Source organism: Mytilus trossulus, chromosome 10, assembly GCF_036588685.1.
Source record: "Mytilus trossulus isolate FHL-02 chromosome 10, PNRI_Mtr1.1.1.hap1, whole genome shotgun sequence".
Lineage (NCBI taxonomy): Eukaryota > Metazoa > Mollusca > Bivalvia > Mytilida > Mytilidae > Mytilus > Mytilus trossulus.
Window position 1 is genome coordinate 68151105 of NC_086382.1, and position 59992 is coordinate 68211096.

Below are 59992 nucleotides of genomic sequence, written 5' to 3' on the forward strand. Positions count from 1 at the left end.
TTGATTTTGCCATGTGTTTAGGGACTTACCGATTTGATTTTCATCTGAGTTCAGTATATTTGTGATTTTACTTTTCAAATACTGCGTTTTCGTTATCTCTGTATTTTTTAAATTTTGAAATGATTATGAAAGTAAAAATGATGAACACTAGGTAATAGGATGAGCATAAGGAATAAACGTTATTTCATCTTCTCTTGTTTTTTGTGCTTTTTCACATACAATGGGCTTTGTGAGAAAGATCTTTTTACTCAGTAGTGAAATATCTAATTATTATGTCTTGTTTTCCGAATTTGACCTCCTGAAAAAAGGCGACCATGCCTGATGACGTTACGTATAAAGACCACAACTTTCTATAAATATTTGAAAAGGAAGGATAATCATTAGAGAAACAGATTCCACCACTTTAACTCGTGTAATACTCCACTCTCAACAGTTGTCTTATATGACGGGACAATAGCAAAATTTGAGGAAGGCAAGAAATGAAACGTCTAAAGTGAAATTGTCCAATAAAAAACTAAGGTCATGCAAACTACAAGCTGAGAACACAAAAATAATCAATCGTCCGGAGAAATTATGAGTCGGCTACAAATATTAGAGAATACATGAAAAACAGGAAAATATGGGTAAACGGGACAGTAGGCAACCCCGAAGCCACTACAAAAAAGTGTGCAAAGGGAATCACCTAAACAAATCGAAATTGTGTCCAGCGAACTAAAATACATTGACATACAACTTGATCTGCTAACACATTCATAGTAGTATATCTTTACTTCAGAAAAGCGATACGTCAAAATATGTTCAGGACGATTCAAATAAACGAAATGGTTAGTCAAAGAATTGTAAAACCCGTTTGAAATAAGTGATAATGATAACGTCAACCCTCCAATCAGGAATATCAGAAATATGACTTGTGTCAACTATTAGCTGTATTTGGCAAATCTTTTAGGAATTTTTGGTCCACAATGCACTTCAACTTCGTACTATAATTGGCCTTTTTAACATTTTTAAATTCGCTGATCACTGATGAGTCTTTTGAAGACGAAACGCGCGTCTGGCGTAAATAAAAAAATGCAATCGTGGTTTCTCTGATGGGTTTATTTATTAATATAACATAACCGATCTGACTTGATGAATGGAAAAAAAGTTCACCAAACGTTGTACACTCTTATTATAAAATTAGTTTTTGTTGATTCCCTTCAAAGAAAGAGTATTACACAATGACAATAAGTGTGTAATGGGTTTCTTTATTTGGATAACATTGTATAGAAATCAATCTCTAAATTATCAATATCGATTTTATCAGCAATAAAAATCCGGATTAATAGTTATTGTGATACTACCTATTCTAGAGGTGGCGTGAATCAAATGTGGGTACTAAAGAATTCCAAAAATCTTTTTAGAGTACACACAATCTTAGACTCTTTCATCATGCAACAGTATTAAAACAATTGAGTTTTTTACACTTTACACACGTATTCCCTATTCCAAACGAAAAGACAAATTGTATCATGAAAAATAATGGCCAATGTAGTAACTTCGTAGGCACTACACTGATTCAAACAAAACAATTCTCCGTATTTGACATTATCAAGATGCTTAGTTTTTTTATTGACATCATATTTGTTACGATTGGAGGAGTTTCTTTCAGCAAAATATTGGGAAGGAACCATATGTGCTCTTGTCTTGTCTACTTGTTTCTTTTTATAAATAAGGCTGACATAAACCAATAATTTCTAAAGAAAAATGATGAAAACAAGTATCCTTTAACTTTACTTTCCGCTATGTAGATGATATTCGCTCAGTAAATAATCAAAACCTCAAAAACTGTTAAACGCATTAATCCCAATGATAATTGAGGTACATGATACAAAAGATACAGTTATCTTGACTTACATCTAGAAATTGATAATGAGGGTCGGTTGAAACCCATACTTTACGCCAAGAGAGATTATTTAAGCTTCTAAGTGGTGAATATTCCATCGATTTCTATGTAACTACATTCAAGCAGCGCCTGCCTACTTAGTGTATATCTCCTACAATGTATTTGCTACAATATTCCCCTTCTTGTATTTAATTTCTTGATTTGCTAAATATACGTTAGCTTCTCAAAAGGGAACCAATTGGTAAAGTTACCAGTTGGTTGACCGTTATAAAATATTTAGGTAAATTTATATTTAGATCTTTAAAGGGTGTACCTTTAATCTATATTGGCTTTAGTAATAAAAATATGTTTATATCCATTTTAAACATAATAGAGGATATGTGAAAAATGTCGTAAGTACAATCCCGTTCCCTTATTCAAACTGTTAACTACACAATTAAACCTACTGAGAATAACATATGTGGAGAAGGATCTGCTTACACTCTATGAGCACCTGAGATTATACCTTAGTTTTGGTTTGGTTCGCGTTACTCAATATTTAGTTATCTATGTTATGTTTTATGTACTATTGTTTGTCTGTCGGCCTTCTTTAAACGCGGTGCTGTCAGTTTATTTTCGACTTAAGAGTAATAATTCCTCGCTAGTATATTTCGCCTATCTTTTATAGGTACAATCGCTCTTTGTACATTGATGTTGATGAATAACCTGTTTGTGGCATTGTCATAGTTAATTTAGTATCATGCGTTACTTATGGGAATGAGCTTGGACCTTTTTGTTACATATTGCATGAGGTCATCGGGTTTCGTACAAAAACACTTACTGTATCTAGACATAATGGATGACCGCCGGGTCATTTTATTTTACATCAAATGAATTAGTGGTAACATGGTTTATTGCATTGAGCATTATCATACCAAGGGAACTGACTATATTCAATATAAATAGAAATGGGAGTTTTGATCTTCCATTCAAACATTTTATTTTCCACCACTGTTCATCTGATCAAGCGAGCATTTATCTTCGTCGTCAAACAGTTGTTTTCTTTCAAACAGTTCGTACCATAAAATGACCGACGAGCCTTTAATTGATTGATTGATTGATGTTTGCCTTGTGCCACCTTAGCGCAAAGGGGTTATACTGCGGCAAGAGCTTATTATAGCCAGACGATCCTTTGCAGCTTTTGCTGTTGTAAGACGAATGAAGAATTGTTCAGCCTGAAACATATATATCTATGACGAAAGCATTTACACAGAAAATGGCATGATATATATTCTTACCATACGTTTTCAGATTGTGCGACCTGTTGCGGTGTCAGCCGTATACAAAGAATAAATTCGATGTGTTTGATGGTTTTTTCTAAGTCGTTTTGTGCATTATTTTGTATTACCAAATATAACGACCTGTAAGGTTATTTCGAAAAGAGGAAAGTCATACAACTGTGAAAATCAAATGTCAGACAATATCAACCAGCAGAATGTAGACATTGCGTATTACTGGTATATCTTTTGCGATGTTATCTCATTGCTTACTTGTAGGCAGGAACTAGATAAATGACAATCAAATCCTTGTTCTAAGTAATGGACACCGTAGACGACTTTTTGATACTAGATCTAACCCTTTTCGATTTAAATAGTGACTTTCCTACTATTGAATAAATTCTGTTGACATCAAGAAGTTTTATTTTGTCGATAATTTGTTAATTCATCCATTTTTAACCCCCATCTTTTTAACCAGGCAAAATCGTAAAATGAGATCAATGACATAGAAACATGATCTTTCGTGTCATTTATTAGCAATAATTTCAGGTCAGAAAATGAAAGACTTGCATTTATCAATAAGAAACCTATAAAACAGCAATAAACGCTTGCCTTTCTGGTTTTAAATTTCAATAACTGACGTCATTATCATATTTAAATATTTTCCGTTTAACTATTATGGTTGATAAGACAACTTTTTCCGCATCTATAGATCTGTTTATGAAAATGTGAAAAATTAAACAAAATATTCATTTCACTAGACCTATGGGTGCTAATTTCAATTGCTCTAGAGTTTTAATTTCGTATTTTGTTGCAATGTAGGTGTTAATAATTATGTGAGGCAGACTATGGTGTATATTCGACATCATTACTAAACAAATACAAATGTTAAAAATGGCATAATTTCATAGTTAGTGGGACAGAGGGGGTCCCTGAACTGATTCGACTTCGGGAATGTGATTAAGTACCTACAAAACAAACATGAGTTCTAGTTTATCCTTCACAATGACGATCACTAAGACGCTTTGAATTCTCCCTCGCCCAGCTCGTCCAAATTTAAAGTATTTCATCTCTAAATTCAATAAGCAAACACAAAAATGAGATTAGCTGCTCGCAGTTACATATTATTTTCTCTTGCGATACAATATTTTATTTAAGAAATAATTCATGGCAGCCGTACATTTGTTTTTATTTAACCATCCGTACATTTGTTTTTATTTAACCATGGGTTGGGCATTTATATTAGATTATTCTAACATGACGTCCTTCAAACGCTTTGAGTACACACCTGTGGTAAAATATGAATATATTGCATTGGCTGTTCCGATCGTACTCCCACGTCATATGTTGTTTTATGAATGAAGAACCCGACGTCATAGAATGATGACGTAATAATTTAAGCATTTTACGGGAAAAACACGCTTCTGATACCATAAAATCATCACAACAAGGAAACGTAAACAAACGATGCTAAACTGTGGTGTAAGCCCATTTTTCATACGTAGAAGACATATAAGTAAATTATCATTAAAATACATCCAAATCTATCTAAATTCGTTATTGTAAATAGTTTGAGCATGTTACTTAATCTGTTTGCTCCGTTCTTTTACGCCAATCTAAAAGTGCGTTAATTTATGGGAACGGCAAATATTTGCCTCTACCTAGAGCGATTCGATCTAAAAGAATTGCCGTATTTGTCTTATTAGAATCGAAATAATTCATGGGGGCTTGAATATATCTAGATTTTACCACGGGTTGTCCCTTTATGCCGATATTTTACCCCTCGTTATCGCTCAGGGTAAAATATTTGTCATAAAGGGCCAACCCGTGGTAAAATCACGATATATTCAAGCCCCCATGAATTATTTCTTAATTATACCCTGGGCGTTAACGAGGGGGAAACTACGATCATAAATGCCCAATCCATGGTGAAATGAAAACAATTCTACGGCTGCAATGACTTAATTCGATTCTAATAGGACAAAGTCGAAAATTTTGTTGTCAACAGGGTAAAGTCCTTTTCACACAATACGTTTTTTGGCTGTACCGTTTACCCCCACAATATAATATTAGTAATATAACATAATTTAATAATAATTATTTTTTAAATCCATTGCACCTATATAAGTCCTTTTGTGTAATTTCATTGCATTCTGAGGCGTACACGAAGCTTTAAAACGCCAGGTATTTACATTTGAGTGTTTTGTTTGCGGAAAAATACATTATACGTCACCTTATTTCGTTGCCATGCAAAGACAATCATTTTTTGCGGAATGTTACTTTTATGAAATTTTACCACGAAAAATACTGATATATTTATTGTGCTTTCGAACAGAGATAACACTATTGTATACGAATCTTGGCCTACCTAAACCGGTTGGTTTTAATGTCGAAAATTGAGAAAACCTGGTAGTTTATCACCAGCCCAGTAGCCAGTACTTCGGTACTGGCATGAATATACGGATTGTTTGTGCTATTAAAATTTGCTGTTACAAATTATTAGAAATTATTATAAATTAAGGAATGTATCTCCCTCAGGCAAAGCTCTGATTCCTTTCACGGATTTGGCTATATTTTTTTGACCTTTTGGATTATCATGATTATAGCTCTTCATCTTTTATATAAACTTTGGATTTCAAATATTTTGTCAACGAGCATTACTGAAGAGACGTGTTTTGTCGAAATACGCATCTGGTGCAGAAAAATTGGTACCGTAAATGTTATTAATTAAGAAAGGCCAGTTTTGTGTAATAATGCGCTTGCGCTATGATTAGATATACTGCGATTATACTGGTTGACGATAATATGTCGTCCTATTAGAATTTACTTTATTGTACAGATTTCCTTGATTCAAACAACATATAAAATTAATACATGTAATAAACATAGCAGCAATTGTATATACCAATGTGACCAACTTTGATTCGTGTTTTAGTAAAATTTTGTTTTCCCTTTCTTAAAGAAAATATCTCACAGTTATACACAACATTTGACTAATTGCTTCAATATTTCTTTAACTTATATTGATCAATTATGAAAAGTAAAAATGTAATAGAAACAAGGGGTCGTTATACTACAACATGAAGAGAGGGACTATGTATAATATATCATACCGCAATTGATTGGTTAAACATATATAAACTCATCATAAATACCAGGATTAAGATTTTATATTTACGCCAGACGTGCGTTTCCTCTACAAAAGACTCAACAGTGACGCTAAAATAAAAACAATGTTAAAAAGAACAAACAAAGTACGAAGCTGAAGAGCATTGAGGACCAAAAATTCATAAACGTTTTTTCAAATACAGCTGGGATTATATATTCCTGAGGTAACAAAAGCCTTATTATTTAAAAAAGTTTGGTTAACAGTCAATTTTCAATTGGGAACTATCAATGCTATACTATAATACACAGCAGCATAGCACTATTCCGTTTTAAAACACATAAGATAACAACTGTTGTATATCAGTTGAGTGGAGACGTATTTCTGTAGTACAAATGTTATAATGTTAAAGTCATCCATCATGGTGAGTGAGTGTGTAGTGTTCCATTACCCTAGAGGGGATTGATACATCAAAGTCAGTTAATGTTTAAACAGATCACAAGATTATTGGATTCTTATATTCCCCAGGATTTGATTTCGTGTGAGAAATAAGGGTTAACAATCTCGTAAAAACAAGACAAGGAAAATAACATCGATGAGGATTTCCCGATGAATACAACAATCCCTTTCCAATTCGTCATAATCTATTTCTAATCCTCTCAGATACCACAGTGTTCAGGATACAGTTTAAGGTTAATCATATAATCATTTCGTGATTTTACTTTTAATGGATCAGAGAACACGTTACAGTTTCAATTAACCGATTCTAAATAAAACTTAAAATCATGATATTTCTATCAAAGAATAAGCGGAGGGGTTATTATGGGCTTTCCAATCTTTATGAAGAACATCATATAAACAAAATTAATAAAATTTATATTGTCTCTTTTATGATATTAAAATCTAAATATGTCACTATCAATTAACTTGTTAGAAGATTGCAAAAAGGATATATGTCAGTATAATTTTCTGTTTAATCAATAAGTATATATTAACCTAGAATTATCCTAATACCACCTTTGCCATATTTACAAAAACTATAACTGTTTTTCTAAATATCCATTTCAGTTTTTTCTAATTCTTGAGTTTTAAGTTAAAATCGAGAGATTATTGTCATCTTTTGCTTGAAATGTTCACAAGGTTGGTAAACTTGTCTTTGTTATCAAATTCCTTGACCTCTCTTGATTTACATCACCATAAGAATGTTTTGGAATGAATAAGAACATGTGACCACAAGACAAAACATGATATTAGCTGCGATACTTAAATTTGATATGAGAACGCTTTCCTTAAAAAAAAATTGTTGTTTCATGGTTCTTCGTGATGCGTTAACGATTGAAACATTGTTGCAAATCTGCATTTTGTTTGATTAAACTACTAGTTACTAGTATATTTGTTTAATCTGATGCACTATCCAACAGGTTTTGATCCTCTGAGGTTTGTCTTACAAAGTTTATTTTAAGTGGCCAAAAATAGGCCTAACAGCCCTTTTTTTTAAATAATGGTATATGTATGAACTTTGTTTTTTTTAATGCAAAATGTACCTCCTCTTAATTATACTAGCATGTGGAAGACCGTTCATATCATTGTATCGTATGAATAAAATTGAATCGTCTAGACAACACAAGAGTGCACTATCTGAATCGTCTCGATCTCTTGCTTGCTTGATATCATTGAACTGAATCATTCGTCATAGTCTATAATAGAACAGTGTTTCTTATGTTCCGTTGTTTTCCTCTTATATTTGATGTGTTTCCCTATGTTTTAGTTTGTGACCCGGATTTGCTTTCTCTTAATCGATTTATAACTTTTAAACAGCCGTATACCACTGTCGCCTTTATTGAAAACGGTTTCCCCACTATCTAATTTAAAGTTCAGAACAGTCTCCAGCATTCTACATCAAGTTTAGAACGGTGTCTGTCATCCTACATAAGGTTTAGAACTGTCTCCTGAATCCTTCCTCGTGTTTATAAAGGGATTCATCATTGCGTATTAAGTTAGGATGGTCTCAATATCAGGTTAAGAAAGGACTCAATCATCTATTATCAAGTTACGGACGGTCTCAACATAAGGCTCGAACAATCTTCACCATATTTCTCTTCGGGAAAATCACTGGGACGTTTTTAAAGAGAGATTTGAAGATTCAGAAGAAAATAGTTAGAAAATGACTTGGGCGAGTCAATGTTTAACCTTTCTCATGTTTGCCAACAACATGTGCAAATGTACTTAAATGTTCTAATAGAAATGTCAATGAAAGGTGAATGTGTTAGCTTTATTATGATACGTAATATCTAATCATTTCATAAATGATACAGTTTCTCACAAGGTTGTTTCATTAGGTATATGATTAGACGTTAAGATGATTGAATGAACAACAACGAGGTTCATTGTGTTGACACCAACTGAGTAGTGGGGTCTTCAGGTATCAGATAAAAGACGTTTGTACTTTTGCTGTTCTTGGATTCTGATCAAGGACATACTAACCCAGCTGTTCAATAGCGTTTAGTGCAATAACAATAAAACATACTGTTTAACGACACATTCCATGTTACACTGTAAAGACCTTCAAATTAATAATCCATGTCCATTGGAATAATGGCCTTAGTTCCTAAATACTATTGCTTTCTTGACATGTTAGTGAGATAATAAAGTTAAAGTGAAGTATATCAAAGACGCTTTTGCAATGACCTTCCATTAGTTCGGAACACCTTCAACGCACTGTCAACATAAAAAGGAGGAATAGTGATTTTTTTTATGAACGAGGAATGGTTATTATTGCCTATACATTGTTTTTGTAATACTAACAGTATACAATCAGTAAGTTTAAGATGCCAGCGGTATTTGAATATTTCTTAAGTGTGGTGACGGAACCAAATCTAAGATGTATTTGATGTATAATACACAACTAGAGTTCAGGTTAAACTTTTTTACATTTGGATAGTCTTTTTATATTAGACTTTTTGGATTAATATTTAAAAAAATATGTACACTTAAAATTTATCTTTATGAAAATGTAATCGATTTTTTTTTTTTTGTAAGCGATCTTATTTTAATTATGATTTAGAATCACATTCCGAATAACAACATATTATTCCCAAAATAGTATGTGTAACTTATGAACCAATGATAGCAGAAAATTTAAAATAGTCTTGATTTGAAATGACGTTTGATAATGTGAACCGTTAACTTCTATCCTTGTTAAGTGCTGAATGTCATTTGGTTACATTTGAATATTGGATAGTATTGTAAAATGTTGTTTACCTGTCCCTTTTTCGCTTTGCTTTTTAATATTTATTAAGTAACGATTGCTGATTGCCCCCATACTTTATTTCCTTTTTGGTCATGACGTTGTCAGTTTAAATATCCTTTCGGTATGTTTTGTCTCACTATCCCCATAACTTCAGAGTAAAGTATCTAAAACCAAAATCAACAGAAGATGGACGTACAGATAAAAAAAACTCGAAATACATAATGTCCCTATATTTCATAGTAGGGGCATGAAAAAAAACAACATCGTACTGAACTTTGTATAAATAAGAACTGATAAAAGAATACATGTCTTTTTTAGATATTTATATAAACATTATTCGTCATTGTGCGAAGTGCTCCTTTGAAGGAGGGATTTTCTCAAACAGAACAGAACAGAACATGGTTGAAACAGGTGGAAGCATGCAAGGTTGGGTCTAACAAGGAAATCCAAACATATTGAAGTAACATCACAAATCACACAAAGGTGGCAAAAGAAATATAGGGCAGGCACCTATAATGGATTTTATATTTACAGGGGAAAAAATTTGGAAAAAGAATGACTGTGAATGTATAAATAAAGAAACTATGGGATTGAAGTCTGATAAATGAAAGCTTGTAGCAGAAAAATAACTAAGTGGACTTAATTGTAAACATGTTTTACCCCACACATTTTTGCGCCTGTCCAAAGTCAGGAGCCTCTGGCCTTTGTTAGTCTTGTATTATTTTAATTTAAGTTTCTTGTGTAAAAATTTGGAGTTGAGTATGGCGTTCATTATCACTGAACTGGTATATATTTGTTTAGGGGCCAGGTGAAGGATGCCTCTGGGAGCGTGAATTTCTTGCTACATTGAAGACCTGTTGGTGACCTTCTGCTGTTGTTTTTTCATTGGTCCGGTTGTTGTCTCTTTGACAGATTCCCCTTTTTCATTCTCAATTTTATGACTACAGAAAAACACACATTTATATATTTATTTACAAAGACAATTACAAAATATATCTAAAATATAGTCACATTTTAACAAAGACATAGAATTATGAAACAATAACTGTTTAGTACTAAATTAATTAAAAAAAAACATGACTTTTAATGATCATTATCTTCCAAAGCTGAAATGGTTAAAGTCTACAACCTACAAAATATTTCCTTTCTTTGCTCTTATATTTCATGCAGCTAAATTGTAACAATTTCTAAAATAGGAATTTTATATCTAACTGTGGCAAGCTTATATTCAGGAAAGTTAAATTGTATGTTGAAATTAAATGCCATTTCATGTTTCAAACAACATTTTGTATAATTACAAGATTAAAACATATATATTTATACATATATATGTCTGATAAATGAATTTGATCAGTTGTGGTGATTACAAAACAAATACAATTCTAAATGCATACTTAAATAAATATCTTTGTAAAAAATAGTAGATGTATGTATAAGACACAAAAATAAATAAAACAATGCCCTCAAACAATACTGTTTACAGCATTCAACTTTTCAATCTCAAGTCCAGACACTCTCAATATTATACCCACAATTCTAAAAATCTATAATTTTATTGGTCAAATAACGTATCTTATATCATTGTCACTAATTCTCAACAAATGTTTTTAGACTCTTGAGTCTTGAAGATTATAGTGCTTTTAAAGTAAAAGCTATTTTTTGTTCCTAAATCAGATCTTTGATAAAAAAAAATGGTCAAGTTTCATAAGATACTTACATTATAAATACTCAGCATAACAAAAACTGTATGAATTTTATCAAAATACTAAGAATGCACAAAATAATTGCTTCAATTCAGACAGAGTGCTTGTTACATCTGGTAAAATTAATTTTAATAAATTCAACCATATTTGGTATATTATAAAACATTTCAACCTTGATCATTATAAAACTATTTGTAAATACCAGTAAACTTCTGCACAACCAGATGGGAAAATCATACTTTTCTATTATAATTAACGGAATGTGGAGAAAACACATCATTCATTTTAAGTGATCATGCTATGAGTAATAATCTAGGTATTTATCTAAAAAATTATAAATTTGATGAATAAGAAAATCCAAAAATAGTTACAAACAACAGAAAAATTTGACAAACATACATTTATCATTTATTTCAAATTATCATTTAAAATCCCTACTGAATAAAAAATAAATCTGTTTTGAATGACAACCACCAGCTGGTCATCTTCAAAGATGCATAAAAAGAGATGAAGGGTAAATTCCAATGACAATACACCTTTTCAGAAACTAATCAGCTATGGATAATTTCATTGTCAGTACACCAAAATAGAAATCATGTTATGTCATTGGTTGAAATTCCTTGGTTAAAGGTGTTTTAAACCAATGATGTTTTGGTGTCACTTTTGAATGATTAACCAAAATGCACTAAATTCTGAAAAAGAGTACAAAAACATTTTACTACAAAATTATAAACCAAAAATAACCCAGACTTTTGATTATCAAATACAAAATGGTGGGTCATTATACCTTCTTATTGGAATGTGTGACACATAATCATTTCTATAAAAGACCATGTTTTATTAAATAGGACTTAGTATATGTTAAATTCATAATGGGTCCTTGTTTTAATTCTTACAAAAAAATTGTATATTTTTTTTTCAAAAGTAAAACAACTAAATATTACAGGCAAGTTACACATCCGAATCTCACAAATATGCTATTGCACTGGTGTAGAAATTCATAAAGGGTCCTTGTTCAAATAAATTTTACAAAAAAATGTATGTTTTTTTTTGTTGTTGTCAAAAGTAAAACAACCAGATATTACAGGCAAGTTACACATCCAAATCTTACAAAGATGTTATTGCACAGGTGCTGAAATAATATACACATACAAAATACAATAATGACTAAATAGTAAAATAAATACATGTAGTATGTAAATGTTTGGCAAAAATAAACTAGAGTGGTACTGACAGCAAAAAAACTCAACCAATATTGCATCTATGGTAATGAAGAGAAACTGACTAGTATTCATACATAAAGTATGTAAGTCTATGTGTGTGTTGTATTATGTATACAATAACTGATGAAAGTAATTTTCTAAATTTGGTATGTACAAAGCACTTTTATAGATTAGCCTTCATTGAATGGGAAATGCTGAAACCAAAGAATTTGAAAGTCAGTGATTAAAGGGTTGCTTTCGAAAAAAAGTAAGAGACTGGAGAACTTATAAAGTAAAATAAGCATTATTGAAGGACTTTCAGAACATGCAACTCTTTTCTAATCAAATGTAATGTTATCTCGCTTCTGACTATAAATTAAGAATTTGTAAAAGTTAAAAGGCACTTACGCTGTTTTACTTTGACTACAATACAATGCGCATCAACAAAAATTTGTATTTACAAATCTATATTTACAAATGTATATCTGTTCTGTATAAGATTAAAATAATAATCAGTATAGAAATAATATCATCAAGTTAGCACCTTCTTAAAACAATGTACAGATCTCTAAAAAAATGTTTAATATACAAACCCCCTTTTTTATATCAAAAATATTATAATTCGTAAGTTAGTTTTAAGATAATATCTAAAGATCTTTTCTCTGTTAATAATATATAGTTTAAGATATTCTGTTTACTCCTAAACATCAATGGAACACAAAGTCATTCAAATTTTATTTACAAAAGCCACAAGCTATAAATTGAATTAAAAAAACCCATCTTATTATAACTAAATCCTAAATATTCTGTATATACTTAATTTAAGAATCCAGGGCAAATGAACCCATTGTTTAAAAGGGGGTACCATCCCTGGATAAAGGGAAGAGAGGGGGGTTCCAGACATATATCCCCATTCAAAAGCATTGATCATCAAAATTCTGTTTTTCTTAATTTAGTTTGATCGAGATTCTAATGATGTTATGACAGGCCTATTCACTATATGTGCACTAAGTCAATTGTGATAGGTTTCTTTATCAAGTTTTAATATATGTACATAAATAACATGCTTTGAACAGGAAATGGCTGTCAACGTTCAACAAGAACTGAACATAATATGAAGATCACATTGTGATTCGGATCAGATTTTGTTTTATCCCCTCCTCCTAAGTTTAATAACGCTTTTTAATTTTTAACAAAATCTTTTAGTACAACAAATTTTATAGCAATTTTAACTTCTAATCTATTTACAATACTATCCATCTAACAGGGACTATAAACTGCACATAACTTAGTGCAAAAACAGTTTTCGTTGCAATAGATAAACATAAAAACATTCAATATATCCAACAATCACAGCCAAGAATTTACAAATATTCTTTTCAATAACATATTTTTTAACACATTTTAATCAAATGAAGAAAATATTAAGTAGCTTGCCATCTAACTGAAGGTTTGTTTCTATATTATATATCAACCTTTCAAGGAGCCATTAGCCAGAAGTCACACTTAGATGATGGACTGAAACTAGAGATTGTTTTATAACATCCTTTGAGCAAAGTCATGAACCACTTAGAATTCAGGAAAACTGATGTATTTATGTAATAAAACTAATTTCATTTTGTTCATTTTTAATTTTTCATTTACTTATCAGAGAGTAAATATGAAGAAATATTTCTACACCTTTATAAATACAGTCTGAATAGTAAAGACAAGATTACCTTTTCTATAAGTTGCCTAAATAAATTCTAAAAAGCAGATAGAGACTAACTGATATAGTTTTCAGTAGAATAATTGCAGAGCACTAGAAAAATCCACTAAAACAATCTATTCATTAGAATTTTATTATTAATTCTGGCATAATAAAGATCTCCTTCCAAACCTTCAGTATTTAAAATAAAAGTGAATGGAACTCTTTGTCTTCTGCCATGAACACGAGATATTTATTAAGTGATAAACATATACAACAAATTTACTACTGTTGAAAACAGCTCCATCACACCCTGGAATCATCTTGTGTAAATATCACTGTTCTGTTCAAGGCACTTCAACATTGATACCTTCATCATCTGAAATAAGAAAACAAATAAATACTTGAACAGTAATACAAAGAGTAAAAACCAAGCAATCAAACTTTAATGATTGATAAGTCATTGATACATAAAGCTATAAACATATATAATACAACATAAAATAAATATCACCTAGCTCAGAGGGTAATAAAGCAGGTTGTTACCCTGAGAAAAACATATATAATACAACATTATATAAATATCACCTAGCTGAGAGGGTAATAAAGCAGGTCGTTACTCTGAGAAAAACATTGTCACCAGATGTGAAGCTATTAAGCTTGTTAAACTTTAAGTTTTGCCTGTTATTGTCTTTTAAGTGTTTTATATCTAAAATTCAAATTGAAAGTTATCAGGAGAGTCCAAACAAACTTTAAAACTATCATCTTTAAAGTTATTATTTATTTATTTGTCTGCACAGTACGGAGCAGTGTCTTACACTGTGCCATGGGAAAAAGTACCCAACCCAAAACTGGATCAAAGAATAAAAACAATGTGTTATATGGCAATTTAAAAAGTGAAAATTAAGTAAGAATATATTCATGCATCATTAAATTTCAAAGGTTTTGGTTGGTTAAAAGACGGGTACAAGATATGTTAAGTTTTACAATCAAAGATATATTAGTTAACCAAGTGGTCTTGTTATTTGATCCAGATCTATCGTGTCAGCTGCTTAAACCAGATTTGCACAGGGTGATTTGATTGTCATTTGACGGATTTTGATTTTAATATTTACTAACATTTCTTCATATAGCTTTTGTTAAAATTCATATTCAATCTGACAAATGAGATAATTGGTTTAGAAGTGTGTGGATTTGGTTGTAAATCTTAGCATTTAATATCAATGTATTCAAATATCTTCAGTAAAAGAAACTCAGTTTGCAAATAAAACATCTTTTTTAAAACCTGCCTACATGATACAATATTAATTGAATTTCAAGCTGAATGTCACATATCTCTTACTGTTTCTCTGTCCATTATTTATACTTATCAAATTAGCTTCAGTGATAGAAAAGTTGGCTAAGTGCATTTATCGTATTAAACATTAGAAGTTGGTTAAGTGTATTTATTATATTAAACATTAAGTTCATTTCAAAATTTAATAGTTTATCTCTCTGTATTGTTCTGCAAGTCTTCTACAGGGTAAACTTGACATTTCCCTTATCACCATACATTGCCGCTTACATTGTTTATATCACTTTATTCTGAAGAAATATCATTTTAACTGTCAATTAAAACTAAAATGAATCATACTGTTTTCTGTCAGAAGAGACAACAGACCAATAACTGTCATTGTAAACTAAACAACAGACCAATAATAATTATTACTGACTGAAGATAAACTTCTATTCCATATCCAACGTTAGATTATTTTCATCAACATGGATTTTCCATTATAGTCAGATGTTAAGTGACTGTTTTAAAATGCAACAGTATTTTACAAAGTAGAGAGTGATTTTAATCTTTACAATAAAACATTTATATTATTGTCAATTAAAGTAAATGTACAAGAAATGTTTGATGCAATTATATCATGCATGCATATAAAGAAAAGAACAATTAATGTCACATGCATGTTTCGGTTATATTTTAAAATACATAGTTGATCATGAATTGTGGTGAAAATTAGGAATTCATAAATGTAAAGTTCTTTATATTTTAGTTGGCATCAAAACCCTTGACTAAAATTTGGCTAGTTTAATTTTTATAAAATTTTGGCCCTTTGACAATTTTTTTTTAAAAATTCCTAAAAACTTGATACACACAATTTATTGCAAATTTTATTGGATGTATAGCAGTTTGACAAAAACTAATTTTGATCATTGAGATGCTCAATATTTCTTTAACAATAGACCGTGATTAAAATATTCAGATGATTTTTACAGAGTCATCTCCCTGTAATGTACTTTTAACACAAAATATCCAGACAAATTCATATGCTGTGGAATACATAAATATTTTAAAATTTTCAACAAAACATTTTTATTTAATTTCAACCTAACACAACAGTATTGAGTATTAATAAAACTATTAATTTGAACAGCTTTTTTTTTTAATTCGGGTTACAGGTTAAAAACAAATTTTAAAAAAAATGTTACAAAAGTAAAATTAAAATTTTGAATCAAACCTTTTTCACAAGCTGAAAGCACAAGATAACAGAATTGAAGAACTGACAATGCATAAACAAACAAAAATAAACATGAACAAAAGTGCAAAAAGTCAAATATTTTTTTTAAAAGACTCTTCAAGTATGCAGAAAAAAAGTCTTTCTGGCATAAAACAAATGAAGCTAATATATATAATAAGAAGATGTGGAATGATTGCCAAAGAGACAACTCTCTACAAGTGACCAAATTATGTCGATTTTGAGGTCTATATAAGCTTCATAAAAATGAGTAAAACGAAATACATTTGATAAAATAGTTTTGATCATTTTCACATTCTCTTTCTATCATTCAAAGCATATAACAAAATAATCAACAAAATAAATTCAATTACCACTAAAGACAGCTTTAGCTGAAACAATATGGGAATATGAACTGAAGATACTTTACACAGAATTTAAACACTGTAAAATATTTATTGAATGGCTCTGTATATATTAAAAACTCTTGATTGAAAGCAAAATCGAAAAACCATTTTCATTCAAGAAGAGTCCAAGGGGAGGGTTGGGATCTTGATAACATGTTTAACCCCATCACATTCTGTATGTATGTGTGTCCAAAGTCATGAGCCTGTAAGTCTGTGGTTGTCGTATGTTTTTGTGTTACATATTTGTTTTTTGTTAATTTTTTTGTACATAAATAAGGCTGTTAGTTTTCACATTTGAATTTTTTTACATTGTCATTTCTTGGCTTTTTATAGCTGACTATGTGGTATGGGCTTTGCTCATTGTTAAAGGCTGTACGGTGACCTAAAGTTGTTAATTTCTGTGTCATTTTGGTCTCTTGTGGAGAGTTGTCTTATTGGCAATCATACCATCATACCACATCTTTTTTTTTTTATAACATTCTTATGGAAATGGAACTGTTACATCAACATAGCTTAACACAAAAAAACTTACAGTAGATTCATTAACATTAGTTCAATACTATTTTCATGGGTAACAGGGAGCCCTGAATTCAAATATTCAAGGAATTGCAAATTTTTTAAATGAATGTATGTAGACTTGGCCAAAACCATGAAATATTCATGAAAATGCATGTTTTTTGCAAACCATGACAATAAGTACCCACAAAAATAAGTACTCACAAAAATAAATAAATCCACAGTAAAAATAAACTGGCCAGTACAACATACCACATGAACAACTAACACCTGGATACCTGAACAAACAACTACAAACAACACATGAAACAAATAACCTGACTTGGTACAGACACAATAAAAAACATTGACATTCCAATTCCATAAATAACAAAGACAACACCACATTTGTTCTATTTGTTCACCAATTTTTGTTATTTTCTTACCTTCAAATGCCTGATTGACATTTCCTGAGTTAACATACACATGTTCCTCTTCTTTACCATCTAATACACACATAAGGCACTGGTGTATACATACATATTGTTGCTGAAAGTATAATGACAAATTATTTGTTACCATCTTCTATTTCTGACCAACCATACATACTATCAACTTGGCATCAACATAGTATACAGAGGAAATAAATTTTTTTTTTTTTTTTTTTTAAATTTCTATAAGTGATGAAAAAGGAAAAGTAAAATCACCAAAAAACTGAACTCCAAGCAGAAAGTCTCTCATCTCATGGCAAACATGCTGGAATAATTATACAGTATTTTGACTCAGGAAAATGATTGGAGCAGCCCAAACAAAACATGACCTTGCCAATCAGCTGACATAGGATATATTTGTATCTTCCTACATGTGTATACTTGTTCTTTTGTGAGTGTTTGAAGAGTGTCATATTAGAAAGTGGAAATTTAACTGGTATCTTTTAATAATGCAGGTGTATGAGATTATAAGTGTACATGTATAATAGCCGTACCATACAGACCCTCTTTGATGTACATGCATAATGATATAACAATGAATTCATAGCCTACCTCTGTTTGTACCATCCAGACCCTCTCTCTCCTCATCTCTGCCACCACATTAAATATATCAATAATATCACGGTCTAATATGTCCTGTAGTAGTCGGTCTAGGCCAATAAAAGTACCAGATCTCCCCACACCAGCACTGATAGAAGGAAAATAAAAACAATTATTTTTAAGGGCTTGCTTCCAAATTTATGCAGTCAATCATATCTTCTCTCACCTATAATGTAACCGTACACAAATTGCACCAAGTACCCCAATTGCACCTATTTAGCAAAAACAGCAGCAAAAAAAACAAGATTTCCTAGAGTCTTAACAATTTGTATTTTTCTGATTTGATACTATGCACGTCTTTCAACATAAGTAAAAATATTTAGATATACACAAAACGTTCACAATATTTATCAACAGATTAAGTGTTTACTGAAAAAGCAAAATGTACGGAAACCTCGCCATGCGACGTCATCTTTTTTAAATTAGCAAATACGATATGTTACAAGTATCCATTTCTTAAAAAATAAGACTAATCATGGACTAATAACCAATTGTTGAAAATATTTGAAGAAATTAAACAAAAGCTCTGTTATTCGACTTTTGACTATGTGAATTTAAGCATGGATGAAATTTGGGTACTCCTCATTACAGAATCATTGATAGTAAAGAGGTCAGACCAATTTTCCTATGATTCCATATGGATTCAACATTAAATTGGTGGAACCATATAGTAAATAATAATACATCTACAAAATAAACACATAATGAATACTTTTGTCTGAAGCATAAATAAACGTAGGTTAAAAAACTGTCAAATTAGGTGCTATTTGGGTACCCTCGCGTTATACAAAAATAAAGTCACATATATCCTTTTATTTTCAATAATTTGCTGCTTAAAACACATAGAACAGTGAAATCCATTTAGCAGGAGATGACAACAAATCTGTACTGTAAAACATACTCATAATTTATTTCTTCTTTCAACTCAGAAATGACTCAAAGATGGATAAGAAGATGAATATTATTTTTATGTTTGACTGACATTAAAATCTACTATTAATTTTTTTTATTAATGATCTTGATTACTCGTCATTTGTCCCCCACAGTTTGAATGAACTTTCAGATCCTTTATAAAAGTTGCACCACATCTTCTTAGACTATCAAAGATCACATTTTAATATTTTAAAGTCTTTTCTATAGAACTGTAATAATATATAAGTGCTAGTATTACCTGCAGTGAACAACAATAGGTCCACACTCCCTGATTAATTTTTCCCTGACTATTCTGACAAATCTTATCAAAGTTTGTGGCTTATCTGGAACACCAAAATCTGGCCAAGCTGTGAAATGGAAATGTCGGACCTGTCTGGTCAAATCTCCCTGCAAAAGAGCAAAAAGATCACTGAAATGTCTTATCAAAAATAACATTCATTAGTATGTCAACTGGGCAATCCTTAACTATCCACAGTAGGTAAGAGAAATTAAGACAAGTAATTGCACATATACTAATTAAGAAATGCACTCCTGGATAATTTAATTAACAGTTATCTAGAAAGTAAATCATGAACAATGAAATAAACTGATACTTACTAGAGTAATCCACGACTCTGTACTTGTCTTAGTACTTACTTAAGAAGTTGTGAACTATGTTACTGTCATGAGTCTAAATATTCATTAGAGTAATTTACCAAATCCAGAACATGGCAATAAATAAACCCCTGATAATACAACCCTGAACATTATATACAATAGATACACACCAGGGCTATCCTTAACCTTTGCAAGTGTCAAAATGCTAAATATAGGGATCTTGATCATCATAATTAACTCACCAGCGCTATCCTGAATTCTGTAACTGTCCATGATGGAAACTTTGTCTCATTAAGAACAGCTACTTGTATATCACCATAAAACATGGCATCTGATCCTGATGGCCAATACTGGTCACATTTTTCCTGAATTTCGAATAAAGTTTTTTTCTAATATACAAAACTTTTGCTTCTTAGAGTTTAAACATATATCTCTATTTCACAGTTGTAATAGATTTATTTTAATTTCAAGTTTTAAATCATATATTCAAATGTACAAAGAAACTAATTATATAAATCATTATACATATAACTACTTAACTAGAAGCAGTGTTACTAATGAAACCATTGCTTGACGTGTTGCAAAATATACTAGCTTAGATGTTAACGTTATATAAATGTGTTAAGAAATAAAGAAAACAAGAAAATGTTTCCCATGAAATGATGAACCACTCACACAATAACATCTTAATGTTCAGTGAACTATAATATCTAAGGACAAAACCCCTATTTTGCATATATTCATTCTACTAAGTTCCAAGATGATGTAACCAAAACCTTATGATAAACTACCTTAACAGATAGTTTGAAAGTGATACAGGGTGATCATATAAACTGACTGTTGAGGACACAGCCTAAAAATACTATTTTCATATGACTCTTACAGCTAGTTTTTAAAAAATTAGAGAAAGCTTGCAAAGTAAAAGACATCTAAATGACATCTTATTCTATTCTTTAACAATATCTGCATATAAGGTACCTACCCTTCCTTTTTCTACACATTTAGTTAACATCACAACATTCCTAGAATTCTGTTCCCAGATCATCCTCCAGAAGTCATCTCTTGTAGAGGGTAGTGGGCCTTGTGTAACTATATACTCTCGCTTGGAATTAAAACCCTGTTAATAGAAAATAATAATCACGAATATATTACTATCTCTCAACGATTTTTTCTTTTCTTTTCTGAAATATATATCATTAGAAGAAATCTATTCATTATCTTGTGTTGTAATTGTTCCTAAATGTTGCCAGTCCCACCACCTTAGAAAAATATCGTTAAGTAAAATGGAGTTTCCAGTTGTGTCTGTGCATTTTTAAAAGCATGAACTGTTCTACCAAAGCTTCCCAAATTTTAATATGTTGTTACTGATGACAAAATGGGGGTCAAGTTCAATAATGACCATTTTGACTTTTACCGTTCAGGAGTTATATGGTTCTTGAAAGATTGAAAACTAGAGTTTCCAGTCGTGTCCGTGCATTTACACATGAACTGTTCTACCAAAGCTTTCCAAATTTTAATATGTTGTTACTGATAACAAAATGGAGGTCAAGTTCAATAATGACCATTTTAACTTTTACTGTTCAGGAGTTATGGTTCTTGAAAGATTGAAAAATGGTGTTTCCAGTTGTGTCCGTGCATTTTCACATGAACCGTTCAACCAAAGCTTTTGAATTTTTAATATGTTGTTACTGATGACAAATTAGAGGTCAAGTTCAATAATGATGATTTTGACTTTTACCAATCAGGAGTTATGGTTCTTGAAAGTTTGTAAAATTTGAGGAAATTATCTTTTTCTTTCTGTGGTTATAAAATATCATTACAAATACAGCTGCTTTGTCCACTAGATACCACATAATAAGAAACACAAACTCATTTGCAAGGATGTTTTGATTTCAACATGTTTGTTTACCTTCTGGTAATTATGTGATAAGGGAGATAACTTGAAAATGATTAAGTCCAAAAATTGAAGTTGCATAATTATTTAATAAAACTTTATTCTATGTTTGCTGCTTTTAAAGGATATTCTACAATACTTTCATCAGAAACACTAGGATTCTATTGATGGGGGAAGCAAAAAAAGCATGAAAGATAGAGTCAATTTTAAAACATTTTTTATTTCTATTAGGAATGTGTATTTCAATATTTAAACAAATTAGACACATCAATCTGGTCAGGAAGTTAGACATTTCATACAATAAATCGTATTGAAATAACTGAAGAGTTTAAATGTGAACTTATAGGCATATAATTAGAATTGTTGTGTTTAAACAACATTTCATTATAACTTACAGGCATATAATTAGCATTGATATAATCAGATCCTTCTTCATCATCTGTCGGAAGTAACTTGACTCTAGAGTGGTCATAGGGTAGAATATTAGTAAATCTATTCTTGCCACGGTTTACTGGAAGTTCTGCTGCTGAGCATGATTGCTCCCTTCCAATTTCCTTCAAATCCTGAAAATATAATAGTTTATATTATAATATTTGTAGATTTTAAGATAAACTTATATAGTTTCATTCTGATTTATCTTTATATATAGCATCTGATAACAAGAGGCTGTCAGATTAACAGTTAACCATATTTTTCTGCATGATATAATGTATGCAAATTTGGACCCCAAAAAAGGATTAATTAAAACACTAAATGAATTTTTGTAGGGTTCAAAAATGGAAAGGCTTAAAGTCTTTAGTTTCTTAGCAAATAGATTATTAGATTAATGAGTGGTTGATATATACATGAATTTACCTCGAATTCCTCAGCATACTTGAAATCCGAGTCAGCTGACATTGTCATCACATGATCTCTGAAGTTGGCAATGTTGATTTCATGTCTGTAACAACAAAAAGTCATCTTAACTTCTGAATTAACAATTCACAGGAAATATGTTATAACTGTGGAATTCTACAGTATGGTTTATCTTCATACAATTCAATTTCATTAAAACTTTATTGTGATTATATAATTATGTATTTAGAATGGGAAATAAAAATTAAACTTAAAACATCAAAATATCCCCCCCAACTAGAAAACTAACAAATTTTTAAACTACAATATTGTTGAGCAACAAATTACATATTGAACGTAAAAGCCTCTTACTTGCCTCCAATTGGTAATCTAAGTCTACCGGGTAAAAGATTGTTTAAAAGTTCTTCTCTTGATTTTTTTTATTTTCTTTCATCCTATATTATTCTAATAACATGAAAGTTATATCCCAAACTTACTTTTTCTTGTGACTTCTCATTGATGACCTTGGGGTCATCCTGTGGTCATGACCTTGTCTATACATGTTACTCTTTGACCTGATATTTCTCCGTAGGAACAAAACAGCAAACAGAATAAGAGCAATGATAACAACTGCTGCCACAATGCCACCAATGATGCCACCATAACTACTTTCTTCTGTTACAGAACCTGTAAAATTAATTACCTCCCTTTAAATTGAGCCTACATGATATTCGATTCAATATTTTAATGAACAAGACTGTTTCTAGGAAATAATTTATAATAAAATTCAGGAGATTATTCAATTGAATAAAACCCAAAACTTATAAAGGGAAATAATCCAAAATAGAAAAAAATGATTATTTCCCCTTATACATACATATTTTCATTTATAAAATAATACAAAATGTGTTATTTTGCCTGTGGATATTGTTCAAAAAAATTATAACCTTTGATTTCATTATGGACAGTTTTCTTGACTCATGACATGAGAGATTTGGGAATTCATGAAATAATGAATGAATGATAAAGTGGTCAATGGTTCAAATGAGATGAGATATAAAATGTATGTGAAGAAGTATCATTGATTTCTCTCTTCATTTGTCATCCACTGCACAGGTAGGAAAGTCTGAAAGAGACTAATTATATAGTTATATATCTCTACATCAACTGTCAGGTGTATACACTTTGATCATTTAGCAGTGGACAATGCTATGTTAAAAATGTATTAATATCTGTATTTAGATTAGGAAGGATGCCATTAATTTCAGTAGTTCATGCCAGCAGGTGAGTCTGTGTAAATATTTGTGTAAATGATATAAATGAGTAGGAAAAAAATATATATTATTTTTAAATCATGAAGTTCAAAATATTATTTTATAACTGGTATGCAATCATAACACAGCATTAAAGATCATGCGTAAATTCTAAACAAAATTCTTGAGAGTCAATACATTGAGTGCAGCTTTACAATATATTTTGCATTAGTTGATTTTTACCTGTTCTGAAAGGAAGAGAATAAACTGTATCAGCATATCCCCCAGTTGTGTAGGCCCGAAGCTTGACATAATATTCTGTATTCTGTTTTAATGGTCCATTACAATAATGAGGATCTTTACAGTTAGTTTCACTGCCGATTACGAACGTTTTATACTCCTCTTCACCAACACTTCTTTTCTGAACACGTAAACGATCGTTACACGTAGACTCCAGTACAAAGAAGTCAGAACAATTAGACACAGCTTGATAAGCTTTGATTGATGGGTCATTCTGGTATGCCTTCCAACCAGGTAGAGTGTTGGTATTCAGATAGTCCTCATCTGTATTGGTAGCTACTATAATGGTGTACTGGATTATCTCCCCATACTCATCAGAGAATGCATTAGTAAATCTGGCAGTTATAGTTGATGGTGTTACAGAAGAGGTCTTATCCTCTGGAGTTGTAGGGGCAGCCATGTCTGAACTAACTCCATCCTTAAGTTTGGGGTCTAAGGAAATATTAGTCAAATTTAAAATAAATATTAAAGGAGTCATGCTGATATCATGTTAATACAACTAGTAGTAGTAATCCAACATCAAAATATCAGTTTGTCTTAAAATGGAAGGTTCATGCACAAATATAAGTAGAAGTATAGAAACTTTAAGCAGAACTCATTTAATCATATATAGTTATTTTAATCATTAAAGCAATTCATTCAGTAAAACATGCAACCATACAAGTTCTTAATAGTTTATTATTACATGAAGAAATGGAAGAAAGGAAAAAAAGAGAAAAGAAGTGCTCACTGTATGTTCTTGTTGTTAGAAGACTGGACACTGATGGACCATTTATGATAGTCTTAGCATAAACCTAAAATAAATAAACAATATAATGGAATTGCTGAGCCAGACAAACAAAGTGCATTATTTCATTTTGTAAAAAGGAACAGAAAATAAATGCGTTTTTTTGCTCTAGATCTGTCAAAAGAAGAAGAAAATAAAGCGCTTTGTTTTGCTTTTCTGTGTGAGTCTGTATTTACGGCACAAATTTATCCTTCACAACCCTTGCTTTCCATTTTTTGTTACACATTTACTTCTTTGGTGATTATTTTGGATCATATATCTCTTTAACTGTTCAGTTCCTCTTCATCATTGGCTTTCAAATATTCAGCTGATAGAGTTAAATCCAGAACATCTTTTAATTTTTTTAACTATAAGGTACTCTAATTTTTATACATACCATAAATACATATTTAAGTCCTGCTGTTAAATCTTTGAGTGTGTATTCAATAGGATCACTGAAAGCCGATGTGGAGTCTACCATGATAGTTCTTACATTAGAGTCAATCACAGGCTCCTACAATATACAATTGTATTAATCATTTTATAGCATGAATAACAAATATTTTACTGGAAAAATTCTATAATAAGTGAAAGCCTAGAGTGATTAAAAATAAAATGTTCCATTTTTCATGAAAAGGTAAATACAAGACAGAAATGCAGACCTTTATCTAATACTTCATATTCAGTCTACAGAAATGACAGTTTTATTTGTGGAAGTACATCACTTATAAAAGTGTGTAATTTTTTTCCATTATCTGCTTCAAATTAAAAATTTACCATATCATTTCTCCTTCCCCGATATTCCACAATATAAGCTGTAATAATTCCATTAGTGACCCTGGGAGCATTCCAAGTCAGGACTACTTCTCTGGGCTGTGTTTCTTTAGCATGTAAATTCTGTACTACAGATGGTGCTGAAGATATCAAAATTAGAGTCAATACAGATTATCAAAAAAATAGTGCTGTAAATTCAAAAAGAATTGCGAGGTTTTTATAAATGCGAAAAATGCGACAGAGTTGTAAACGCAATGATTTAAAATCACATTTAGAAATATTATGAATTAAACAGGATTTTTCTAAAAATCATAAAAATTAAAATGGCATTCAAGTCTAAAATGACAAAATCACATTAATAAATGCACGCAATAATTTACTGAATTTACAACAGTTGTCTAAGACATTTATTTACCTGTACGAATTTCAAACACGCGCATTTTTACACCAGCAATGAAAACCTTTCCTTTACGGGTAGACTTCATATACATAAATTCAGTGGTACAAGAAAAGCAAAATGAGTATGTTAAATTTGATGTATGCCTTTTTGTGATTCTTCGTTACATTTGTTGTTTTTATAGTGATATTAAGATGATAACACAATATTGACTGCTGTACCCCTAATTTTGACATTTTTACTCTTTGAGTATGTTTGTTTTGTTCATACATCGTTGACAACGTAATGGAATTTGATGCGACTGTCATACAAGTGAGAGGTTTAGCTAGCTATAAAACCAGGTTCAATTCTTCCATTTTCTACATTAGTAAATGCCTGTACCAAGTCAGGAATATGACAGTTGTTATCCATTCGTTTGATAAGTTTGGACTTTTGATTATGGATTTTCCTTTTTGAATTTTCCTCGGAGTTCAGTATTTTTGTGTTTTTACTTTTTTTTTTATAGTAACAGTCTGCAAATGTAGAATCTTTTAAGAATTATAACAGTTTAACTTTCTTCTTCAAACTTATTATGAAATGACTGGCATATTTTTAGAAACATGTCTTACAAACTCATACTATATCTTGTTCCTAAATTCTAATATAACATCAAGGTGTTACTAAATTCATATAAATCCTCAATGTATTCCTAAATTCATATACAAAACAACTGTGTTCCTAAATTCTATTAAAACATCAACATGACCAATGTGTTCTTATATTTACATTTAAAATCAATGTTCTTTTCAAAACATCCTAAAACATCAATGTATTCTTAAATTTACATATAACATCAATGTGTTCCAGAAATTCACATAAAATTCCAATGTGTTCCGAAATTCATATATAAAACATGAATGTGTTCCAAAATTCAAATAAAACATCACTATCTTCCTAAATTCACAAAAAAACATGAATGTGTTCCCAAATTCACATAAAAACATCAATGTGTTCCTAAATTCATATGTAAAACCACTGTGTTCCTAAACTCTCTAAAATCATCAATGTTTTCTTAAATTTACATATAACATCAGTATCTTCCAAAATTCACATAAAACTTCAATGTGTTTCAAAATACACATACAACACCAAGGTGTTCCTAAATTAACATTGAAAACATATGTTCCTAAATTCACATAAAACATCAATATTTTCAAAAATTCACATAAAACATCAATGTATTCCTACCTGCTTGTGCTGTTTCTATATTCATGAAGAAAGACACATTTTTCAGTCCAGCAAAAGTGACAATCTGGAATTTATATTTCTGATACGGTGTCAGCTTTACAAAAGGCAGAGTTATCTTATCTTGGCTGGCATCTATTGTATTACTACTACATGGAACAGAGTTAAGAGCACAAACAATGAGGTAGCTGTCTACACGACCTGGTGGCTTGTTAATAATGAGTGTGATCTCTGTAGCAGTGCTGATCTGTTCTACATGAGGTCTGTTTGGGGCTGAAAATTAAATTATACAAAACTGAGTATAAAACTATCACATTGGTTATTTCTAAAATAACACAGGGTAAATATAATCAAAATATAGAATTAGTTTTACAAAAAAATATGTGACTTTTTATAATTAATAATAAAATTATCTAAGTTTGATGTAAAACTTCGGCTTGAATGTCAGTCAATTTTCTCTCTTGTATATTCAAATAGCAGTTCCCTTCCACATTATAGCACTTCATTTATAAATAAATTCTATTATAAATACAATAAAATTAAAAATGGAAATGGGAAATAGGTCAAAGAGACAACAACCCAACCAAAAAGAGTAGACAACAGGCCTTTTCTGTCTTTTTCATAATTTTTGTACATAAACAAAATATATCTTAGCATGAATACTGTATAGCAGGCTATTTTCACAGGTGTAAAATTCATGGAAAATTTCCACCCACGAGAATAACCCACTATACGGTATACCTCACTATAAAGATGAGAAACTATAATTATGTGTTTATTTTTTATTTGACTCTATAAATTTCTGAACAGTCCTTTTGGTACATGCCCAGCTGCCTACCTGTAAATATAGAGATACTCCTAATATCACTGATCTGAGTGTCACTGACTGCCAGCACCCCAACAACATACAAACTACCACCTGTCAGTCTGTCAAATGTAACCAATCTGTTTTTATCACCTCTGCTCTTCATTACAGGCGATCTTTGTGTATCATTAATAAGAGTAAATTGATAATGATCAAACTGGTTTACAACAGGTGTATACTGGATAGTAATGACGTCACTTGTGGTCAAGGCTGTATTCTCTGTTAATACTGTCAAACATTCAGGCTCTGAAACAAACGCAACAAATTGTCACTAAAAATGACCATTGTTACAGTTATATATAGTGCAAAAGGTAAATTCTCAAATTTTACATATTTCCTAGAGTATATTATTTTTTTAAATAAATTCAGTCTGCAAGAAGAAAGATAATCGTTATATGGTAATTGTCTTGAATATTTGGATACCGTAAATATATAAAACTAGCAAATGCAAATTTCATCAAAAATATTTTTTAGTTAGCTGTACACTTTCAAAGTATTCTATTAGTTACTCAAAATTGTATGATAATTGAAAATTTCAACAGCAGTTCAAAAACATTTTATAATTTAAACTTTATTATTGAAATAATCTATTTGTAAGAAGTATTAAAATGGTTTGTGTACCTTACTTATTAAATAGACTTACTGATAGTGACATTCATAGAAGTAGCTTCTGATGTAAGGTTTCCTGTTTGACTTGTTATACTGATCTCATAGCTCTCTCCAGATTTCAGACTACTTAGGGTAACAGAAGATGTAGAATTCCCACCATCTACAGTTATCATACCCTCACTGTTACTATGGTAACCAGTGTAAGTCAATTCAAACTCCTCAATAAAAGTTGATGATTTGTTGTAGGACCAAGTCAATGTGAGAGAATCTATCAAGATGTCTGACGTAGTTACATCTTGTGGTGACAGAGGTACTGTAAGTATTAAACAATATATTTGTTATATTATGTGCAGTAATGATGACTGTGTAGTCTACTTAATTAAAGTACATCTATCTATTAGGTTTGTCTTGTGAATATTTATTTTGATTCTTTATTGTACTGTATAGAACATAACTCAACTATACAAAGGGAAGCAACTCTTGATTTTTCTGTTGTGTGAAAGAAAATTTCCTTGTGTACATAATTATCTAAAATCACACAATCATAAAGGCATTTTGTAATAAAGGGCTGCGCTTTAGCGCATGATACGCCTGTTGCTCTTTTAACATGTCTTTTATGCTTTAAATGAATTTATATGATCAACTAGAAATAGTGTGAGCCCTGTCAAATATTCCCCCCAAATAATAAATAAAAATGCAAAAAAAAATTGACACTATTTAAGCTACCTCAAATTAAACTAGGATGTTACATTAATATATTCACCAAAGTTTCACCAAAGTTGCATAAAATCCCCCTTTTTAAGGTATAAAAATTCATTACTTAAGAAAATGTAAAATCTAAAATTTATAAAAATGGAAAGGGAGCTTATGTCAAAAGATATAAACAATTTATCAAAGTTGCATAATATTTTGTAAAAGTGTTAGTTATTGTCCTAAAATTGGAAAATCCCCCCTTTTTTAAGCATAAAATTCATAACACGGAAATGTAAAATCTGAAATTTATAAAAATTGAAAGGGAGCTTACATCAATAGATATAAACAATTAACCAAAGTTTCATGGACATTGGTGAAAGCCTTTTTGAGTTATTGTCCGAAGTGTTAAAAATCCCCCTTTTTTTATGAATAAAGCCCCATAAATCCAAAACTTAAAATCTGAAATTTATAAAAATTGAAAGGGAGCTTACATCAATAGATATAAACAATTCACTAAAGTTTCATGGACATTGGTGAAAGCCTTTTTGAGTTATTGTCCGAAGTGTCGAAAATCCCCCCTTTTTTTGTGAATAAAGCCCCATAAATCCAAAACTTAAAATCTGAAATTAAAAAAAAAAGAAAGGGAGCTTACGTCAATAGATATAAACAATTCACTTAAGTTTCATGGAAATTGGTGAAGGTGTTTTTGAGTTATTGTCCGAAGTGTGGACGACGGACGGACGGACAGACAGACGGACGGACAACGGTATACCATAATACTTCCCATCCCGTATAAAAACATAAAATATAAATCATTTTTTGAAGAATCTAAGTTAATTTATAGCACTTCACCATACAACATTATAATACTTACAAACTTCAGCAAAGACATTTCTGGGTAAACTCATTTCTCCTATACTAACTGCAAACACAATAAACTCATATCTCTCCCCTGCAAACATTCCTTTCAAGGTTGTCTGGAGGTCACGGGTAAATGTCTGTCTCCAGAAGGAGGAGAGATTTAATATTGGCCTATACCAGATATAGAAACTGTCCTGGGTACTATTGATGTTTGGTTTCCATGACAACATTGCATCTTGGCCAGAAACTGATGCCTTTAATTCAGTCACTGAATTGGGCTCTAGAATAAATATATTTGTACACTTATTTGCCTGTCTTTTTTCATTATAAAATAAATGATTATATTGAAACCTAAAGAAGAACTACCAATCCATCGGTATGGTATTATTTATTAAATTATTTGCAATATGGCATCAAAGGTCAATATTTCAAACCACAAAATAATTACCTATGGACTTACTCCTTTAAATTGTCAAAGTGATAGAAGGCCAAAAATGTAAAAAAATGATGCAGCAAAATGAAGGCTTACAGTATTTCATTGAGGGATCAACTGTGTAGTATTTAATTGACAATTAATATGTTATCTTAGATATTTACACAAAATATAATGTATTCATTAACTTACTTGTGGTTTTGTTCATAGTAACCCAGGAACTATAACTCTTTAGGTCATTAAACTCTTGTACAGCTCTTATATGAATTGTATACAGGGATCCAGCTGTAAGTCTCATAATATGTGACTGGTAACTTGTTTTGTCATGAAGAGCTAGTACCATAGGTAATGTGATATTTTCTGAATCGTTATTCTCTTCATACACAATCTGAAAAAGATAAATAGCCTTCTATACAATTCAAGCACAGCATGTTAACAAATACCTTTTAGAAGTGATACATGTCTATTTATAGATGGAGGCCTCAGTGTCTCACCTTATTATACCAATAAAACGAAAGCCACAAAGTAGCCAATAGAGCTAGAAAGTGAACACCAGTAATCAACAATCATTCTAAAGTAGTTAATTTTTGCAAGTAGTTTAGTTCTCCCAAATTTTCAATTTACATTAAAATTGCAGAAATATCACAAATTTGATTTGTTAGAGGGATCATAACCAGGAAGAAGAAAAGCATGAAAATGAAACTTCTCTAACTTTAGGTTTGATCCTTGAAAACATAGAACATATATAACTCAATTTTACAGTGCAATGTTTTTGCTATTATGGCAGCATATGTCTAGTTTTTCATCTTTAGTATGCCCCTTGTTAATGATCACTCATTACAGTTTAAAGGGCAGCATTATAACAAGGATTCACTGTAGTATCAGAGCTGCTTAAAATGTAAATTTGCTATATCATTAAAATACTTGAATTTGAAATAATGTTTTAAAATCTGATTTGGTTTATCTTTCAAACAGTAATGTGTAATACATACTTCAAAATGATGCTGTTGTAATGGTTTTGTTATGGACCAATCAATGAGCAAGCTGCTGGTATCATGTGTTGTAATGTTGATATCATCCACTGGTAAAGGATCTGTAATTATAATATTGGTAAATAAATATCATATGTAATCCATTAGAACAACACCTTTAAAGTTGGTTTCATAAAAGGTAAAGATTACATTTGTCCAATGAATTTAGACAATATACGTATAGTGTCTTGAAATATGAAATGTATTTGTATGAGGCTTATAATTAGAAACGGGAAATGCGAGGTTGTACTGAGCATTTTCCCGTTTTGTGCCTAGTACAAATAAATTTCATATTTCAAGATACTATACGATATTGTCTTTTATACTGAAATCGATAAAAAATTAAAAAAAATATGTAACAAATATTGTTAAAAAAAAGTGTTTGGAATTCCCTCATGGGGTATCATTTTGGGGTATTTCCCTATGAGTGTAGTCCAGGCGGTAAGACATTGACATTTTAAGGAATTAGAAAGGGTAAATGAACTTAATCAATAACATTTAATAAACATGGTATATAAATTACCAATTTGAAGACATAACAAGTTTAAATTCATAAAAGTTTGACAATTATTACTACACGTTTTCATGGTTGTGACGTTATGTTGTTGATGAAATACTGTAGTTCCGGTAAGTAGGCGGGGCTTATAGGTTAGTTGAGGTCATTGGCGTATAAAGCTAACGTTTATATGTATAGCTTTATCTGTATAGTAAAATAGCTGATTGCAGTATAAAACAAATTAAGCATAACTGTCAGTGGTAATAATCCACAGTATAATTTATATTGTATTACATTATTTTTCATATGTTTAATTGTTTTTTTTACATTTTTATACATTGTATATTTGTTTTTACATGATATCAGAAGAAAGAATTGCTTTTACATGATTTAGCAATCTGATATGATTGTGTTAGAGGCTGATAAATATAGAAACTTACATTGATACTAGTGGATCATTAAGCCTTTTACTATTCAGATTTCATTAACACTTGCTAGTATATTTTGATTCATTCAGTGAGCTGACAAAGGGATGACCCTTAAAATCCAATCATCTTCTGAAATCCCTGGCAACAACACATAAATTAAACTTTTGTTACAATAGGGTCTGTAAGGCACACATTTCCATAGAATTAGAGAACGTGTCTTGTCTGGACCTCTATAAGTCCTGAATATATTAGCATAGACACTTTGCCCTGTGTAAAAGTAAATAAAACCTACTTGTGATGGCTGTTCTTTCAGATTTATCAATAACACTTGTCCCTGATATCAGATAAATAGACAGGTTATATACTGTTCCTGGTTGTAATCCTGTAAAACTGTGAAATAATATACCAGCTGATCTGTAATACAAAATAAACAAATGTTAAATGATGCATTGAAATTATGTAAAGTTCGTGTAAGAGTAAATTAACTCAAACAACCAAAAATATAGTGCATAAAATATAATGAAAATTTCACTTTTCTTCTGTTCATTTCATGGAATAATTCTACTTTCATAATGGCTTTTGTTAGTCTTGTATGTTTTTTAATTTTTGTTCATTTATATGTTTTGGAGTTTAATATGACATTCATTTTCACTGATCTTGTGCACATTTTTATTTAGGGGCCAGCTGAGGCCCACTTCACGGTGTGGTCTTTGTCTGTTATCTGCTCTTTTGTCATGATGTTGTCTCTTTGACATATACCTCATTTCAATTCTCAATTTTATCATGTATTTGCAGAACATAATTTCAATAGCATTCTAGATTTCATTTCTTTACAACTACCACTATGTAACATATCTACAATAGATTACAAAATGACTAAGATGGACATACTCTTGTATAGACACTGGTGTTGTAGCATCTGGTGGATTAATGGTCAGTTTAAATGTCTGGAAGGTCAAGTTCTCTGGACGTGACCAAGATATATTTATATAGTCTTCAGTTACATGGTCAACGAATAATTCTGATACTGAGGTTGCATCTGAAATACAAATGACAATTCAAATGGTTAAATTCAATAAAATTAGTCAAGACAATAACAGGTTTATTTTTCATTTGAATTTTAAAAGTTTACTCTTCCTTTGAATATATGATATGTAGAAATGAATACAATAAAACAGACATTTTTTAACAAAAATGTATATTACTGTAAATTCAAAACTATATTGAGGTATTTATTAATGCAAACAATGCTACTGGGTAAATATCTCAATAATAAGAACTTGCATTCTGATATTGGACTGGTAAATATGCATTTAGCTATTCCTGAAAGCCGAATTATCTCATATTTTTGTTCAGACTTTTGCACACAATAATTTTTCGAATTTACAGTAATTAAAATTTTCATCTTCTCAACTAATTTTATGGTTATTTAACTTATAACAAGAATGTGTCCATAGTACACGGATGCCCCACTGGCATAATCATTTTCTATGTTCAGTGGACCGTGAAATTGGGGTCAAAAGTCTAATTTGGCAATTAAATTAGAAGGATCATATCATAGGGAACATGAGTACTAAGTATGAAGTTGATTGGACTTCAACTTCATCAAAAACTACCTTGACCAAAAACTTTAACCTGAAACTTGCACTATCCTTTTCTATGTTCAGTGGACCATGAAATTGGGGTAAAAAGTCTAATTTGGCAATTAAATTGGAAGGATCATATCATAGGGAACATGTGTACTAAGTTTGAAGTTGATTGGACTTCCAACTTCATCAAAAACTACCTTGACCAAAAACTTTAACCTGAAACTTGCACTATCCTTTTCTATGTTCAGTGGACCGTGAAATTGGGGTCAAAAGTCTTATTTGGCAATAAAATTAGAAAGATCATATCATAGGGAACATGCTTACTAAGTTTGAAGTTGATTGGACTTCAACTTAATCAAAAACTACCTCGACCAAAAACTTTAACCTGACATGGGACAGACGGACGAACAGACGGATGAACGAACAGACAGACAGACAGACAGACGGACGAACGGACGCACAGACCAGAAAACATAATGCCCCTACTACTATCGTAGACGGGGCATAAAAAGTAAAATTTATTAGATCTGTTTCTGATTTTCTAACCATTGTGTTATCATGAACATTATAATGAGATATCAGGGATTCCAGTTGAATGAAATATTCACACAATTTGTAAATGTTATATTGTATTGACAAATGATTGATGTAAGTTTTCCTGTTTTGTACAACAAATAAGATATCATTTTATAATTATATACTGTTTGAGAATTCTACTGTTTCAAACCCTTCATTCAACTCTTTTGATTTGGGAAAATCATAACAAATATTGATCCATGTAAACATCTTACCATCTCACATACCTGCATAATGTATTCACAAATGTAGAGAGGGTCCCCTCATTAAATACTAATGTTAAACCTACTTGTAGTAGCTGTTATCTTGAGGGGATCACTGGTTTCACCACCACTGTTACAAACAATGGATATCTCATAGGTCTCTCCTGGGTGGAGCTGGGTGAAGGAGTAAGATGTCCCAGCTAAGGTGACAGGAGCTATGGGTAGGGTGGTGTTGGTAGTGCCATTTATACCAAGGGAGACAATACTGATAGTGTAATTCTCTACTTCTCCTATGATCGGCTTGAACCAGTCTAAATGGATCTCACGACCTCCAATTACAGTGTGTATGATCTTAGAGGGAGGATTGGGTTCTGTGAAAAGATAATGGTTTTATGCTACATTGTTAACATGAAAAGTTATTTATTTTATAAATGTTTGTATTAATTTTCTGATTTCCACAAAATACAACAGATATGTTCCGATTGATGTAATGACCATCCTGTCCTCTGTGATTGATATTACAAAATGAAGACTTATTACCATGTTCATACTTTCCATTAGCAACATGACCAGTGCCACTAGTAAAGTAGGATTTGCTAACCCTTCAGGATCACTGGAGATCAATGCCAGTTTTTGGTAGGGTTCTTTTCGCAAAGTCTTTCAGTTTCTACCAAATTTTTTGTGTTCTATTTTGTCTTTTTGTCAGCTTGCTTTTTTTGCCATGGCATTGTTTCTCTTTGACTTGTGAGTTTTCTTTTTTTCACCCAAGTTTTTAAAATCCATTTTAAATATATTGAAAGCTTACTAGTATATTGTTCCACTGTGTTTGTACTATTTTTCTTCTGTCCTTTAACTGCTGTGACTGTGATGGAGTACTTCCTTCCTGGGACTAGAGAATCAAACTTTACATTTCTCTCATCAGTATTGTACTGGAGGCTGAAATGATATATATATTTATCTTCTAATCAAATGTCTTGAATAAAAATATTGTTACTCAAAGTTATTTCATACACAACCCATATCCTGAAAATGGTAATAAAAAGAAACCTTGAAAAATTTCAAAAAGTTTCTGTCCATTCCATACTGTGCAATAAATTCAAACTATAATTGAAAAAATAACAGCTACAAAATGTATGTGTGTAAAATCCTGGCCTTCAGCTGTTGTAACAAATGAATGATGAATTACCAGGTCATCAAAGGTCACAGCCTAATGTGTAAACAATGTAACAGTAAATAATAGGGGGATAATTAGAAAAAATTACAGTGTTTACATCAAGATTCTATAAAAAAAACATGTTCAAATAACAGTTGCTTAAATCATTATTTCTATAGTGGGTGGTAGTAAGAAAACTTTCTCAGGGAGTTTTTCTGGTATTTTTTTTTATTCTTCTTTTTGCAACATATCAGTAATGAAAACTATTTTTTATCAAACATCTTCTTTTAACATGTTTTTAAACCTTCTGGAAAGCGTTTCTAAATTTACTTACACAGGTGATTGAGTCTGAGGTTCTTTAGGGGAAATGACAACTTCATAATAATCCAGCTGTCCACTCTCCACATGTCCCCATGATATCTTCAGTGAGGTAGTTAGGATATCTTTGGTCAAAATATCTATATCTCCTGGCATGTTAGGATCTAAATAGAAAATAGTATCAAAATATCAAATGTTTTACTGTAAACCAACTTTTGTAAGCGATTTATATTCGTGACTTTTGCAAGTAGAAAAATAACATGAATAAAAATCTTCTTGAATATGTAAACACTTAGATTGTTCCTTATTCTACTACATCAAATAAATTTGAAAATTACGAAATTTAATCGCTGATTCGCTCTGAAATGGGATTGAGAGGTCTTAATGCTAAATAAAGTATCCACAAAAATAAGTTGGTTTACAGTAGTTTAAAACAAAGCATGGAATTGACAATAAAAGATTGACTTCTCACATGAAAATTTGATATATATATATTATTTACTACATTCAAAGCTGTAGACACTCTATGTTTATTATGAATCTCTCTTACAACCAAAAACATATGAATCTTGCATAAGTAAAATAGGGAAAATGGTACTGAACTGTTTTGATTTATATAAGTTTAATTCTCCTCTAACATTGTCTAAGCAATCAATTAAAAAACTTAATAGATTATTTCTGAATTTAGTCTTTAGTACATAAATCAGGCCACAAGTTTTCTTGTTTTAATTGATTTACATTTGTCATTTTGGAGCCTTTCAAAAACAACTATGCTGAATCAGTTTTGCTCATTGATATTCTGTTCCTTCAAATAATATCCCTAGATATCAACCTTATTTTGAGGTGATAAACAGTCTATCGATACAGTTCCCTATCTTTAGTAATGTGCAATAATTAAGAAATAATTCATGGGGGCTTGAATATATCGTGATTTTACCACGGGTTGGTCCTTTATGACAAATATTATACCCTGAGCGATAGCGAGGGGTAAAATATCGGCATAAAGGGACAACCCGTGGTAAAATCACGATATAATCAAGCCCCCATGAATTATTTGGAATCTAATAGGACAAATACGGCAATTATTTTGGATCGAAGCGCTCTAGGTGATGGCATTATTTGCCGTTCCAATATATAAACGCACTATTAAATTGACGTAAAATAACTGAGCAAACTGAATAAATGATGATGCTTAAACTATTTATAATAACATATTTAGATAATTTTAGATGAATCTAATTATTATTGTACTTATATGTCTCATATATATACAAAAACTGCTAATATAACTCATTTTAGCATCATTTATTAACGTTTCCTTGTTGTGATGATTTTCCGTTTCACAAGCGTGTATTTTCCCGTAAATTGCTTATATTCTGACGTCATTGTTCTATGACGTCGAGTCGCTCATTCATTAAAAAACATATGATGTGGGGGTACAATGGGAACAGCCGATGAATTATATTCATATTTTACCACGGGTGTGTACTCAAAGCGTTTGAAGGACGTCATGTTAGAATTAATATTAGCTTATGCATGAACCTACTTGTATAGAAAATCCTACTGAACTGGTTCCTGCTTTCTTCCCATTCAGATACAGTACCAACAGAGACATTGTACTCTATCCCTGCTGACAGGTTCCCTATAGTAAATGTTGTGTGACTAGCTGGATAAGTATAGTTTCTGAAGTAGAAGTACCCATCATCTATACTAACTGAGTAATTCACAAATACTGAAGTAAATGGTGGAGTTACTGACAACTCCAGTGTAGATGTGGTACTACTAGTCTCTAGTAAACTGGTTACTGTCTCAGGCTCTGTAATGTAGAAATTTAAATATATTAATATACAATGATATATAAATAATTATCTAAGAAATTTAAATATATTAATATGCAATTATATATAAATAATTATCTAAGGTTGAGAAATATATATAATTTGACATTTACTGTGGATTAATTTTTTTTGTGGGTACCAATTTTTGTGGATTAAGGAAAGTTTGCATATTCTTGGATATTGAATTTCGTTTTTTTGGCAAATCTGCATACATTCCTTTAGGAAATTTGTAATTCATTGAACATTAGAAGTCTTAGTTCCACAGAACCCATGAAATCCACGAAAATTAGAATCAAACGAATATTAATGAATCCACGGTATATAAAAGAACAGTAGTGACATTGTATTTGATAAAGTAACTAGTACAGTAGATCAGAATGAGTGTAGACATTACATTTATAAGTTGAATGAAGATGACACTTACTTGTGGAATGGAAAGCTATATCAGGGTCACTTCTCCTGTTATTCTGTACAGAGTATGCTCTGATCTCTATAGGTGTGCCAGGAATGACCCCTCGGACCTCGGTCACACATGTGGACAGCAACATGGTACAGGTCAGATTCATCTCACCCTCATAGCTAAAGGTGTTGTTATAAATAGCTGATAAATATACATGGTCCTGAAATAATAAAATATCTTAAAACACTGAGCAATCACAAACATTTTACATTCCCCTCCCCCACTATTCTTATGCCTATCCAACATTTGTCCAAAGAGACCTAAGGACAGTGGTTGTTTTTGGTGCTTGTACATCATGTTTGTTTTTGTAAATGGTTTTGCTGTAAATTAGGTAGTTAGTGTATACACATTCTTGCTTTAATTGTTTCTCATTTTTGCTTAGGTCTTTGTAAGCAAACTGTGATTTGAGTTTTTCTTAAGATTGAAGGTCATACATGTACGTACAGTGGCCTATAATTACATCCACTGTATTTGCAGTCTGGTGGATACTTGCCTCATTAGCAATCATACCACATCTCCTTCTCCTTTGTATTTCGAAAAGATTGGGATAAACATGATAAATGCTTAACTTATGACAGGAGGCAGGCTACAGACAATTTTTGTTTAGTTAGTGAGCTTGATAGGAATGGTTAATGGGAAACTATGTCATTTAATCATGACATCTTATATTAATTGAATTAAATCTGATATAGTGCTAGTCCTTGAAAATGTATTTAAATAGATGAAAAGTACAACTGGCTATGTCTGTTTGCTTAAATCAGATCTGATACATGTATAACAGAACCTTGAAAATACCAGCATAAAGTCAGGGATCTAGTTGTTTGTCTTTTAATGACTTTATAGACATCAAATATATTGGTAATTTAAACAACATTTTTTATATCTTAATATACAGTGTTTCTTATGTCTTACAGAATTTCATGATTTTATAGACATCAAACACCCTTGTAGATTCAATATGTTTTTTTTTATTAATGATTATACAGTGATGTGATCCATAAAAACCAATCAATATGACATCAAATATTTTAATAATAATTTCTACCCAGGTATATATCTACCTTATGTAAAAATAATCAATACCTCACTGTTCATGATTATTATTTTCTAGTTTATAATATACCTTTGTCACTTCTTTCATTACAAAAGCTACTGCTACTAATTAGGTCTCAGCTGATAATATCATATATATTTTAATCTGGGACTCAATATAGCAGAAATCAAATCCTTATATTTTATATTGTCTTGCTAGACTTATTATCTTCAATCACACATAATATATGTATTTACTCAGCAATTTATAAAAAAAGGTCAAAAATATTTTTCTAAGGAATTGCGTTGTTCAAAATCTACACAAGAGTGTTAGCTTGATGAATAAGCAAAAGCAAATCACAGAATGTTGCTGAATGCTACAAATATATGACTATACCAGAAGTTTCTGACTAACCTGTTGGCTATTAAAGTCTTCTTTCCATGCTAACATCAATGTGTAGTTATCTATAGCCATAATCCAATGTATGGTTGGTGGCAATGGTCCTATAAAATCAAAACATGTATATAATATGTGTTTGTTGCTGTTTATCAAGTTTGCTTTTTGTTCTTTGTTTTGTACATAAATCATCCTTAGTCTTCTTGTTTACAATTTCTATTTGAAGGCATTTTATCACTTGCTATACAGTATGAGTTTTGCTCATTGTTGAAGGTCATACAATAACCTATTGTTGATAACATCTGCATCATTTGGTCTCTGGTTAAGAGTTGTCTCATTAGAACCTTTTTCATATGTGATATATTTAAAGTAAAAAAAAGCAATGTTTTTAAATATTGTCCCCCAAAATATTGAAGTATAGATTAAAAAGTTTACTGAAAACTTACGTGGTGTATTATTTAATGATACAAAGTGCTTTCACAAACTTGACAAAATTCATACCAAATCATTTGCTTAATATATATATACTAATTGCTGCTGTTCATCATAAAGTCTTTCATGCTCATGCTTTTAATGTAACCAATATTAATGATTTGTATAGTTATACCAAGGATTTGTATAGTTAACAATACAAATCCTTGATGTAACAAAAGGAATGCCATTATTAACTGCACTTAATTCTCTTAATTAAGATATACCACTTTGTTAAAGACTTATCATACTTTTATGGTCAATGATCATTAATGCATAAGACTATTGAATAGATGTATCATGTTCAAGATGTGTATTTGTGAAAAATACCCATCATAAGAATTAAAGTAATGTTTCCTCAGACCATTTGACTCCTAATTAAGCCTTACTTGTATTATCTATGATCCTGGCCGTCCCATTACTATATACATCATTACTGATACTATCTACAGCTATACTGTACAAGGCTCCTGGATATAAATTTGTCAAATTATGATACTCTACTGTTAGTGGGTCAGATTTAAACAGTTCTGAGTTATTATTGGTTTCAGTAACCGTAACTCTGTAGGAATCCTGAGTACTCTGACTGTTTCCCTGCCAAGTAAGGTACAAGTAATCTGTACCAGCATCTGAGACAATAAGAGAGGCTGGTGGGAGAGGCTCTAAAATATAAAAGAAGAAAAACTGTTCAGGAGCCTGTAATTCAGTAGTTATCATTTGGTTATGTGTTACATATTTGTTTTTCGTTCATTTTTTAACATAAATAAGGCCGTTAGTTTTCTCGCTTGAATTGTTTTACATTGTCATATTGGGTCCTTTTATAGCTTACTATGCGGTATTGGCTTTGCTCATTGTTGAAGGCCATACAGTGACCTATAGTTGTTAATTTCTGTGTCATTTTGGTCTCTTGTGAAGAGTTGTCTCATTGCCTTGGCAACCATGCCACATCTTTTTTTAAATCAATTTCGATATATTAGACTTATACTATACAGAGCTTTGTTGTACATGGTATTTTCATCCTGTTGTATGAACAATCTCTATAAAAAAAATCTACTCTTTTTTAACCTGTTTTGTCTAAAACTCTGAATGTGCTACTGATCAAAGATGATCACATTATTGTACATATTTTTAAATGTAATTATAATTCAGATCTAAGTGAGTCAGTATTAAAAAGTAACCACATACCTTAAGCAAATTGATTGTTTTTATCAAATTTTACAAATATTTTTTACAATCCACATAAACCTTAATTAATATTATTCTTAATGATAACATTGATAAATATTTCAGAGTTTTAAAAGAAACGTACTTGTGGTTCCTGTAGACTTGAAAACTTCTGTGCCATCTTTCTTCAGCTGCAACGTATAAGTAACACCTGGACTTAAATTATCTATCTGATATGAGGCAATATTATCTGGGGTCAGGGTATAGTCTATTTCCTGGTATGTTATGTTGTCAGGGATACCGTAACCTAGGGTATAGTTGACTCCCTCTTTTGTCTCCTCCCATGATACATCCAGGTAAGTACTTCCTGTGGAGACGTTAACTTTGATGATTTCGGCGGAAATATGGCTTAGCTGGAAAATATATTCAAATGATTTTTTGATAATTATGATATCTTGTATACATGTTAAATAAGTATACAACAAAGAAAGGGACTAAGTAAAATGTGTAAAGGTTTCTTAAGGTAGAACCTAGATGGGCTTTTACATTTATAAATTTAGTTTGTTATATTAGTTCTTTCAGTTTAGTCTAAAAGACCAATTTTACTAAATTTACCCTTTTTTGTCAAAAGTGCTTTCATCATATATTATGTATATATTCAAAAAGTTATGCATTGATTGCAATTGTCCATGTTTTTTGCACCAGTCAAAATTACATCTGTGATGTCAAGACTTTTATCCTTAAAGGTATGGTGCTATCAATAGTGCTCAACTAAATCTTATATTTTAAATGGTTTAAGGTGGTACATATTTTTTTAGAGAAATATGTTGTACTCTTCATTGCTGTAACTGTGATTGATATGTTAGTTTTATGAACTTTCGTTACTAGGTCTAAGGACTATGCTAATGTTTTTTTTCCTTATGGAACAGTAAGATAAACATGAAGGCCATACTTTGGTCTGTAAGTGTTTACTTTTTGTACATTGTAATTTGGATGGAGTGTTATCTCATTGGCCCTCATATCACATCTTCTTATTCATATATATCTGACAATGAGTTTAACATGTTTATAAACCTGGAAAAAGTACTAGAGATCCTAGATGGTCCGAGAACACAATTAATTTGTAGTGCATTTCTTTTAGAACATAAATGAAAATAAAAAAAATCCCACCTGTGCTTTCTCAAAGAAATTTTTACAGTGTGTTGTACTACTTTTGGGACAAATTATATCAAAATTATAGAAAACTTCCTCGGCTCTAACTCAAAATATGGACATTTTTATGTTTAGGGCGTCTTGAAATCTTTTGACAGCTTCCGAAGTGCTCATTTTCAACCTTTTTCAGCTGGACCAAATCACTACTTTCCTTTAAAATTCTGGACCCAAATTTTTTTACAGTGTAATTTCATCCCCCTACTTGCAATTTGAGGCATTAAACATGGAGAAATAAATTTGGAAGGGGTATAAAAATTAATGGCAAGTAACCCACTGTCAACACTAGGGACTAAATTTGTGAACAACGAAAATCAAGGGACGACAATGGTGGTCTCGGACCAGATCTATATATTAAAAAACATTTCATCCTTGATTAAGGTATGTCAAATGTGACTTAATTGTCAAATTTTAACTTGGAATACATATCAAATGGGTTCCTGTTTTGCTAAGTGTTTAGGTTTCAGTGGGTTCATATTTTGCTAAGTGTTTAGGTTTCAGTTTAGTGTTTTGTGGATATTTGTTTGTCTTTATCATTTGACCATCAGGTTCTGACCATATGTCATTATATCATGATTTTTTATTTCCTTCTTGGTTGTTGGTGTCTTCCCTTTTTTATTGATACAATGTTTATACAAATAAACAGCTTGACAAAGTATCACAAGAGTATGAAGGTGAATCAGAACACATCAATTCTGTTAAAAATAACAAAAGGGTCACATAAATTTCAGAAAGATTTGTTGTTTATGATGATAACAGTGCTATAATCATATTGTGTACAAAACTATAAAAAGATAATTTACATAAATCTAAAATTATCTGACATGAATATTACAAATATATATATATAGTCCATCCGGCATTAAAATCTGACCACAACAATTAACCACTAATTAAGTGCCACACTTACTAATAAAGGTAATAATATCCATAATATATACATTCTTTTACACTTATCAATAAGTTAGTGTGCATAAGATCAAACTATCTGGTAGTATATCATTACGTCAAACAGGTGCCCCCAGGATATAAATAAGGAACATGGAGTCATGATTTAACTAATCAGGCAATTCATCATAAATTTTCATTACACAGTTTATATATATGGTGCATCAGTGTTTAAAAAACTTATTTGATATAACTGTCATAACACTTTAAGGTTACTGGGCATGATTTGTGTCATAAACATAAGCTTAGTGAACAGAGTTGCATAAATGCATATGCTCAAACATGCGTAGGTCTTTGTACTTGTCACAATATACATTGTACAAGTATCATGCATACAAAATGTATATATCAAACTTAGATTTATAAATGACAAATATTATGTGAGGTCCATTTTTTTAAGCATGTAACTGTTCTATATATATATATATATATAAACGAGTCTAAATTGAAAACTACGTTCAAACCTATGACTGCGTTGGATAAAAACCGCTATATTAATAATTAGAAACTGATCAATTATTTATATTTAGTTTCAGTCTTTACTGGAGATGTAGGTGTCATTGTAAATCTGAGAGTTAATTTATTTGACAGGATACAATTTTGTGAAACTTAAATGAAGAATACTGAAGGTCAAAACAAAATGCAGTCACTGAGTGCAGGATAGACACAACAAAAAAGTTTTCTGTGAGGTCCATTTTTCTAAAGCTAACTGCCATATCATCTGATAACAAGTGGTCAGTTATCGACTTACAACTGATAACTTAGGCTACTGTCATTACCGGAGATGTAATGAACAAAATATTCTGCACTAAGTGACTATATTTTGTTTTGACCTTCAATTTTCTTCATTAAGTTTCACATGTAAAAGGTGTATATGAATTTATACCTGTCAATTAGATAACTCTCAAGTTTATACAGACACCTACATGTACATCTCCTGTAAAGACAATAGCCTAAGTTATTTATGACTTAAAAGAGGTTTTCTCTCACTTATAAGAAGAAAAACAGATAGAACTACAAACTAGAGGCTCTCAAGAGCCTGTGTAGCTCACCTGTTACTGTATTTACTGATGTCGGTCATCTTGGTTGGTAGGTGGGGTCATTAGACACTTTTTTTAAATAGATACCATAGTGGTGATTGTGGCCACGTTTAGTTTAATATGGCCCATAGTTTTAGAAAAGAAGATTTTTGAACAAGTTACAAAAATGACGAAAATTTGTTCAAAATTGACTATAAAGGGCAATAACTCCTTAAGGGGTACTCTTACAATTTTTATCATGTTGACTTATTTGTAGATCCTACTTAGCTGAACAAAACTGCTGTTTACAGTTTATCTCTATCTATAATAGTATTCAAGATAATAACCAAAAACTGCAAAATTTCCTTAAAATTACCAATTTTAGGGCAGCAACCCAATAACCAGTTGTCAGATTCATCTGAAAATTTGCGAGGGGATAGATCTTATTCTGATGGACATTTAAATCTTGAAAGATTTGCCCTAAATGTCTTACTTTTAAAGATATAAATCAAAAACTGCATTTTAACACTATGTTCTAATTTTAGCCATGTCGGCCATTTTGTTTGGTAGGCGGTGTCATCGGACACATTTTTCAAACTATATACCACAAAGATAATTATCGCCAAGTTTGGTTTAATTTGGCCATGTAGTTTCAGAGAAGAAGATTTTTGTACAAGTTACAAAAACTGACGAAAATTTGTTAAAAATTGACTATAAAGGGCAATAACTCCTTAAAGGGTTGACTGACAAATTTGGTCATGTTGACTTATTTGTAGGTTTTACTTTGCTGAACATTATTGCTGTTTACAGTTTATCTCTATCTATAATAGTATTCAAGATAATAACCAAAAACTGCAAAATTTCCTTAAAATAACCAATTCAGGGGCAGCAACCTAACAACGGGTTGTCCGATTCATCTGAAAATTCTAGGGCAGATAGATCTTGACCTGATTAACAATTTTACCTAATGTCAGATTTGCTCTAAATGTTTTGGTTTCAAAGATATAAGCCAAAATATACATTTTACCCCTGTGTTCTATTTTTAGCCATGGCGGCCATCTTGGTTGGATGGCCAGGTCACCGGACACATTTTTTAAACTAGATACCCCAAGGATGATTGTGGCCAAGTTTGGTAAAATTTGGCCTAGTAGTTTCAGAGGAGAAGATTTTTGTAAAAGTTTACGGACGACGGACGACGGACGCCGGACGACAGACGCCAAGTGATGAGAAAAGCTCACTTGACCTTTCAGGTCAGGTGAGCTAAAAAGTACCTAACGAGTTCAAAAGTACCACATTAAAATGACCAAAATAATATAAAATTTCAAACAAATGGAATAATTCTAAAACAAAATAAACTATGATGATAATCATATTATCTTGGTTGTTTGATTAAATCATATACCATGATATACATTATACCTAACATTCAATGAACGATTGATACTGATGCCAATGATGCACTGAATGTGAAAGTGTCTGATTCTTGTTCTTCATTTTCAGTTCAGACAAACACTGAGAAGCAATAATGAATAAATTGTGTCAACAGAAATTACTTGATTATATAATACTTTTCTTGTCAAAATTAGAAGATGCATACATGTTCATTCATTAAATCAATGCATATTGTACGTATGCACTGGTTTCATTGGGTTTTTTTTGGTCATTTAATATAAAAATTTGTAAGGGTTCCGCGGAACTCAGTGTCTCGCCTATTTTTGCTGTAACTCGCAGGCTCAACAACAATGAGGAAAAAAATCGATAAAAATATTCCTCTTGTTACTATTTTATGATTGTAAGAAAATCTAAGTCCATTTAGAAGTAAATTACAGAAAAAACGGAGTTATCTTTTTACAAACTTTACTTCTGGATACAATCTTATGATCATAAATAAGCTTCTGTCCAAGTTTGGTACAAACCCAGGATAGTTTAAGAAAGTTATTAAAATTTTAAAAACTTTAACCTTAGAGTGAATGTAATGGTTCCCCGCAGAAAAAACTAAGTCCATTCATAGCAAAATACGGAAAAAAATGAATTTTATTTTTACAAAATTTACTTCTGGATACTATTTTATGATCATAAACAAGCTTCTGTCCAAGTTTGGTACAAACCCAGGATAGTTTGAGAAAGTTATTAAAATTCTAAAAACTTTAACCACAGAGTGAATGTTTTGTTTCCCTGCAGAAAACTATGTCCATTTATAGTAAAATACGGAAAAAATGGAATTTTATTTTTACAAAATTTATTTCTGGATACTATCTTATGATCATAAGCAAGCTTCTGTCCAAGTTTGGTACAAACCCAGGATAGTTTGAGAAAGTTATTAAAATTCTAAAAACTTTAACCACAGAGTGAATGTTTTGTTTCCCTGCAGAAAAAACTAAGTCCATTTATAGTAAAATACGGAAAAAATGGAATTTTATTTTTACAAAATTTACTTCGGGATACTATCTTATGATCATAAACAAGCTTCTGTCAAAGTTGAGTAGAAATCCAGTAAAGTTTAAGAAAGTTATTAAAATTTCAAAAACTTTAACCACAGAGTGAATATTTGTTGACGCCGCCGACGACGCCGACGGAATGTAGGATCGCTTAGTCTCGCTTTTTCCACTAAAGTCGAGGCTCGACAAACATCACTCAATGACGGCCTTAAGTTTGTATATTTATTTCTATTTTAAACTCTTAAATAAGTCATCTTTTAATACTACATGAAGTTTAAACTTGAATTAATAACCTATTAGCAAAAATCGTTTCGCACATGCCCAAAAACAGTCAAATTATTATACTGTACATGTCATGTAATTTTATCAAATTTCTATTTCCTTTTACCCTCATTAACTCTCTAATCTGAAAGATTGTCTGCCTGTTTTTAACAAGATTTTAGATTTTATCTGTCCAATCTAAAGGGTGAAAATCCTGCATCAACAAACATAACCAGACCAGGTAGGATGTGTGTTACTTTGATGTCAGTTATGACAAGTGACCAGAAACCTCATGTTCCTCAGGTAAAAATAGGATCCTCAGGAAAAATGAATTTCAGGAAGTCGAAGAGTTACAAAACAAATATGTCAATATTAACATTATAATATCATCAATATTTATATATAATGTAATAAACAAAATTTTATTTTAATTTTTCAATGACACTTTTAACATATTTAGAAATTTCATAACTTACTATAAAAGTTCAAGTGTCTATCATGGCTCATGACCTTAGCATATATAAGGTATACATTTTAGATTTATATTTGTGTGAAACTAAAAAGGTGTGGTGTGATTGAAAATGAAACCCCAAAGAGATAAAAGTCACAGTACAGCCTTTAAAAATGAACAAAATGTATGCCAAACTATTAAGTCATCTAACAAAAGTCACAGCATTATAAAATGCAAGACAAGAAAACATACAGCCTAATCGTGTCTCTGACCTTTTTTAGTCTTGTATAATTTTTAATTTTAGTTTCTTTTATATATTTCAGAGTTTAATATGATGTCCATGATCATTGATCATAATATACATTTTTGTTTAGGGCGAGCTGAAGCACGACTTTGGTTGCAGGAATTTGTTGCTGCATTGAAGACCCATTTGAGGACTTCAGCTCTTTGGTCTGGTTGTTGTCTCTTTGACACATCCCCATTTCCATTCTCATTTTTTATGTATTGTATATATAGGCTTGATTTTTAACAACCCCCCCCCCCCCCCCCTCACCTTTATATCATCAATTTATGAATCTTAATGCTTATAAAGTAAACAATTCACATACAATGATTTAGTGGGGTCAAAAGGAAGTCTTTCTGATTGCTAATGTCCATTTAAAAAAGAGCAAAACTTTTCGGAAACTTAAAGAACATAATGATGTCAGCAACTCAGCATCCAATTCAGTTCTAACTTTAATTGAAAGATAACACAATCATGTGAGGAGACATTTATAATGCAACCATTTTAGTAGAAATACATACATGTACAGTATATATATAATAAGGTTATGTAATATTTTAAATAATTTTCACTATCTATAATCTACAGCTGGTTTGTTTCTGTTTTTTAAATCTTTAATGAGTGGAGACAACAATAAGATATTTCTTATTAGTCTGGAAACATTTCTAAATATAATAACCATTGTTTTCTTATCAATTACATGTAATCAACATGCATTTTTAAGTAAAAGTCTATCTCTTTTGAGAGTTGCACTCAAATGTTTTTAAGATTGTTTTGTACTTTTAAAACAATATTACAGAGAGCTCAAGTGCGACTATAACAAAATATTTGATTTGATTTTTAATTTAATAAACACAATTAATTTACATGTACACTAAATTTTATGTTCCCACTTCCAAATAGTAAATATCTATTTTGAGAAAGTAATCATGCATGTCATGTACAATGTATGCTGAAATTAAGCAACACCCAAAAGAAAATAAAAAATGCTGGTTGAATTAAAACATGTATAATAAAATTCTAGGAACTCAGTGAACTTGTGGGTGTAATTAAGAAATTCTGCGTTGCTCACTAAAGATGGTAAAATAGATACATTGTGTGTAATCAAATATATTTTGATTTTTGTATGAATGGAAGGTTATATTGGGGAGTTTAATCTGAGGGATTTTATGACCATTGTCATTTCACAGATCAAAGCTTTAAGGTTATTGACCACATATTATAAACAAAATTCAGGTATCATTATATTAAATCTAAATAATACTACCAAGAATGTGGAGTGAAAACTGTTTTGTAAACCCTATTGAAAAGAACTTATGAGAAAACCTTAACAGTAGCAGTTTTTTCAGTTTATACATGTTATATGTTTTAAATTGTCATTTGTAGACATGAAAAACTACATCCTTTGTTTATCTATTAATAGCTACACAATTATAATTATCCACTCTGTTAGTAATTATCATTGTAGTATCTCAAATTCTCAATGAATCTTGCACATGTATGTCATGTATGTCCACTTAATATTGGATTTTTTTTAATCCATTTACAGCAATCATGATTTTATCAATTAGGATTCTGCTTGTGATATTCGTTGTTTCTCATTCATGTCATTTAGAAATATGTTTTTATAAATCAAAAAAATTCAGGAACTTTAAAAATCAATAGTGTAATATCATGAATATTGAAACAATGCATTTGAATAAAAAAATATATATGCATTGTTATACATTTTTGTAAGTTGGAATCTAAACAAATTTCTATAAAACCAAACATAAATTACATGTATTTGAGCAATTCCCATCACCTTTTAATGAAGAAAGAAATCTAATTTGCTAAAATGAATTTAGTTCTTGTACAAAATGTAACTAAAGCTCAAATAACAAGTGGTCATGGTGGTGGAAGTGAAGGAAAATACTTTGATTTGTTTGCATACATGTATATGTACATTTTTGTAAATCAAATTTGTTCCATTGAAATAACATACCAACAGTCCAAAGCTTTAACAGCGTTTCTTAACTTACATTGAATGCATTCACTGTCTAAATATCTTCTTTCCTTACCATTTACTAATATCAACAATTAATGTTTCATGAAGTCATTGAAAGTTAAAAAAATAAAATTGTTGAAGATGAAAGTGATAGATGTGAACACTCTGGCTACTACAAATGTACATGTACATTCTACAATGTAGATTCATGTTATCTCTGCCAGGGAAAGTGACCAAAAAGCAGGAAAGCTACAGTAAACAATGTATGTCCTTGCCATTCATGTTCATGTAGTCTCCCTGAGTAGCTTCATTCCTGCATGGCATGTCAGTTAACTGCTAGTAGTCTGTTGTTATCTATGTATTATTGTCATTTTGTTTATTTTCTTTGATTACATCTTCTGACATCAGACTCTGACTTCTCTGGAACTGAATTTTAATGTGCGTATTGTTATGCGTTTACTTTTCTACATTGGTAAGAGGTATAGGGGAGGGTTGAGATCTCACAAACATGTTTAACCCCGCCGCATTTTTGCGCCTGTCCCAAGTCAGGAGCCTCTGGCCTTTGTTAGTCTTGTATTATTTTAATTTTAGTTTCTTGTGTACAATTTGAAAATTAGTATGGCGTTCATTATCTCTGAACTAGCATATATTTGTTTAGGACGCCTCCGGGTGCGGGAATTTCTCGCTACATTGAAGACCTGTTGGTGACCTTCTGCTGTTGTTTTTTTATTTGGTCGGGTTGTTGTCACTTTGACACATTCCCCATTTACATTCTCAATTTTATGATAACCTCATTTTGTTATTTTACTAGAATGAATGATTATGCAATTGAAGATAACAAATTAGGTGATGTTCACACGTTTTGTCACTTGAAATAGATGAATCATAATTTCTTTTTTCAATTTCAGCAGTTTACAATAAAGAATATTCAATGTGTTATACAAGATTGTACAATTACATGTGTTTCTCAAACATGTTTCCAGAATTATAATATGATTATGAAGTATTTAATCATTGTTAATTGTAAATAGTTATATTACAGCTGTTAAATTGTATGTCCTTTTGAAAAGAATAAGGGAGAAAATAGCTAAGACCAAAACTAAAAAGATACACATTAGTCCAATAAACCGGTCTCACTAATTAGCGACAACAAGAATTTTAGCGACAACAAGCTTCAACAAGCGACAAGAAGCGACAACAAGAATTATTTTAGCAACAACAAGCGACAAGAAACTATTTAGCGACAAGAAAACATATTTTTTTTAATAAAAATTAATTATTGCAATAAATATAAAAAGAATATGCAAAAGAAAATAAATTTAGCGACAAGAAAGTTAAAATTGATAGAAAAAAATGAAACATTATTTACATTTATTTTATCATCTATTATGTATAACAGCCAGTATAACGTTTAATTATTGTATTATGATATTACTTTTCCTTGTGTTTTAGAACATATTATTTATCTTATAATTTCACGTTTTTTAAAAACTCTTTTCGTGCATATTCTTCATATTTAAATTAAAAAAAAATGAAGCTCAATCTCTTTCTTCTTCACAAATGTTTATTTTCTTCATCTACCAATATACTAATATAAACTTCACAATCTCTTTCTTCCTCACAAATGTTTCATTTCTTCGTCTATCTACATAGTAAAACATTTTGATTAGATATATCTGCTCGTCAATTTAAAAAAAAAACATTGCATACAAATTTCTTTAAATCTAATAAAAAAAAATGTTTTCTTGTCGCTAAATAGTCTTCTTGTCGCTTGTTGTCGCTAAAATAATTCTTGTTGTCGCTAAAATAATTCTTGTTGTCGCTTGTTGACGCTTGTTGTCGCCTCTTGACGCTTGTTGTCGCTAATTAGTGAGACCCCAATAAACACAGCACAGAAAATTAAATTAGTTCAGCAATACAATCATAACAATGCAGTTTCTACAAAATATAATATACCTTTCATAATTTAAAAGTGAACCAAACCAAAAAAAAAAGAAGAAACAACATTTAAGTTTGATCTAGGGGTATTGAATTGAATGAGGGTTTGGAAGGGGTCCTTCATTTATTTCTTCTTTTAATTTTTTAAACAATTTTTTTTTTGTATTATTCTCTATCAATTCATTTATATTTCGCCAATTACCTTACTTTTGTCTTTTTTCTACATTCTATATTTTTAAACCAAAAATTTAGTCATCTTTTCTCCCTTATTCTCCATGTTCTCATTCAATGCTGTACCCATATACCCTCAATCATATATAGATTGGATTGGAAGACACCATGTACATGATGTATATTACATAATATTGAAAGCTTAATTTTAAAGTATGAATACTAATGTTATTGTTAGAACTCCTAACAGAAGGACGTGTTAAGAGTTGTTGATTTCTTACCTGCAATAATACTAATAAACTCCATGTTAACATTATACACCTTTATTCTCTGTTTATGTTCCCGAATGAATTTCATCTAAACTGTAGTTTAACTATTTGATTTAAAGGCTGTAACTTCCTTTAATTCTAAATAAGTGCCGAATATGAATCACATGTTAAAGTCATGCTCTTCTTACAAAAGTTCTTTTACAATATTTGTATCCACCTCTTTTTGTTGACATCTGACCTCACCCACCTGTATACCGGAAGTTCACGTTATCGTTTCCGTTTACCTTAGGAATCGATTTTAAACTACCCATTTTTGGAGCACCGCAGTGATGCTATTTTATTTTGGATCATTTTGTTGAACGTATCCATTCAATTATATTTTTCCTGAATTTCATGCAATCAAATTACATCTGAATTTATGCAAGGACATATATGTTTATAAATATTTAATAGACCATGATAGATAGATATATTTTATCCGCATTATATTCAATAAAATTTTATGTAATCTTTTTAAACTGATTGTAATTAATATTCGATGTTCTTAAATTTATTTTTTGTTGGGGGTAATTCCATATTTATTTTGCCAATATATTTACGGTAAGTTTCTTTTACTTTCTTGTAGCTGGCTAATTATTTTCATTATTTATTTTGTTAACCCATTTTCATTTTCTGTACATAGTATTTGCCCAATATATATATATCTCTATTCGGGACCCCACCCCTCCAATTTCTAGTTGTTAGTTTTCCTCCTGTGTTATAATATTCAATTTGCTGAAGGCGGTCACTACATGTATATTATGATAGAAGTAGAACAGTAGATTGCTACTTATAATGTTTGGTTATTATTATAATTTCTCAAAATATACACGGACCCAGTAAGTAAAAGACATACATGATAATTATGACTTCTACTGCAAAGGATCATAATAAAATTGAGAACGGAAACGGGGAATGTGTCCCAGGCATAGATTACCTTAGCCGTATTTGGCACAACTTTTTGGAATTTTGGATCCTCAATGCTCTTCAACATTTTAACTTGTTTGGCTTTATAAATATTTTGATATGAGCGTCACTGATGAGTCTTATGTAGACGAAACGCGCGTCTGGCGTGCTAAATTATAATCCTGGTACCTTTGATAACTATTTACACCACTGGGTCGATGCCACTGCTGGTGGACGTTTCGTCCCCGAGGGTATCACCAGCCCAGTAGTCAACACTTCGGTGTTGACATGAATATCAATAGCGGGTCATTTTTATAAATTTCCTGGTTACAAAACTTTGAATTTTTCGAAAAAATAAGGATTTTCTTATCCCAGGCATAGATTACCTTAGCCGTATTTGGCACAACTTTTTGGAATTTTGGATCCTCAATGCTCTTCAACATTTTAACTTGTTTGGCTTTATAAATATTTTGATATGAGCGTCACTGATGAGTCTTATGTAGACGAAACGCGCGTCTGGCGTGCTAAATTATAATCCTGGTACCTTTGATAACTATTTACACCACTGGGTCGATGCCACTGCTGGTGGACGTTTCGTCCCCGAGGGTATCACCAGCCCAGTAGTCAACACTTCGGTGTTGACATGAATATCAATAGCGGGTCATTTTTATAAATTTCCTGGTTACAAAACTTTGAATTTTTCGAAAAACTAAGGATTTTCTTATCCCAGGCATAGATTACCTTAGCCGTATTTGGCACAACTTTTTGGAATTTTGGATCCTCAATGCTCTTCAACATTTTAACTTGTTTGGCTTTATAAATATTTTGATATGAGCGTCACTGATGAGTCTTATGTAGACGAAACGCGCGTCTGGCGTGCTAAATTATAATCCTGGTACCTTTGATAACTATCAAAGAGACAATTTTCCAACCCGAAAAAGAACAGAAAACAGCCGAAGGCCACCAATATGAGTCTTCAACACAGCGAGAAATAGTATTTTCGTCTTTCTGATTTGACCATGATGTGTTCTGTTTCCCTGCTTAATCAGTGAAGAAGCGCATCTGCTTATCCTTTCTGAGACCACCATCATAGGTGTTGCTCTGTCTTTAGTTTTCTATGTAGTGTTTTGTTTACTGTTGTATATGTTTGTCTTGTCCATTTTAGCTCGGCGTTGTCAATATAAAAAAGAAGATGTGGTATGATTGCCAATGAGACAACTGTCCACAAGAGACCAAAATGATATTAGCACTATCAACTATAGGTCAGGTTTGAATGTTCCTTTGAAAGTTTTCTCTTCTTCTTTTTTTCGACATACGGAACTTTGTTTTATTTGTCTCTTTTGAATGATTATCATTTCTTGTGTTCAAGCTCTAAAAGTTGTGAATAAATAAAAACAAAATTTAAAGAATTAAACAAAATTGAAATGGATAAAACGAGATAAAGCTGACAAGAAATCCTTGGACTCTTTTTTAAGTTCAGTAATGCACATAGTTGATAAACAACTATAGGTCACCGTACTGCATTCGAAAATGAGCAAAGCCCATAACACATAGTCAGCTATAAAAGGCAACGAGATGACAATGTAAAACAATTCAAACGAGAAAACTAACGGCCTTATTTATGTACAAAAAATGAACGAAAACAATCATATATAACACATAAACAAACGGCAACCACTGAATTACAGGCTCCTGACTTGGGATAGACGTATATACATTAGTTCGTCTTCAAGCCATTGATTCACTACCTAGCTGTCTATATTCTATTTACTAGTACACTTACTACAATCAAATCTGAATAAAATTGTTCAAATATGGCTTTTGAAAATAATTCCCTTAAATGCTTTTGAAACTTTAAAAATTTGTTGTAAGTACTTGAGAAATGAAACTGCATGCCTATATTGGTGTTGTTGAAGCTGTAAAAGTTTAGATTTTTATACCCTACATACTACTTTGCCTCATATTCTTAATAACAATAAATCACACAGATATACTGACTGGCTTTAGAAACGCAACACTAGATTATTTTTGTGTTGTTTTTGAATGAATGTGTCACCGTCAAAAGCGATGACTGCCTGTTACAAACGCCAAAATGATTGTTAGAAAGGTCAACAAATACTGTCTGACATGTTTTATGTTCTGTTTTACAACTTCTGATTTTGCATTTGTTCGACCCAATAATTGCTTTTGGCAATTATGCGGTTGGAACTTGAGGGCTTTAAAGTTTTTCCTCAGTCGATTCTTTGGTAATTCAGTTTATGGGAAACATTTAAGGCATGAATCTGTACTCAATGACACTCGGCAATTTGATTAGCAGTTGACGTTGCGGCCGTAAACATGTCTTGCAAATGACGTTGCGTATTCAAATTCTGTTGACGTTTCATGGTCACTACACGCTGATCTGTTCATTGATGGCTAGAAACAAATCTGGTCTACTTGTTTCGTTGTCGGAAGGAGAGTAAGACGAGTTTCTGAAGTCATAAAGTATGGTTGCAGCACGTTTATGTTTTCATGTTTGCAGTATTCTTAAAGGATAATTCAGTTTTTTTATTTCTCAGTCTTGGCAAAATGGGGATGCAACATTTTTAAACTAAATTAAGTGAGGCAAAGGATTTAAAGAACTGTTTGACAAAGCAAAAAAACCTGAAACAATCTTTCATGGGTCCAAAATTTCGCTTTAAGAAATTCGTGCGACTTAAAAATTCGGTATTTTCAATAACCACAGGAAAGTCAGATTTTGATTTTTTTTAAGGAGAAAGAAGTATGATAAGCATGGACAGAAGCTATAAGAGAATCAAACATGATTTGGTAAAAAAAATCAACAAAACGAGTGTTGCGTTTCTAAAGCCGTACAGTATAATTAAACGGGCATTTACCTGAAAAGTCAGAATGCGAATATATACATTGTAATATGTTTAAACTCTTTTAGGACATTTTTTTTTAATAACAACCAACAATTAACTCTGCCAATTGGACCTGGTTGGATACTATATATAGTATATATATAGTATAGTATAGTATAGTATAGTTAAACTGCCCTTGAAAATGTTTACCACATAACATTTTTGTTCGCTTTGGATATTCCGTATATCGTCAAGTTATCCGCTGAATTCCTATGAGGATTAACTGTCCACCACTTATTGCTGACCTGTTTCTGTATTGTTTTTGAGTTACAATTTATGACTCAAATCAGCAAAGTCCAATCGAAACAACATCTGATATAACAATATGATAATACTTTAAATATGTGAATGACATATTTGCTCTCAATAATGACTTTCCTTTTTCACCATCTTTCGGTGTTTATATATGTCAACTTGTAATATTCCCTCGTGTAAGCAAAAACGTACTAGATTTAAACGAAAGAAATCTTTGTTTTACGGAAAAACTATAACACCAGGAGTTTTGATATCACAAACTAATCAACACATTTACTTTATTTTATCGTAGGTACAAACACATCATTTGTAAACGAGTGTCGTCAAGTCACCAAAGATTCTCTTTCCTAACTTTGTAAAAAATGGTGTAAACGGGAAAAATCTGATAAAAAGTCTCTTGATTCTTATTTAAATAAATGTATGAGTGTGGTAGATAAGAGAATATCACATTTTGAAAAAAAAATTAGAAGTAAATAATAGAGTACATAATACACCTATTTCCAAAATTAGAAATAAACTTCAAATACTTTCAAAGCGGTTTGTGTTTGTACCGGCCGACAAAGCAGCCAACAATGTGGTAGTGGTATGCCGTATATATACTACACGGACGTTCTTAAGAAGGAAATTCTAAATTCATCTACATTCAAGTCCATCCGCTCTACAGAGAGTCATATAGTTAACAAGCATATCACAACTACATCAAAGCTTAAGGCTTCTTCTGAACATTTGAAGGAACTGGGGCACTATTAATATAACCCCTAAGAGAAAATCATCATCTCTCTTTGATATATTTAAGGATTAGGAGTCTGAAAAACTTCACCATAAATTTTGTAAATATATCCTTGGAGTTACTAAATTGTGCACTAATATAGGAGTTCTTACAGAACTAGGAAGATATCCTCTTTACATAGACATGTTAAAACAAGTCTTCATGTATTGGCACAGACTTGAGAATTCCCCATCAAACCTGCTGAATAATGCATATAAGGAGTATATGCATTTACATAGCTTAAACAAAGGTAATAATTCCTGGTACACTAATATACTCTTTTATGGGGAAAAGTTAAACTTTAATTTGGCTTATTGTAAAACCCTAAGTAAATATAAATTTAAAAAATCACTTAAACAATGTCTCCGAAACAGTTTTCTTGAGACTTGGAAAGTAACCAGAGATTCTTATTTACAGGATAAAGGTAAATTGAGTACTTATTTCAAATTTAAATTTTCATTTGGTAAAGAAACCTATCTATCCTCTATAAATAATGGCAATTGTCGAATTCTTACTAAATTTAGGTTAAGTAATCACAAATTAAGAGTTGAAACTGGTCGTCATGAACGCAGGGTAAATATGTCAGGTAAATTAGAGAGTATTCCACGATGTGAAAGACTTAATCAATATTGTAATTTGAATGTGACTGAGGATGAACACCATTTTTTATTGCAATGTCCTCTATATGTAACTTCAAGAACCATTTTACTTGATGATTTATTTATGGAATATCCAAAACTAAGAATACTTAATTCGCAAAACCTATTTATATGGATTATGACAAATGATAATGATAATTTTATTAAAAAAATATGCAAATTTTTAACTTCAAACTTAGAAGTGAGAAATAATACTGTCAAGTGAATTAATACAGGTTTTAATGATAATATTTGGGGAAGAGTTATCTTTCTTTTGCTGAACTGACAATGTCGTATATATATGTACTATTGTTTTGTTTTTATATAAATCATATTATAATGTTTAAATTTCATATTGTTTCTAAATATGTATTTTAATTTATGTTTTGTCTATTATCCATTTTGTTTGTAATTCATATGCCTATAAGGGCCCTTTGATTAGGAAATAAACACATTTGATTTGATTTGATTTGATTTGTAGATATATTTGCTGCAACTCATTTAAAGTTTTCTTCTCTAATGAGAAAGGTAAATATGCTAGATATACGTACTGGAGGTGTGATGAGATGGTTGAAGCTGTTAATTTTCTCCTTGATAATATTAATGTTAGTTTCGGCAACAAAGTTTATTGACAGGTTGTAGGTATCCTCATGGGCACTGATTGTGCCCCTTTAATAGTAGACTTGTTTTTGTACTGTTACGAATCACATTTTATGACTAAACTCGGTAAAGACCCGTCGAAATTGCATTTAATTGATAAATTCAACAAAACTTATCGTTATCTTGATGATATAAATTTTCGTTAAATAACCAGGAATTTTCTCAATATCCTGCTTAAATTTACCCAAAATAACTTACTTTAAATATATCAAATTTATTCGGTAATAACTGTCCTTTCCTGGATTTAGATATTTCGGTATTAAACGGGAAACTCCACACTAAAATTTACGACAAAAGAGACGATTTTTCGTTCCCAATTGCTAATTTTCCATTTCTAGATGGTGATGTTCCTTTGGCACCATCTTACGGTGTTTATATTTCACAACTTGTTCGCTATGCCCGGGTCTGTTGTGACGTTTTTGATTTTTGCGAATGCAACCGATATAATGTATTACTGGTAATTATTAAACCAGGGATATCGTTACCATTAATTATTTAAAACCTTAACTAAATTTTTCCATAGATATAGAGGAATGATTTGGGTTTGAAGTTTGGTTGTACCTGTAGAAACTTATTTCAAACGGGATAGCACATCCTCATATTTATGGAAATGTTGTTAACCGTGCCCGGAAATTAAGAAATGATCCATGTAAACTTGTCGCTCCTTTAAATTAAC

The 59992-nt window shown here is 31.0% G+C and overlaps 1 protein-coding gene across 3 annotated transcripts; it reads right to left on the reverse strand.

Moving 5' to 3' along the window:
* Positions 1-12208: 12208 nt before the first annotated feature.
* LOC134688411 (tyrosine-protein phosphatase 10D-like) lies at positions 12209-53407 on the reverse strand. Of its 3 annotated transcripts, none has more exons than XM_063549117.1 (30): positions 53159-53407; positions 42318-42585; positions 41398-41670; positions 40556-40644; positions 39073-39268; positions 38357-38626; positions 36827-36974; positions 36145-36275; positions 35426-35710; positions 33863-34010; positions 33264-33385; positions 32009-32109; positions 31209-31404; positions 30597-30863; positions 29064-29342; positions 28394-28666; positions 27559-27828; positions 25938-26074; positions 25558-25674; positions 25125-25188; positions 24338-24826; positions 23339-23528; positions 22863-22947; positions 22403-22570; positions 21096-21230; positions 20356-20478; positions 19755-19903; positions 18536-18671; positions 17939-18041; positions 12209-14465 (listed from the first exon to the last, which is right to left on the reverse strand). In XM_063549117.1, the coding sequence occupies exons 1-30, from the start codon at positions 53189-53191 to the stop codon at positions 14434-14436; spliced, it is 5277 nt and encodes a 1758-aa protein (XP_063405187.1). In that variant the 5' UTR covers positions 53192-53407; the 3' UTR covers positions 12209-14433. The 3 variants fall into 3 exon arrangements, with proteins under 3 accessions (XP_063405187.1, XP_063405188.1, XP_063405189.1); XM_063549118.1 differs by lacking the exon at positions 53159-53407 and adding an exon at positions 44292-44419; XM_063549119.1 differs by lacking the exon at positions 24338-24826.
* Positions 53408-59992: the final 6585 nt, after the last annotated feature.

Coding starts and splice junctions, on each gene's coding strand:
- LOC134688411 (XM_063549117.1), bottom strand. CDS start 53,191: ATGTTAACATGGAGTTTATTAGTATTATTGCAG. Junction 40,645..41,397: donor CAGGATCATAGATAATACAA/GTAAGGCTTAAT, acceptor TTGATTTTATAG/GACCATTGCCACCAACCATA. Junction 24,827..25,124: donor TCTAACAACAAGAACATACA/GTGAGCACTTCT, acceptor ATATTTCCTTAG/ACCCCAAACTTAAGGATGGA.